This window comes from Cornus florida, unplaced genomic scaffold, assembly GCF_030987335.1.
Source record: "Cornus florida cultivar Cherokee Brave unplaced genomic scaffold, ASM3098733v1 CherokeeBrave_3.0.0_Hap2_Chr03, whole genome shotgun sequence".
NCBI classification, from domain to species: domain Eukaryota; kingdom Viridiplantae; phylum Streptophyta; class Magnoliopsida; order Cornales; family Cornaceae; genus Cornus; species Cornus florida.
This window is the reverse complement of record NW_026775573.1, coordinates 57,617,880-57,689,968: the sequence shown is the minus strand read 5'-3', so window position 1 is coordinate 57,689,968 and position 72,089 is coordinate 57,617,880. Positions and strand designations below refer to the sequence as shown.

The 72,089-nt window shown below is 36.5% G+C and overlaps 2 protein-coding genes and 1 pseudogene across 2 annotated transcripts; 1 reads left to right on the top strand and 2 right to left on the bottom strand.

Moving 5' to 3' along the window:
* Positions 1 to 11,995: 11,995 nt before the first annotated feature.
* Positions 11,996 to 33,765, bottom strand: LOC132301633 (purple acid phosphatase-like; annotated as a pseudogene).
* A 651-nt stretch (positions 33,766 to 34,416) lies between these two features.
* On the top strand, positions 34,417 to 40,638 carry LOC132300596 (cysteine protease RD19A-like). The gene is made up of 4 exons (XM_059797761.1): positions 34,417 to 34,937; positions 35,055 to 35,174; positions 39,108 to 39,354; positions 40,110 to 40,638. The coding sequence occupies exons 1-4, from the start codon at positions 34,479 to 34,481 to the stop codon at positions 40,391 to 40,393; spliced, it is 1,110 nt and encodes a 369-aa protein (XP_059653744.1). The 5' UTR covers positions 34,417 to 34,478; the 3' UTR covers positions 40,394 to 40,638.
* A 5,148-nt stretch (positions 40,639 to 45,786) lies between these two features.
* LOC132300595 (V-type proton ATPase subunit a3-like) lies at positions 45,787 to 71,573 on the bottom strand. The gene is made up of 18 exons (XM_059797760.1): positions 71,331 to 71,573; positions 70,151 to 70,195; positions 69,028 to 69,150; positions 68,835 to 68,942; positions 68,194 to 68,304; positions 67,910 to 68,083; positions 65,357 to 65,494; positions 57,395 to 57,502; positions 57,117 to 57,224; positions 56,849 to 56,997; positions 51,348 to 51,501; positions 48,942 to 49,102; positions 48,651 to 48,857; positions 48,168 to 48,351; positions 47,979 to 48,062; positions 47,698 to 47,897; positions 47,454 to 47,513; positions 45,787 to 46,352 (listed from the first exon to the last, which is right to left on the bottom strand). Exons 1-18 carry the CDS (start codon positions 71,478 to 71,480, stop codon positions 46,148 to 46,150), a joined length of 2,469 nt encoding a protein of 822 aa, XP_059653743.1. The 5' UTR covers positions 71,481 to 71,573; the 3' UTR covers positions 45,787 to 46,147.
* Between the last annotated feature and the right edge of the window lie 516 nt (positions 71,574 to 72,089).

Here is a 72,089-nt window from a genome sequence, read left to right as displayed (position 1 = left end):
CTCTTTTGGCAGGAGGAAAAATACTCCCCCAGTCATTCCTGCTGCTGGGGCGACCTCCTCTCCAGCGTCGGCTTCTTCTTCAGCCACCATATCTGACACTGTCCCGAGCGCAGTGGCTACTAACCCTGCTGCCAGCGCCCCTGCGGCTAACCAGAACGCGCCCTCCCCAGCTACCATAGCTCCTGCTGCTGCGGGGGGCGGTCGGGACAAAGAGCGAGGCAAAAGGCCTCATCCTGACAGTGAAATCGACCCTGAGGAGGAGCCTCTTATTAGAAGGACCCGAGTCTCTGGGCTGGGTACTCTCTTGCACCGAGCGATCAGAGCTCCTTCTCACTCTGGGCCTCCTGCAGCTGGTGGCTCTGCTTCTGCTTCAGGCCCCCCTTCTATCCCCAGCTTGCCGCCATGGGCCCCTCGGTACACTCGAACGGATGGGACGTTCGTGAAACCGAACGAGACCATGCTGAAGGATGGCCAGACCGCTATGGCCTACTACAGGAGCATGTGGACTCCGAAGGACATTGAGGCGGCAAAGGGCCTTTCCCAGAAGGACGTGTTCAGTCGCTTTCCCCAATCTGCTATGGAGGTGACTTTTATTTTCTAACTCATGAATTCTCTTATATTACTTGGTCTTGCCTTCGCCCGTTCTGACTATTGGTTTAACCGTTCTTATTGTGCACCTATGCAGACATTGTTCGGGATGATGGCCATGCAGAAGCAGGTGGAAATGGGGAACGCCAGGGCCCGAAAGTATTCTGACAGCCTGGAGGTGGCTAATAAAGAGAACGACCTCCTTGCCATGAAGAATACCGAGGTGCTGGTTCGGCTTGACAAAGCCGAGCAAGAGAGAGATGTCCTGAAAAAGGAGAATGATTCCCTTCAGGATGAGAAGGACGCCCTCCAGCTCGAGAAGAGCGTCTGGCAGACTGAGCAGGAATCACTCAGAGAAGAGAAGGCAGAACTCCAACGTCTTCTAGCTGATGAACAGTCTGCTCGGATGGCTTTTGAAAAAAGAGCTCTGGACGAGCGTACCGCTCTGATCGACGCTATCAGCAGAGTGGGTGGTGGGATGCTGGCCCTTCATGCTCGGTTCTCCAGGGTCGGTGCTCTTCGGTATGCTCAAGGATTCCGGGAAGGTTTCGCCGACCGGGTTCCGGATGAGGGACAGACCAGCTCCACTCCGGATGAGGTAGACAAGGATCTGGGGATCGAGCCTCTGGGGGTCTATGTCGACCCAGAACCCACCGAAGCGGAGCGTATATTTGATGAGTGCCAGGACATCGCATCCTCAAGGATCATCACCGCTCCTCCTACCGCTCTGCCACTGACCGCTCCCCAATCGTCAACCGTGGCTTCCTCTGTAGCCACTGCTGACGCTGAACCCCAGCCGAACGACTCAGTTATTCACCTGGATTCCCCACCTCATGAAGGTGAGGCGGCTGATGGGGCCGAGGAGGCGAGTCGGCAGGACCAGGATGCTGTTGGTACTGAGGCGTCTAGCTAGGGCTCCTTCGAATTCTTCCAGTTCATATCTTCTTGTAATGATGGACACCTCTCTTTTGTAAACTAAATGTTCAATATTAATGAAATGGCCGAACTCTTTTTCTCTATGTGTTGTGCTCTGTTCAACTTATCTTCAGTACATATATATCTTTTCTCTCTTTTTCTTTTTATATTAGCTTTGCTGTGTGTTTGTACGGCAAGTGCCTGGCGCTCGGCTAGAATGCCACTTGCCACTTGGCTTTAAATTTTTAGCAAGTGTCTGGCGTTCGGCTTATAGTGCCAGCTGCCACTTATCTTGCTTAAGTGCCTGGCGCTCGGCTAGAATGCCACTTGCCACTTGGCTTTAAATTTTTAGCAAGTGTCTGGCGTTCGGCTTATAGTGCCAGCTGCCACTTATCTTGCTTAAGTGCCTGGCGCTCGGCTAGAATGCCACTTGCCACTTGGCTTTCAATTTTTAGCAAGTGTCTGGCGTTCGGCTTATAGTGCCAGCTGCCACTTATCTTGCTTAAGTGCCTGGCGCTCGGCTAGAATGCCACTTGCCACTTGGCTTTAAATTTTTAGCAAGTGTCTGGCGTTCGGCTTATAGTGCCAGCTGCCACTTATCTTGCTTAAGTGCCTGGCGCTCGGCTAGAATGCCACTTGCCACTTGGCTTTCAATTTTTAGCAAGTGTCTGGCGTTCGGCTTATAGTGCCAGCTGCCACTTATCTTGCTTAAGTGCCTGGCGCTCGGCTAGAATGCCACTTGCCACTTGGCTTTAAATTTTTAGCAAGTGTCTGGCGTTCGGCTTATAGTGCCAGCTGCCACTTATCTTGCTTAAGTGCCTGGCGCTCGGCTAGAATACCACTTGCCACTTGGCTTTAAATTTTTAGCAAGTGTCTGGCGTTCGGCTTATAGTGCCAGCTGCCACTTATCTTGCTTAAGTGCCTGGCGCTCGGCTAGAATGCCACTTGCCACTTGGCTTTCAATTTTTAGCAAGTGTCTGGCGTTCGGCTTATAGTGCCAGCTGCCACTTATCTTGCTTAAGTGCCTGGCGCTCGGCTAGAATGCCACTTGCCACTTGGCTTTAAATTTTTAGCAAGTGTCTGGCGTTCGGCTTATAGTGCCAGCTGCCACTTATCTTGCTTAAGTGCCTGGCGCTCGGCTAGAATGCCACTTGCCACTTGGCTTTCAATTTTTAGCAAGTGTCTGGCGTTCGGCTTATAGTGCCAGCTGCCACTTATCTTGCTTAAGTGCCTGGCGCTCGGCTAGAATGCCACTTGCCACTTGGCTTTAAATTTTTAGCAAGTGTCTGGCGTTCGGCTTATAGTGCCAGCTGCCACTTATCTTGCTTAAGTGCCTGGCGCTCGGCTAGAATGCCACTTGCCACTTGGCTTTAAATTTTTAGCAAGTGTCTGGCGTTCGGCTTATAGTGCCAGCTGCCACTTATCTTGCTTAAGTGCCTGGCGCTCGGCTAGAATGCCACTTGCCACTTGGCTTTAAATTTTTAGCAAGTGTCTGGCGTTCGGCTTATAGTGCCAGCTGCCACTTATCTTGCTTAAGTGCCTGGCGCTCGGCTAGAATGCCACTTGCCACTTGGCTTTCAATTTTTATAGTAGACCATTGGAAAAGAAAATTCTTCTCTTCTTTTTTTGTAAATTCCGGTAACTTGCTCATTCATATGTATTTGATTGACAACAAATAACATCCAATTAAAACCAGAACTTAGCTTCTATTGATAGTACCTCTTCAGAGACGTGGCATTCCAGGGCTTGCTGACCAACTTTCCCGCCATGGTTTCCAACGTATATGCCCCTTTGCCAATGACTTCTGCAATTCTGTATGGGCCTTCCCAGGGTGGCATCATTTTTTTGACCATCCCCACCTTTCTTTTCAGAACCAGATCGCCCGGGGCAAAATCCCTGTGTTTTACTCTCTTATTGTGACTATTCGCCAGCACTTGCTGATACAATGCTAGCCTTATAGCCGCTGCGTCCCTCCTTTCGTCTATCATGTCGAGGTTCAATCTTAACATCTTGTCGTTCTGATCTCGACTCCATGCTAAGCTTCTGATAGTGGGGACTAAATGCTCAACCGGTATAACTGCTTCGGTACCATACGCCATCGCGAACGGGCTCTCCCCAGTCGGCCGCCTTGGGGTGGTTCTGTAAGCCCATAGAACGTTCGGGAGTTCATCCAACCACTTCCCCTTATGATCTTCCAGCTTCTTCTTAATGCAGGCGAAAATGGTTCTGTTTGTGATTTCTGCTTGTCCGTTAGCCTGAGGATGACTTACTGCAGCCAACTTCTGGTTGATTCCATACTCCTCCAGCAGCTTTCTTACTTGCCTGCTGTCGAGGTTTGTGCCATTGTCCATGACTATTGTTCTGGGAACACCGAAGCGGCAGATAATGTTGTTCCAGATAAATCGTCTCACCTGAGTCTGAGTCACGCTAGGATACGGTTCTGCCTCCACCCATTTAGTGAAATAATCCGTGGCCAGTAACACATACTTGTTCTGAGCTCTTGCAGTTGGCAGAGGACCGACCACATCCATCCCCCATTGCGCGAAAGGCCACGGCGAGGCCATTACGTGCAATTCTTCAGGTGGTTGGTGGATCATTGGTCCATATCGTTGGCACTTATCGCACCTTCGAGAGAACTCCTCCGCATCTCTTGACATGTTTGGCCAAAAATACCCTTGTGTCATTGCTTTATGCGCTAACGATCTTCCCCCAGAATGATTGCCACACACACCCTCATGAATAGCTCGCAATACCTGCTGCGACTCCGCGGGGGTGACACATTTCAAGTACGGGCCAGAATAGGACCTTCTGTACAGCTGGTTCCGCACGATGGCGTACTTGGCAGCATTCTTTTTGAGTTTCCTAGCTTCATCCCTTTGCATAGGCAAAACGCCATCTCGAATATAGGTAATGATTGGGTCAATCCAACTCGGTTCATACGGTATGACGTTGACTTGCCAAGGGTCCGAGACCATCGGTTCTTCGAAAATGGACGGCTGGGTCACTATTCCCACTGGAATCACCCTCGCCAATGTTTCACCGCAACTTGAAGCACTGCATGCTAAACGGTCTGCATCTGCGTTCTGTTCCCTCGGCAACTGTATGAATTCAATCTTTGCAAAGTCCTTGGCTCTACGCAGAACGGCAGAACGGTATGCCCCCATCATGTCATCCTTGGTTGCGTACTCACCATTTACCTGCCGAACAATCAGCTGCGAGTCACTATACACTGTCAAACTTTTGATCTGTAGCTCTTTGGCCAACTTTAATCCATTTAGCAACGCCTCGTATTCCGCTTCATTATTGGTGGCTCGGAACTCAAGTCTGAGTGCTTGGCTCAAGGAAGTACCCTCTGGGGTTTGCAGTTTGATCCCAATCCCAGCCCCCGTCTGGTTAGAGGAGCCATCCACAAAAAGTTTCCAAGAGCCGCTTCTAAGGTCCTCTTCCGTATCTTCGGCATCACATTCTAGTAGGAAATCGGCCACCGCTTGCCCTTTAATAGCTGTTCTCGGCTCGTACGTTATGTCAAATGAACTCAACTCTATGGCCCACTTTGTCATTCTGCCCGAGAGCTCTGGCTTGTGCATGAGCGTTCTGATTGGGAAAGTTGTTAGAACAGCTATGGGGTGGGATTCAAAATAATGCCTTAACTTTCTTTTTGCATTTACAAGTGCAAGTACCACCCGTTCGGCCTTTGAGTATCTTTTTTCTGCCTCCATCAGTGTTTTGCTTACATAAAATACTGGGTATTGCACCCCTTCCTTGCAACGAATCAGAACGGCACTCGTCGCGACACCAGATACTCCAAGATATAGAAATAACTTTTCTTCCGGTTCTGGGGCTGACAGGACTGGCGGATTCTGCATATATTGCTTCAAATGAGTCAATGCCTGTCATTGCTCATCTCCCCAGACCTGCCTTCCATGGCTCCGAATCGTGTCAAAGAATGGTTTGCAGTGGTCTGACAACTTTGAAATAAATCGACTTAATGCAGCTATTCGTCCTGTTAGGGCTTGCACCTCTCTGATCGTCTTTGGCTCGGCATTCTTAATCAAAGCCTCTGCTTGAGCGGGGCTAACTTCGATGCCCCTGCGGTTGACCACGTGTCCCAGAAACTGCCCGGAACTCACACCGAACGAGCACTTGGTCGGATTGAGCCTCATCCCATATCGCTTTAGTACATCAAATACCTCTTGCAGATGTTTCAGATGATCATCCTTTTTCCTACTTTTCACCACCATATCATCAATATAGGCTTCGACAATCTTACCCATTTGATTCTTAAAAACTTTGCTGACAAGTCGTTGATAAGTTGCTCCCGCATTCTTTAATCCAAAAGGCATAACCTTGTAGCAGTATGTTCCTCGCTCGGTGACAAAAGAAGTTTTTTCTTCATCTGCGGGGTCCATAGGAATCTGATTATAACCTGAATATGCGTCCAGAAAGGTTAAACGCTCATACCCCGTGGTGGCATCCACCATTTGATCAATCTTAGGCAACGGGAAACTGTCCTTCGGGCAGGCTTTGTTTAAATTGGTGAAATCAATGCATACGCGCCATTTCCCATTTTTCTTCTGCACCACAACGACGTTGGACAACCACTCAGGGTAGTGCACCTCTCTGATAAATCCCGCATCAAGCAGCCTATCAACTTCTTCCGTTATGATCTGATTACGTTCTGGAGCAAATCTTCGCTGCTTCTGTTTCACTGGTTTGAAATTAGGATTGACATTCAGGGAATGACAGGAGACGGAAGGACTAATTCCAGGCATGTCGAGGTGACTCCATGCAAATACGTCGACATTGTGGGATAAGAAATCCACTAGCTCTTGCTGCTCTTCTCTGGTCAGTCTTATTCCCACTCTGGTAGTTCGTTCTGGCCTGGACTGATCGATCTGCACATCCAGAAGGGGCTCCTCGGTCAAGTCGGCTGACTCCTCCACCCTATTCTGCTCGAGTGGAGGTTCCTGTAATTGCTATCTGGGGCTTGTCGACCGGACGGGCGCCTTTCCCTTCCCTGCATGCTTTAGTGTGACGGAATAACACTCTTTGGCTGCGACCTGATCCCCCCGAATGTCTATCACTTTATCTCCATCGGGCCCGAGGCACCTCATGACCTGATGCAGAGTTGAGGGTACACCTCGGACTCTGTGAATCCATCCTCTTCCCATCAGGAGATTATACGAGGGGTGAATTTCCACAACCACAAAAGTTTCCATAAGAGCTCGCTCTGCAGCTTGAACTTCTACTTCCACCATCCCGACGGGTTCCACCCTCTTCCCATCGAACCCTAATAAGGGATTTCCGGTGGGCTTGAGCCTCTGGTTTAATGTCGAGCCTGTCAAATGTGTCCCTCGGCATAACATTCGCACTGCTCCCAGGATCGATCAGAACTCTGCGCACCAAGCACTCTGCCACTGTCAAACTGACTACTAACGGGTCGTCATGAGGCAGTTGAACACGCTGCAGGTCTGTCCAGTCGAACTTTATCTGCATTGACGGGCTCTGTTGGTGTAGAGTGGTCACATTGCCGACCCTTTTCTTCATCTGCGCCTGCCGCAGGCGCACCCGTAGCAGCTCATCTGGCTCTTCACTAGGCTCGGGTCGACCATGGATAGCATTGATTATACGAACTGGTTGCGAATTGTGGGAGCTTTGTTTATGACTCCTTTTTATTTGTTCCACTGGTCGATTCTGCTCCATCGCCGAGCCTTGAACATAACTCGCAAACTCCCCTCTAGCTATCAACATCTCCACTTGCCTCCTCAGGTTCCTGCATTCGTTAGTCTGATGTCCGAAATCAGAATGAAAAGCACAATGTTTAGTTTGATCCCTCTGTTCGAGGGGTTGTCTAATTGGCAGTGGTGGATGAAACTTGTCCTTGTTCTCCTGATACAACCTCGCCAGAGTGACCTTCAGCGGAGTAATCAACTCTTCCTCCCTGGACCTTTTTTTGGCCTTCCAAGTGGTCTGACGTTGCGGCTGAGCCTGCTTCTGCCTGATCTTTGCCTTGGACTTTTCCTCGGTCGACACAAGCGACGTTGTCCGAGCATTAGCTGCCTCCTCTTCTTCGAGGCGCACAAAGCCATCGGCTCTCTCATTGAGTTCATCCATGGTAGCTGGCGTATTCACTACCAGACTGGTGTGAAACGGAGTTCCGCGTGTCATGGCTAACTTGAAGGCTTGAACTGCCGTAGAAGGATGGCATTCGATTACCATACTCTTAGTGAGATTAAACTTGGTAAGAAAGGCCTGGAGCCGTTCATCCTTGTGTTGCCGCATCGTGAACAGGCTCGAGATGTCCTTCGGCGGGCGTTTGTTCCCATAGTACTGGCTTATGAACCGATCGCACAGGTCCCTGAAACTGCCAATGGAGCTCCTAGGCAAGTTTTTGAACCAGCTGAGCGCCGGTCCGGCCAGACTTGTAGGGAAGCATTTGCACATTAAAGAGTCGTTTTCCGTATTCAGGGCCATTTTCAACTGGATATGATACACATGATCGATCGGATCGGTTGTTCCGTCAAACAGAATAAAGACTGGCATAGCAAACTTCCTTGGATGCGGCGCATTCAAGATCTCGTCGGTGAATGGTGAATCCACCGTCCGAGCTGCGGATCGAAGAGCTTCATTCTCTCTCTGGAGTCCAGCGGTAGCTCTGTGAGTTACGGTTCTGCCCTCCGAACCGTGATGAGTGACAGTAACCATGGAGGGCCGGTAAGACGGATCGAACGACCGTTCCTCTATGAACTCTCTCTGCCAAGGCGACGCTATTCGACGGCGATCTACCTCCATCACTTCCTCTCGGTCAAACCTTTCCCGCTGCGGATCAACGTGAGTCGAGCCTTCGTGATCTTCAACTCGACGAACATTTGGCGGCGAATTGTCCATCATCCTTTCATCACGGTGGTGAGCTGACTGATTGTTCTCGTTCTGATCGCCTTGATGCGCGATACTAGATGGAACACCTCCTTCTCCGACCGGAAGCGGATGCGAAACTGCGGGTATTTGCCGATGCTGCAATCCAGCTTTTAATTCTGCATTTTCTTTTCTGAGAGCTTCAATCAAATTCATCAACTCTTCAAGCTTTGTTTGCTGGACAGCCTCCATCGGATTGGAGCTTTCACCTATCATTATTCCCGAACGGAGTAAAGGCATTAATCTCAAGTTCGCGAGTAGATCTAAGCTTCGTGAGTAGGAATTTTTAGATCTGGCTTCTAATTCTCCGAATTATGCTCACTGTTTACAAGATCTGAATTGCCTGGACTCTAAATCCGTCAGATCCTGTCACAATCGAGCAACTCGCGGTTGCGTAGATCTGAAGTCACTCCTGCCAAAGCTTCAAGAATCGTAATTCCTCCAGAGTAGGTCACAATCGCTCAGATCTGGATTCAAATCCGCAAGATCGAGTCTCGATCAACCGAATTGGTTTGAATCCATTCGATACTCCTCATTGATCAACCAAACTTTTATGCGTTTCCCACAGACGGCGCCAATTGAAGATGCAAGAAACTCCTTCTATTCTTTCTCTCTCTAGAATTCTTACACCTCAACCCGAATCAAGATCCCCCTCCTCTTCATTCCAACTCCTATTTATAGATACTTACCAGATATTTACAAGATATTTACAAGATATTTACTAATTGCTGGACCTGGGCCTATTCCTCAGTAAGCCCTGGCCACTCTTGATGGGCTTACTCCCGCTCGGCCCATATGGCAGTGTCTTTCTATGGGCTGACCCAGCTGTTCGGACTGAAGGTTGTGTTTTGCGAGTCGGACCTGGCCCATGTCATCCAGGGCCTCCTCAGCAACGACAATAAAACCCACACACCATACCGAAGCCTCCCCACTCACGGACAGAGAAAGCGAAAGGGAAGCAGGAAACCCGAAAAACAGCAAATAGTAGTAAGCAGAATATAGCAGCCATGAAAACAATAGAAATAGGCTTAATACCCGGATCGAAAGGGAAAAACATCAAGGAGTGGGTGACAATCCGTCCAATTCGCAAAATCCCCAACTGTAATCCCTATAACTCCCTGTGGCCCTTCCAAGCAGACAACCCAGAGGTTTGAGGTAGAAGAAAAAAGAAAGAAAGCATCACCAATAGACCACCCTAACTGGAATCCAACCTAGACTCTGAGGAGACAGTGACCTTGAACACCGAAAGAAAAGAGACAACAGCAAAACACTCCAACCAACACCCAAGCAAAACGGAGAACGGAGAATAAACCCAGCCCCAAACAACGCACTGAAACAGTGAAACAACACACACAACTCGCTATACAAAAAAAGACTCACAAACTCTCGCTGACCGAGATAACTCTGCGACCAGAGAACCCTTGACGGGCGCAAGGAAACTCCGAAGTGATGTAGGAGAGAAATCTCCACACCAATTATTGATACAAAATTTTGCACGATCTAAAATTGAACCCTTTTTTTTGCAATATAAGAGAAGTGACACTGGCAACATCTTTCTTGCAAGAGGGAATTGGAACTCCCCCTAAAATATTTATAGTGTACACTTCATTAGAGCATTTATATAAGAAATTAAAGGAGATACGTGAACCACATAGTAGATGGTCCATATAAGAAAGGGAAAATTATATTTTTGTTCTAAAATGACCACAAAATCAATAAATGATTGAATAGTTACCATTGTTTTCTTTAATGTTTTTTTTTTCTTTCAAAAAGTGACCTGTCTCATTCACCCTTCTCTCAGTCCTCTCTTGCTCCTCTATCTCCTCAAATCCCAGAATGACTTGGATTTATACCATCGACTTGTTATTGTTGTCCTGGATAACTATTACCGCGAACTCATTCCCAGTCCTTATCAATGGTAAGTAAAGTCAAAACAATTATCTCAATGTTTTGGGAAAACCTTTTTTTTTCCATGGAAATATTCTCTGTTTGAAATATATATATTTTTCAAGAAAATTTGATAGATGTTGGTTTCATTGGTGTCCTGAAAAATTTACTAAAAATAAAAAAGAAAATTTGATAGATATTGATTTGTTCTTAAATGACTTATCCAAACACATCACCACTAGGTCCACTACTACTACTGTGCACGTGTACGAGAGTCACAGGTTTTATCCCCAATATTCATATGAACCTCTAGAAACTTGGTGTGGGTCTGTGGGAGGGATTTGAGAGGACACTAGAAGATAAAACAATTTTTTTCTTTTTTAGAAATGTCTTATTTTCAAACAAACATGGTTGTTTACATGATTTATTATAAAAAAAGATATTTATGTAACAAATTATGAAATGACTACTTAATATTATTTAAATGTAAAATTTAATGAATTAATTTTTTTATTTTTTATTTTTTTATTTTATGGTCACTTAATTTTTAATAATTTTTTATTTATTTAAGATTTGGTCATTAAAATATATTTTTAATGCAATAACAAAGTCACAAATGCTATAGCTGGCCCTCAACTACCTCAACCCTAAACGTGTGAACCTGGTGTACAGGGTATTATAATCAAGTCAAATTGCGTTGGAACAATGCAAATTTCTCATGCTCACCCTATGCATGAGGCTAGTATGCAAAAAAAAAAAAAAATGCCAGATTCACGTAAAAAATGCAATTCAGATTAAATACTTGAATATGTATTATAAAAGAAAGTTCTCCGATTTATTCATATTAGATTAAAATCAAAAAATTAAATGACCCAAATAAATGTAAATTTATATTTGAAAATTGAGATATTGGAGCAAATTGAACAAAGTGAATAAACTATTATTATTATTATTATTATTATTATTTACTAATATACAAATTACATTTTCCTTTTGCCATGTTTTAAACATCAAAAATTTTAATAAAATTTTATTTTTTAAACATTAATATTTTGGGCGTGTCGGTCGGGTCTGGTCAATTTTATTATTTATTTATTTTTCAAATATGCAAATTACATTTTCTTTTTCCATTTTTGTAAATATCAAAATTTTTAAAAAAATTTTATTTTTTAAACATCAAATTTTTGAGCAGGTCGGTTGGGTTTCATGATATCAAAATTTTTAAGAAAATTTTATTTTTTAAACATTAATATAGGTCTTGACTGGATGACCCTATACATTTTTTAAATATAATTTTTAAAAAAATAAATTAAAAAATAATAATTAATGGATTCATGGGTCATAACGGGGTGACCCTATACATTTTTGACGCGCCTATTTTTCAACCTGTTTTAAACGGGTTGAATATGAATCTTGACCCGTATTTAACCCAGCCCAACCCACCCATTTCATCTAACTAACTAGGTGAATACCACTTCTACTCGTGTAAAGAGCCTTTACAGCAATATTTGGAATCTTCAAAAAAAAGCACTTACCTCCAACTGATCAATTGAAAGAAGAAAAATTTTAAGCTTAAAATTGACATAAATATTTAAGTTTTGTTTTTCAAGAATGCAAATCAGACGAAAGATTCACTTCATAGTTTTCTTTTCCGGGATGAGGATGAGGATGACGAAGAAGTATTAAATGATCATAAATGTGCAGTTGCAGAATCATCAACTGGGTTCCAGTATCTGTTGTAAAACCACAAGGAATCCGATTTCACGGCATATTGATCTTGATTCCGATGCCAACAATAGTAAGCACGAGTCCGGTTCTTAATATCAAAAATGGCGTGGCCGAAACTGGCCTCGCGAAAAGCTGAGTATTTTGGCTGTAGCTCTGTCATGCTGCACCGAAAAAACAGAAATGAACTTTTAATAATGCTTTGGAAAAATTGCAGTCCATTTTGATGGAAGGCAACTATGTAAGAGAAGACCAATTCAAAGTTGTAGTCAATACTTGTTTGCCAAGCCTTCAATGTTTCCTCCATCACCAATGGTTATGTATACCGGAGCAGATTGGTCTGCACTCCTGAGGCCATTAACAATGCTATAAGCAACGTTGGATATACGTTCCTGTTATACATATGCATTAGTTAAACACAGAGAACAGAAATTTTGAACTCTTTCAATTTTCAAATCAATCAAAAAGAAAATGACATTTCAAAATTTATGCAGACTTCATTTACTCAACAAATTTGAACTTACACTGATGTAGAGCAGGTTGTTGAGGATTTTGGAGCCCGTTTGGACCGTCAACGGGTCAAACGGGCGGGCTAACTCAGTTTTTTTCAGGATGATTTCGACGAATCCGTTTCAACCCGGAAAGACCCTAGTTTGATCGGAAACGGTCTAACTCGCAAAAATGGCCCTTCCGCTCGAATTCAATCGTTCAGGGCTCGAAAATTGCGTTTTCTCAATTTTGAATATTTCAGAATTTTCTTTAGAAGACTAAACGGATTCGAATTGCTTTTCTTTTTGGTATTTAGCAGTTTTTAGTAATTAGTTTTCTTATTTTTACAGAATTTTTCGGAGCAAGTTTATTTTTGAGCAGTTTCTTGTGTTGCAAGTTCCCTTCTGTTTTTAGGATTTTTTTTTTATGCTGTTAGAGTTTCTTATTTATACGTACATGTACTGCACAACAGATCATTGATAATACAATATCAGATTTTCTCTAAATATTTGTCTTACTTTGTGGATTCAAAGTTGTTACTTTGTGAATTCAAAGTAATTTATCGTTTCTTGTGAACAACCTTAACTTTTGCTAAGTCATTCACTCAACAACTAGGATCAAGATTAATGTTGAGGCTAAATTTTAAATGCATAGGTACTTAATTCGGTAAATTAAAGATCACAAGGATGCCCATAAGTTCATTTTTTTTAACTTTTCTTTCTCGGGGAAAAGCTTGAGGCACTACTAATGGTGCTAGCTATGGAAATCAAATTACAGGTTAAAGATTGCACTTACGGATCGTTCATAGGCGTGAACATGACCAGCGAACACAACATCAACTTTGTATTGAACAAACCATGACTCGAACATCACTCTCATGGTTTCGCCTTCCATATAATGATAGGTGTTGCTGTTATACTAGGGAGAATACGATCAGCCACGGTGTCTCACTCCTGTTGACCTTTGGTAGCTCCTCTTCAAGTCACTGGTATTGAGGAGTGTATTTGCCTGAAGCATGTTGGTATTCAAATATTTTTACAAAATGTCTTACACATTTAAGTAGACAGAAGTGTTTGTCATTGATGCAACCAGTAAATGAAGAAGCACTTGGAAAAAGAGTCAAAAGACCATTTATATCCTTACCATAAGCTGAATATAAGGATAAAATGATGATGTATGCTGAAGCTCTCTTGATTGAGTACCAAAAGGGAGTGGTACTTTTGGAAGCCCTATATGGAACATGATACCGGTGAGTATCACGCTTAAAGGGCAAGTTTTCACCCTGCAGCAAAAAACACCATACTTCAAAGTTACAAGAAGATGCCTCATCAGTGATTTACCCCAAAATATATATATATATATATATATATATATATATATATATATATATATATATATTTACCCCAAAAAAAAGAAGGTGCCTCATCAGTGGAATATGCCTTGTTTAATTATATTAGAGTATTTGTTGTTTATATGTATTTTGGGCATCATTTCTGTTCTACTACTTTTGTTTACCGCATATATCTTAGATTTCTGTATAAGGCCTTCTTGCTTGTGTCCTTGTACTGCTGCTTGTTTTGTTCGTTTTAGTATTGAAGTTCTCATCCTTCTCAAAAAGAGAAAAGGGAGTAGAATTTCTCCAAATTACATTTTAAGGCTTAATTAACATGCATATTGTTAAATTTCATTAAAAAAAATTAAAACTGAAATTCCAAGTTGAGATCAAGGATGAAGAAGAGAAGTAGTGGCAGCAATTTTAGTGATGCAGAACAGATGGTTAAAGATTTTGGAACCTGTTTGGACAGTCAAAAGGTCAAACGGGCAGGCTGACTCAGTTTTTTTCGAATGATTTCAACGAATTCGTTTTTGACGCAGAAAGAACCGGTTTTAATCTGTTTTTTATATAGTTAGGGTTTCTTATTTATAAGTTATTTATAAGTGCATATACTGCAGAGCAGATCATTTATTCAATTATCAATATATTATCACATTCCTTTGCGAATTCTCTTTTTTCCTTGCGAATTCAAGGTAACCCTTGTAACGTTTAATCGCTTCCGCTTACGTCATTTAGGTTTATGATGAATTGGTGTGATCCGAGAATAGAGCTTAAAATACATATAAGCTGTTCCAGGAAGAGCTAGATTCAAAATCCCACTAGAGCAAAAGTTAAGAATTAAACGCACTCAAAACATCAATAAATGAGAAATGACGAAACATTCAATGGAATGCTTACAATTTCAGGAGCAAAATCGATCTCATGATTCCCGGCAGTCCATATCCAAGGTTGATAAGCAGCATTTCGCTCAGTGAACCTTCCCCATGTATCCCACCTCACATTATCATGGAATGGATGGTCATCTGCATAAGAAAGGTCCCCTACAAATAACAATGTTTTTCCCTTCTCCGGGTTCATTTCATAATGGGTAAGCTTCCTATTTGAATCGTAAGTCTGACCTAGATCCCCTGCATAGTACATTAAAATGGAAGTTAAAAATGAATCCGGCCAGCACGAATGATAAACTAACTTATAAGCTAAAACAACAAGAAGCTTGATGATTAAACACTCCATTCAAAAGAACTAGGGTATGGCCTTGGGTACGTGTGTATCCAGGTGTCGGACGTGTTAGATGTCAAATAGAAGGACACGTGTACACCGCCAAATATTCATATTAGTTAATATAATTATTATATTTTCTAGAGCAAAATAATGTCATTATGTGGCATAGTATTTAATAAAGACTTTTTAAGTTATTTTGAAGCAATAATATACAAAATTGAACTATTCAATATGCTTTTTAGGTGTGTTTCCAACCAAAAGCGCTTTACACATTATGTCTGTGTATTGTGTGTCATAGGACGTACTGGACAAAGGGGCATCAAATTTTAGTAATTTCATTAGTTGAACTAAAAAAGAATAATTTACCTATGAGACCAAAAGTACAAGGAACATAAGGGCCAACTTCAGGAGGGGTTATAAACCAGAAAACCCTTGTTGTGTATCCAATGCCAACCTCATAGTAATATTTGGTGTTGAACTGCCACGTAAATGATGCAAGTGTAAGACTTCAACTATATTAGTTAAACTCACTGCGTCCCACAAAAAGTGTTCACTTTTCTTTTCTTTTTTTTTTGTTCCAAAATAATTGTCCTAATTCAAAATTTAATATACTATTTTTTTTTTTAATATTCTTAATTTACCCTCCCTACCTTGAAGTTAAAAAAGTGTGTGGTCCTACAATAGAAGGGTATATTTGAAAATTTATTCTCTATCACTACAATAAAAATATATATTAAAACTTCACTCTTAAAAAGTTGAGTTTCAAAAAATGAAATACTTTTTACGGGATGGAGATAGCATCTAGGTTACAAGACTTCCCTGACCCAAAACTTGAAGATATGCTATTATAGTACAACACAAACGGAGGAATTATGAACATTGGTTGAAATTAATCTAACCTTCTAATTCTTGATGGTGCAATGATGAATGTAACCAGAAGTGTAATTGTAGTATTTATAGGAAACAACACCCTTGGCCTTGTTCTTGAGCTTAATGTTTTCACTCCAATAAAGCACTGTATTGGAACCAGGTTCATCCACAGTAACCCATGATACAATCACTGCCCTCCCCTCATGATCTCCTTGTGTTATATGAACCTTAAATAAACCACCCACAAATCAATTTCCATCTTTATTTTCAATATCGCACACCCATAACAAAATATAAGAAGGGAGGGATAATATTTTAACTTAAGGCTTCGTTTGTTTGATGTAAAATATTTTTTAAAAAATATTTTTTTATTTTTTTGGTATTTGGTTGCCGTAAAATATTTACGAAGAAAAAATATATTAAAATTTAACAAAAATAATTCATCCATTAATTTTCAGCATGTTATTTTACATGTTCCGTCCGATGGATTCAATCTCAATCTCAACGTAAACCTTTGTTAAATACTGAAAAAGTAAAAACAAAAGAATATTTTACCTGAAAAAGAAATATTTTACGTCGAAACAAACGGAACCTTAAAATCATTTCTAATGATTTCATTGTGTGCTCTCTTTGCCTCCTATCCTTCATCTTATCGCTAGTGAATCTATAGGTCTTTTTGTGTATATGTCCATACCACTTAAGTTAACTCTCTTTAAACATATCACTAATAGCCATTACATCTAATTTTTGCGTAACATTTTGGTTTATGACACTGACTTTTCTAGTCATTCGTAGTATAATCCTCATTTATGTAATTCTATTACATAAATTTGTTGCTGTTAATTCCTTCTTTTTTAAAGACCCAACACTCGGTACCATATAAAATGGTTGGCCCAATAATTTCATTACTAAAATTTTCTGCTATTTTATGTAACATTCGTATATCATACAGAACGCAAAACGCCACTAATTTGCCTCCATTTTATCACAATCCTTTTTATCTCACAATCCTTTTTTATTAATACTATGGTATTCAATTTAGTAGGATCTGAAATTAAAATTTGTCAATATATGAAATTCAAATTTCATTAGTATAATAGCTACTCTAGTCTGAAACAATACCAAAAAAAAAAAAAATGGTAATTCAGAAACTTTACCAGAAGAACAAATAAATAATGAGGAGGAAGCAATAAGCACACACCTGTTGGGGCGCATTATAGCCAGGAGGCACACGAAACACATCAATATCAAGAGGCATATCAACACTCTTCTCAACTTCCCTAACAAACGTGCTTGTGATTCCTCCATTACACACAACTGCTGCATCCAACACCAAACCCAAAACAACCAAGAACAACAGAAGACCAAGAAAACCCAAGATCACCCATCTTATCCTACGCACCTCAAACCACCTTAACCTACGCTGACCCCATGTCCTTCAACAATCAGTTTAATTATCTTAATAACCCATAACACACACACAATTGGGTTTCTCTAATTTGGGACCAGTTGTGATCTTTGGAAAAACCCAGAAAATAAAGAAAATAAAAAGTAAAATCTAACTTTGTAGTCTTTGGATTACGTGACAGATTAACTAATAATGAATGGTATTTTGTCTTTCTGCATTTAAAAGTAAGTTAATTCTCAGTTCATTTTGTCATTATAGAAATCAAAGTCCGTAGAATTAAGAGTTCTCTCTTCAGCATTATATATTAAATTTTGATTTTGTTCTTATACGTTTGTTTAAAAAGTACGAATTCATTGATCTTTATGTCACTATTTGATTAAAGAAAGTGATTTTTTTTTTTTGAAAAAAAATAAAATAAAAAAAATTGATCCCATAATTTTATATCAATTTTAATTAAAAAGGTTGAGTAAATCAATCCTATTTTTAAACAAAAGTGCAACATTTTTTTTTATTGACAAAAGACAAAATATCCTCCTTAAATTGAATAGATATATATATATATATTTGTGTATATATATGCATATCTTTCAATCTTCAAATTTTGGAAGTCCTCCCTTTAGGGCCGCTCTCGAGAAAATTTCTTATCCAATGCATACGAAACACAATGTATTTGCTAGTGAATTATAAGATACTCACAGAGATTTGACATCACCATCATCATCTACATAATACTCCGTAATTAACAAGAAAATTATTAATGGTATCGTCCACTTGTTGAAGCACTATTAACAAGTCTCGTGATCATTCAATATTTTCTTTGTCCATAAAGATAGGTAGATGTAGGTGTAAAAATTCGTTCCACTTTAACAAGTTAAAGAAATCTCTACAATTACTACATCCAAAATAATAATAGAGAAACAATAACGAACTAACGAAATTGTATAGAGATGAGGGGGTATTTTGATAATATGACCGAACCTAGGATTACCTAGATTGCCTATGTATCCCACCTCATAGAGCGTACGACTTGCTATTTATGTAGGTTGTGATTCTCCATCCATTATTAGATATCTTGAATCTATGACAGGTGATGTTTTTAAGGCGCAGTTTGTTGAATCAGGTCGGAACGTAATTATGGCGATGAGAATTGGATCTCTTTTTTTGGGAACTTTGCCCTTTTTTCTGTTTCCTTTATTGAAGGTCCTAAGCCCTTTTTATATAGGAAAAAACCCTAATCGGTTCTTTTTAGGACTCGCATTACTTGTTCCTTAAGAATCTGAATCACATGATATTATCCTTATAATAAGGATTTATATTATTTGGTTTCCATAGCTTATAATCCTTCTTTTAATAGAACTGTTACTAAAATGGTTTTAGTAATATATTCGTAATTGGGTTTGGGGTCTCATCATCTTGGGCCTTCTTAATGAGTTCAGCCCATTATGCTTAGTTAACCCGGTCCAAGCTTCTTGTAGAGGCCCAATTTGAAGGTTGAATTGTCTCAGTGTTTGTGGTGGTCCCCTTATGTGCTGATGTGTCTTGTCTTAATTGGAAGGGGAGATTTTTTGCCCCCACACTTTGCCCCTAATTCCCTTTAGTTTGATTTGGCAATCATAACTAGAGGGGATTAATCGGATCTAGTGAAATGAATTGTATTGATGAACTATAGTGAACCAAAAGTTCATGTCACTTGAAAAAGCTGGAATAATATGCCTTGATGGCGGCGATATAGGTAATTTTCATGTAAGTTTATTCCTCGACACTATTTGTGCCTTAGTGAATTTATATGAAAATTTAACCTTCGACTATTCGAGGTAATTTTCATGTAATTTTGTTCTTCGGCACTATTTTGTGCCTTAGAGGATTTTATATGAAAATTTAACATTCGACTTCTATGAGTTCGAACTAATTTTCATGTAATTTTATTTATTGGCACTATTTGTGCCTTAGAGGATTTTACATGAAAATTTAACCTTCGACTTCTTTGAGTTCGAAGTAATTTTCATGCAATTTTATTTCTCGGCACTCTTTTGCGCCTTAGAGGAATTTTACATGAAAATTTAATCTTCGACTTCTTTGAGTTCGAGATAATTTTCATGTAATTTTATTCATCGGCACTATTTGTGCCTTAGAAGATTTTACATGAAAATTTAACCTTCAATTTCTTTGAGTTCGAGGTAATTTTCATGTAATTGCTTGAACTCAAAGAAATTTAACCTTCAACTTCTTTTCTCTCTTTGTTTTTATTATTATTATTATTATTATTATTATTATTATTATATACATATATAATTGCTTGAAAAAGCAATGATACATTCAACCACCTATAGTTTTCAATCTGTAGCTTTCAGATTTTGGAGCAGCAATGGTACATCAATAAACTCAGCTAGCTATAGCATATGCAATACCATCTCATGTTATTGGAACCTTTAGATACTTAGCCCCGAAGTACATGATGTATGGCAAAATTGATGAAAAAATAGATGTATATGCTTATGGGGTTGTGATCCTAGAGCTAATAACTGGGAAAGAAGCTGTTGAAACAACCCAGACATCTAATCAAGAAAGCTTAGTACTCTGGGTACTTCTCCAAGAGAAAATAATTTTTAATTTTGAAAGAAAACTTTTCATCCTAAAGTTCTGAGCATTTATGCCAATTTGATGAGTACTCCACTTCTCTAAAGATCATGATTAAAATCAAATAAAATAATCCAGGTAAACCAAGATTTTGATATATACCCTTGTGGATCAACGAGATAGTGGTTTTGCATAAACTCAACATCCCAATATGTGTATATAAATAATAAACTCAACGTCCCAATATGGTAAGATGGTAAATCTTTTATAGATTTACCATCTTCTTAATTTCTACAAGAAAAACCTTGGCCATAATCATGCCTCTTGGGTTTTGATTCAATAATAGAAATCAAGAAGAAAACATTAATTAAAGTCGATAAAGTCGGCAATCATACCTTGATCAAAGATTAAACCATTGGAATACCTTTAAGTCCTTTGAATATTTGTTGCTGCAAAATTGTATGGGACTATTCCTCTGGCGATCCTTAATTTGCTGACTTTGGGATTTTGGTGTTAGATTTTGTTTGCACTTCTTCAACACCATCTGAATTTATATGGACCTGGCACTGTGTGTTAAACATATATTTAATATTTTCTTTTTCTTTCGGAAAATAGTACGTGTAGAATAAATAAGTAATAGATAATAAAGTAAATTGAATTTTCAGTTGCAATGATTTTACTTATCTTTTGGAAGAGAATATATTCCCTCTGTCAATGTTGTGATTGTTGGGCAAATATTACGTTGGCCGCAACACAAGTTGTCCACATGAAGATTGTCATGTGTCGTGGTTGCGGGTTGGAGTTGGAAAGTGGTTTGGTTCTGAATCCAAACCACCAACACCACGTTTCTTTGCTAAGTAATTGTAATATGCAAACATGATGGCTTGTTTTTGCTTTGCCCACTAGTTGTTGTAGAAACTAGCGGTCTGCGCTCTCAGTTTTACCATTGCAAGCGCCTGTGCAGCATCATAGTGGAAAGCTGTTGTGTGAAATCGGCGATTGAGATGCGATCGGACACTCCACTTGAAAAAATCTTCAAAGTGCTTGGCGTTCGGCTTTTGGTGCCGCTGCCACTTATTTTATTTTTTATTTTAAAGAAATTTTTAATTTTAAACAATATAAAATCCATCATGGTAATGAAATTTTTGCGTCAAAACATACCAAAAATAGTACCAATCGCTACTGTGAATCTACTATAATAATAATAATAATAATAGTAATAATATTTTTGCCTTTGCATGACAATGCATTTAACAGATCATATTGAATCTTCAATAATTGAATAACTGTTAAAAATCGATTTGGATGTACCATAGTATTGTACAGATATTATTTATATAACCAATGTTATCATCATTCATTGGCTTGAAGTCTTTAAACAAATCAATTTAAGGCAAGACTTTGCTTCAGGTCGTACTTGATGGCATCTAAATATAGGAATTAAATGAGTAAACTAATAACTCAAGGTATAATATATGTTCAGAACTTTTAGCCAGACACTCAAAGCCACAATGTAATGTACATATAATCAAACAACATTAAGCCTTCATAGGAGTAAACTAATTAACGAGACTAATCAGTGTAATAATATATGATATTCTATTATCGTATTGATCGAAGTGCACGCAAGGTGTCCACTGTGTTCAATTACGATTTCACTTTTGATCAACTCTAGTTTGTTTAAAAATAAAAAATCTGACCTATTATTTGAAAAGTGTAGATGTGGTGGGAGTTTTGGGTCTAGTAAAAGCAATATAATATCTTTGATAGAGAGATTTGATGACCGAGTTGGTGGTCAGACTTTGCTGGATGGACGAGATTTAAAACTTTTCAACTTGAGATGGTTGAGGAACCACCTTGGTCTTGTTCAGCAGGGACCAATCGTCTTTTCAACAATCATTAGGGGAAAACATCATATATGCAAGACATAATGCAAGTGAAGCTAAGATGAAGGAAGCAGCAAGAATCTCAAAGGATTGCAATTGCTCGGGTTGTGTTTAAGAATGCACCTATTGAAATTTGTAAAATTTTCAAATTGCTGGAAATATTAGACTACCAGTTCTTAGAAATTAGTTACTAGATGAGAATGGCTGAGGCTTCCAAGAACTGTTTATATAGGGCTTAATACTAGAAGTGGTATTCGCATAGCTGAATTGATATATAAGCAGCGGTTGTTGCAGTTACATTGTGCAAATTTGAGGGTGAAACGATGGTTGTTCTATGACTGTAAAATAAATCACAAACAATAACTAATTGAGATAAGAAGTGAAAAACAATTTCATGGTCCAGTCCAATAAAACCAATACCAAGAACCACACTTAAATTGGCAATCCATAAAAAATCAATACCAAGAGCAGTTAAGAACAAGGTGGTAACATAACTATAATGGATGATCCGAAATGAATATCTTCACATACTGGAAGAAGATATTCAAAACTATAGCAGGAAAATAATGTGGTTTATTGATTAAAAATTTCAATTAAACATTTAAGTTACAATATGGACCCAGATCCTAGGTTTTTAGCAATCAAATACAGAAGTTAAGACCTTAAGTATTATTTTGCAGAAAGTGGCAGTTCTAAAGCTGAGATATGCCTCTATCATGCTTGTCAATCCAAATATATAGATCTAATTTGTAGTAGATTTTTTATCAAGATTTCTATAAAATAACTTTAGGCCTCCAACCACGGCTATAATCGATATTAAAAGAAAATCAAAATTAAGAACTAGAAAAGTCATTAGATGCCTTGTCTTGGTCTGCCAATGATGGCATGACGGATGGTTTCAATTCCTCTCTCAATCGTGGTTAGTTCTGTTTTCCAGGGGTATGCGTTAAATCGAACCGATCTGACTGCACGCTTCCCCGCCTTTCCAATGGTTGAGATGGTGGCTGTGGTGCTTCCAGAGTTGTCATCTTTGTTTCTTCAGACATGACACACTTTGTGTTCTAAAAAAGCTGGGTTGAAACCCTATCTGTTTGTCTGACAGGTGTAACACAAACGCATCGGAGTTGGGTTTCTGAAAATCCCATCGGCCAGATCTCTGTGTGAGGAACATGTAGATCCTTTGGCCGTGTGAGCAACACGGAATCGTCGAGGTTTAAATCCCAGAGAGTTATAGAGAGTCACGTTGCTGGACTTCATAACGTTGGAGCAACGACTTGTCAGACTTCGTGGCTGGAAAAGGATTACAAGTCACGTTGTTGGAATTGGGGCTTAGAGATTTAAAGTGTTGTGACTTTTGTGTTTCTCCTATTTCCATAGACAGCGCCAAAGTGTAGGTGCAAAAATTCGTTCGACTTTGACAAGTCAACGAAATCTCTACAATTACTACATCCAAAATGAAATTGTATAGAGATGAGGGGGTATTTTGATGATATGACCGAAACTAAGATTACCTAGATTGCCTACGTATCCCACCTTATAGAGCATGGGAATCAGGTCGAAACGTAGTTCTGGTAATGAGAATTGGATCTCTTTTTTGGGAACTTTGTCCTTTTTTTAATCTCTTTTATTGAGGATCCTAAGCTTTTTTTACACAGGAAAAAACCCTAATCGATTCCTTTTAGGACTCGCATTACTTGTTCCTTAAGAATCTGAATCATATCATACTATCCTTACAATAAGGATTTACATTATTTGGTTTCCATAGATTATAATACTTCTTCTAATAGAACTGTTACTAAAATGGGTTTAGTAATATATTCGTACTTGGAGGTTTCATCATCTCAGGCCTTCTTAATGAGTTCAGCCCATTATGCTTAGTTAACCCAGTCCAAGCTTCTTGTAGAGGTCCTATTTGAAGGTTGAATAGTCTCGGTGCTTGTGATGGTCCCCTTATGTGCTGATGTGTCTTGTCTTAATTGGAAGGGGAGATTTTTGCCCCTGTTGTAGATATAAGATTACACATTTCTATACGAATACAGTAACATCTACAAGAGTATTTGTAATACCCTGATATTTTAAAGGATTTATTAATTAGAATTAATTACTTTTATTTTATTTTTAAATGATTTATTTGATTTAATTTGAATTAATTGCGTTTATTTTAATTTTTAATTGATTTGTTTTATTGAGTGCTTAGATTAATTGTTTTATTTTATTTATATTTCGTAAATTATTGATATGATGATTGTTGTGTGTATGCTTAACTATATTGATTGAATTATCAGCGTGTTGATTTTATTGGTATGGTGTGACTTGGTTGTAATTTATTGTTTTGTTTATATGCTTAGTGTAATTAGTTTTTTTTTTTAATTTTTTTTATTTAAGTGTTTATTTAATTATTTGATTTATTTAAATTAATTGGATTTGGGCTTAAGGGAAGTTGGACAAAAAAATGTGGTCTTGGGCTTGTATGAAGCCTTATTGGGTTAATTAATTGTAATACCCCTAATTTCAAAAGGATAGTACTGGTATTTAATTTATTCTTTTAATTGAATTTTCAATTATTTAATTGTTTGTTTGACATATTTGTTACTTGTTTAAATTGTGTGACGTGTTTAAATGTTATTACTTGAATTATGACTTGTTTTATTTAATTGTTGTAGTTAATTCTTTATTTTTGTTTAAGTGGCTTAATTTAGTTGTGTTATTTGAATTAATTTAATTGAATATAATAGTTTAATTATTTTAATTTAATTTTTAATTGTCTTGATTTAATTTTATTTAATTAGGATTTTATTTTTAGAAGTCACGTTTGTAGCCGACGTAGGTTTTTAATTAAGTGTCTTTGGGCCAATTAGGATTCAGCTTGGGGCTTGGAATTAATTTAGGGTTTGGTATAACTCCATAAATATATAGGTTACCTCTGTTTAGGGTTTTAGGAAAAGAAAAATAAACCTGTATACGTCTGTGGAGGCAGAGGAGGAGCAGAAGCATTTTTCAGTAGGAATTGCCGAGAACCTTCAAAGACGGCGTAGAGATTTTGAACAAAAGTCTCAAAGGCAAGTTCTATCCTTACTCTCTCCCTCAGGCTTCATGTTTTTTGTATTCTTAAACAGTTTTAGGACTAATTGAATCAATTAAAAACATTCTCTGTTCGTGCTTAAACTGAAACTTGTCAGTATGTTTTATGCTTTGTAAAACTGTTAAAAACATAATGTTTGCTTGCATAAATCCCTGTTTAAAGCTATGTATGTAATGTTACCTGGACTTAAGCATGGATTGGGAGTGTACTGGGATTGGGTTGCAGCCTTTGGAAGTCATGGCGTGAGGTGGTAGAGGTGTAAAACGGAGACAGAAGACGAAGAGATACAAGGCAAAGAAGGGGAGAGTAGGCTCTCACTTGGAGAGAGCAGGCTCCCTTTGATGGGAGGCGGCTCCCAAGGGTGTGGGAGTAGGCTCCAAGGGCAAAACAACCGGCTCCACACTTGTTTGGAGCAGGCTTTTGCTCCAGTTTTCTTTTTTTTTTTCGTTTTCTGCTAGTTTCTGCATGCAGTGATGTTTTCTGGAGTTTTCAGATATGTTTAGGACTGGATGTGGAAGGTCTAATTGAAGCATATGGCTGAATTAAAACTCCAGATGTAGTGTTAATTAATCTAATTATCTGGAATTGCTTGGACAGTAGAGGAATTAATCAGATAATTACACTGTGTTTAGATTTGGAAAACTAGTAAAGTTTAACTGTCTGCATTAGTAATCTTTTGAGACGGATAATATAATTGTAATATGTTTAACCGTGTACCATGATCATGTATTTGAATTATACATGGGTGGGATGTGTTAGTGTTGAATGGAATTAATTTTTAAATTTATCACTAATGGGATTTTGTAAAACAACCTAAACTAAGCATGTATATATACATACTGTGATTCTGTCTTGATGCTTGCATTAATACAGTTAGTATCAATTGTTGGGGGAATGGACTTTGTTGATGTTTACTCTAAATGTATGTAATATCAACGGTTAAGTGTTGAATGATAATTTGAAATAATTCTATCATTATATCATATTTAATGAAACAACCTAAACTGAGTAGGTTTGTATATATCTGGTGACTATATTTCTTGATGCTTACATTATGACTGTTAATGTCAGTGTTGGACATACAACTAAACATGTTTATGTATATAGCTGATTCTGTTATTGATGCTTACATTATGCTTGTTAGTATCAGAGATGGAGATATGGATTTGGTTGATGTTTACTGTAATTGTTGATATTATCAACTGCTGGATAATTGGATAGTATACACCGGTATGGGACGGTGGTATACTAGGGACGGTTTGGTTTTAAAATACCAAAACCTACCTACTCTGGATTAAGAATTAGATTAACTAAAAGTTAAGTCCTATTGGTTGTAGTGTCATGGCAACGACTAGTTGAGCGGCACTACTAGGATTCAGGATGGATTTTAAATATATTGTTATGGTACCTCGATATGAGTTTGAGTCTCAGGATCGACGGTTAGGGAGTGTATATACATTAGGATGCATAGCTGGATACGATGGTTAGAGGTGTACCCTGTTTAGGTTTAGGTACACGTGTCCACTTCGTGTGCGTTTTAGCATGTTACCTCTATTCAGGTTAAGACCAGCCTGTAGTCCAGTGAAAGTCCTTTAATATGACTATATATATATATTTACGGACTATTAGCTATTGTTGAATTGTTTAGAGTGTACATGCGTATCGGGCCTCTGTTTGGATTGTAGTAGTATAGAACTTGCGCGCAAGCCTGACCCAATTCTATTTTTCAGGTACACAACAGTTCCAGACTTAGACGTGTTCGTGCTAAGTAGAGGTTTCTACTCACTTTACCGACGATGTAGGATTTCTCTCCATAGCTTATCAGGATGTTCTTTCAGTGGTTCTATTTCAGTATGGATTTTTATTAGGGGTCCACTAGAATTGGATTCCCGAGTTGTTAAACTTATGGAGTTTTGGTTTGTCAGATTTTCAGTATTCAATTTTTAAAGGATTTATATTTAGTTTCTTTCAGCTTAAATTTTATTTCTTAATTCAATTTGTAATCTGTGTTCGTTTTAAAGTATTAATTGTTTGATACCCCTCGGGTTTGGGCCTGGACCTGATCAACCCGTGTCTTGGATCCGAGGGGTATCACATTAATACATGCCCATGATTATTTAATTATTTAAGTGATCATTTTTTTTTATTAATTATAAATATATATAAAATTAATTAATTACTAATTGTTATGGAAAGTTATATATATAGATATATTTTTATTGATATATATAGGAATAGGATTTAATTAACCGATGGTTAATTATGGAAGATATATATATACATGTAATATAATATATGTTTATATTTATTTGTTTATATATATTATATTATTTAATGATTACTATTTTATTATTTTATTTTGGTAGTCTTAGTAGGAATATGATTTGGATTCTAATGTGTATAAATATACACAAAAAGGCTTTAGGGTTAAAAGTTTATATATTAGAAAAATAAGAGAGAGAGAGAGAAAAGGAGAAGGCCGACAAAGAGGAGGCCGGATTTGAGAAAGAGGACGTCGGATTTAGAAGAGGCAATCAAGGCTTGAAGCTTCGGTTTCGTTTTGAAACCTTCAGGCGAGTTCTTCTCTATCTTTCCTCTTAGAACTTATAAGGATTTCACCTTGAGTATCAGAATTTAAAATTAAATTTATCAATTAAATTAGGGTTAGATCGGATTAATTAAAAGAATGAATTATTATATTATATTTATTTTTACTTTAGAAATTAAACTGTTAGATGTATGGGTTGTATCTATTTAAAATCAACTGATATGTTTGATCTGTGACCCAAGATGGGTTAATTATGGTTTATAGTATTTTTTGGGATTTTTCTGGGATTTTTTCTGAAATTTTGTGGGATTATTATATATTTTTCTGAATATTTATTTAGAATTATTTTGTTATATATATTTATGCAAAATAAATTATGTCATATGCATTTACGAGGCTATGTATATCCGCGTCCAAAGGGCTTGGATTCGGTGTAGGCATGTGCATGGGATCATGGTGCACACACTGATCTGGCCCATTGATGTATTTAAATTTATGTGGATTGATTCGGTGTGCTGCGGGTCCATGAAGATTTGGTGTGCCACAAGTCTGAGCCCTAGATGTGGCTTGATTGAAGAGAGAAGGGATATGGTGTAGCGCAGTTGCATGAAGCCGCAGTGAAGGGATCCTGTGTGACACACGCATAAGGACAAGCATACATCATGTGAATGGCAGCATGCCACATCGGCCAGAAGGAGGATAGGGCGCGTGTACCGCGCGTGGGAGCACGTGAGGACACCTGCCAGCTAGTGGTGGCGCGTCGAAGAGCGTGAGAAATGTTTGGGAGCTTTTGGCAGCGCGTGGAGATGTATTTAGGTCCCGGTAAAGTTCTATGGGGTCTGGTGAATTCTCATATTTGATTTCAAGCTTGTTAAGGTTTAAACCAACCACCAAGGGAGATATTCTTAGGGTTTTGAGAGCAATAGAGTGTCACTACGGTATTTAATGTGCGTATAATTATTTAATTAATATTACGTGACGAAAGGATATATATATATATATATATATATATATATATATATTAATATTACGTGACGAAAGGATATATATATATGATTATTTATATATGTGTATATATGGTTTATTTGGTTATGATAGTTATGGAGGGATGTGTATATATTTATATTTATTTATATATATGCATATATGATTTAAATAATCAAGAATGTTTATGGATGGTATTATACATATTTGTATATACATAATATATGTGTATGTATATATATCCTTTAAGATTATTATTCTTATTTGATATATCTGGATAGGTGGATTATTAAATTAATGATATGCTTATTATCTGTATGAGATATCTATGTATGAATTAGTTTTCGTTGAGTCTAAAGTTGGTACATGGTTGAATTGTAAGCATGAATGAGTTGCCATAGGCGTAAATATATTGCCTAAGTATTTGTATGAATAAATTACATGCATGGAAAACATGGATGAGTTGCTAATTAAAAGTATAAATATATATACTTAAGGAGGCATGGTTGAGTTGCCATAGATAAATAAATATATTGATAATGGCATGGTTGAGTTGCCAAAGCGTAATTTAATTGCTGTGTATTAGATGATTAAAATTTCATCTACGATTATTGTATGTGTAAGTTGGATTAGGATTAGATATTCTTATATTAAAATAATCTAGCACTTACAGGTTAATCATTTATTTTATTATATTATATTAATAAAATAACATTGGTAGAGACATGTATGATTTGTCAAATCCTAGGAATTGGCTGTATGATTTAAATAACTAAATTCATTATTGGTTTTTGGATTATAATTTTCCTTGAATTATATTTTATTATTTAAATGATTAAATAATTATTTAAAATGGAGTTAAGGTTAAAGGGGTTTCTCTTTAAAAGATAAGGAGTTTTGAATTGGTTTAGATATGGTTATGTTTTAATCATGGTTTAATGGTTTTGAAAATTAATGAAACTCTTACTGGATGTGAAAGTTTTACTGTATATAATTATTTATATATAGGAGTATCATTGTTTATTAAACTTAAAACTTTATTAGGTTTGTTTCTGATCAGAGATGATCTATTTATTGGTTTTCAGAGGTCTGGTAGAAAGAATTTGCTCGTAGGGTTTAACCCATGATTTATTTTTCAGGTTATTAGATGTTCCAGTCTCAAGGTTGAGGATCCGCAATTAGGAGACTGTCATTCATCAGCTTGTATACTTTTAAGTAATATTGAATTATTGGATAATGTTTTAAGGGATCCTTGAGTTACGGGATTCCCGAGTTGTAACTTTTGGAGAATTATTAATTAATAAAATATTTATGTATTAGTTTTCTTCAGCGATTTATTTATTCTTTATTATTCATCTTTGTATTCTGTACTTACTTGAAATACTTTAATTATTTTGATATTTTTCTGATTTTGTGCGCGCACTTGATCAACCCGTGTTCCAAAATTAGGGGGTATCACAGTATTGGATAAGTATATAAATGTCGAAAATAGGAGCAATTTAATTAAATTTTAAAGACGAACTAGTGGATTTGTTTCATTTGTCAAAGATATGTGGATTCGAGGGTACCTTTGTTCCTTTCTTGCTCTTATGTTGTGGATGTGTGAGGGTTGTTTAATGATATTTTGCATTGGAATGTGCCAGTATTTGCAACAATAGATGGTACTAAATAGTTCATTGTGTTTACCAACGAGTTTTCAGACCAGTTTAGTTCTACTAAGTTCCATAATACTTGTTTTTCTACAATTACTCGGGTATATTTGTGTCACTTAAAATTTTACTATTTATCTTTTTCAGTGATATTCAAATTGCATTGTCAAACACACTTAATTGGATAAACGCTTTATCTATTCAGAATTAGGCGATGAATTGAGTAATCAAACAGCACCGTATAGTAGAAACATAATAGTCTTTGGCAAACTTTTTGCAACCCTTTGAACTGCTACTAAAGATGTATAATGCAAAAATAAATTACTCTTAGCAACGCTTTGTATTTTTTTGCAGCTCCTAACATTTTGTTTTGTTTTGTTTTTATTAAGAAAATTCTTACTTTTAGCGACGATTTCTTGTTGTCCATAGCAGCAATTATGATCGGGCTCTATATTTAGTACTCTACTTCTCTTGAGCTGAGGTCCAGGTAGCCGAAGAAGCTTTTAGCATCATTTTTAGCTGCTGCCTGTTGTAGTGGTGGTGCAATGGGTGCGATTGAGATCAATCCAACAAGAAGTGAGATTCGTTACTGAGTTGATCCTAGCGTTTCCAAATGCGAATAAAGTGCATTGTATGGGATTTTCACCCAGAAAATAATATATTAGATAAATAAAATAAAAAAAAGGTGAAGAAAGAGAAGTTTATTGTCACAGCTTCATTTAATTACTAGTAACAAAATTGGTGGCCTAGGTGTTGTGTGTTTTTGCCATTTGTGCAAGTTAAATTTCAATCAAACTGAAAGTGGTCAAACATCATTATTGTGAAAGCTAAAATGTTGCAATTCAATCATTAGTAACAAGCTAAAACTAAGGCAAGTGATGATTACAAAAATAAGAGTATCTCCGAAGGAGTTGTTATATTGGTTGTCAATTCAAAATATAATAGGTGGGTTAAAATTGAGCTCTTCAATGGGATGCTATATTGGCTGCCAAAATTTACCTTTGCCATTTTTTGTGCCAAATCTAGTAAAACAAATAACAATAGTTATTTCTATATTTTGTACCAAATCTAACAGAAATATATGGGTTTTGAACTTTTGATTACAAAACAAGAAGTACAGACCTTGATATATATATATATGCATACACAAAATCAAGAATTACAGGCCTCGATTAGTTGATTTAGAAAAAAAATTAAACCCATACATACAAGTTAGCAGTTGTAGAGAGAGGGGGCCAAGCTTGAGAGTTGAGAGACAGTGGCTGAAGCTTGCGAACGGCGAACCCGAACTGGAACAGCAGGCGATGGAAACTGAAAGATATGGGTTTTGATTTTTTGAATAATCTGAAATGATACGCCGATACGGGTTTTGATATAGGTAATAGGTTTTGAACTTTGGATTCTTGCAGACAGATAGATAAACTGAAATATATGGGTTTTGAACTTTTGATTCTTGTAGATTTTGTAGTTTGCAATTGCAGAAAGGGAGGGGGGGGGGGGGGGGGGGAGTTCTCAGAGTTGGGAACGAGAATAGAGATGGAGGCGGCTGAAATGATTTGCCCTAAAAATATATATATTTTTAATAATAATATAATCAAATATAATATATATATATATATATAATATATAATATATAATATATAAATTTCTGAAAAAGAAAAAAAATATATTATATAAAAAAATTAATTCACAAATAGTGCTAAAAAAATAATAATAAATTTATTTTTTCTTTTTTTCCTTTTTTGATCAAATATTTTAGATTTTTGCTTCTTTTTAATTAGATTTAATTTTAGTTTCCTTCTAATGTCTACAACTTGACTTGAGTTGGTAAAATGTAGCATTTTGACACTGTAGCACCTGTCAAAATATAGATTTGATATGTGAAAATGACTTTTAGCATTGGAGATTCTCTAAGAGGAAAACAACATTATATTATCTGTTTGGTTAGAGACTTTTCAAGAGTCACTCGGTAGTACTTCAAGTTAAGTACGGTCATAGAAAGGTGTAGAACTTACATATAGTACTTCACCTTTCTCAGACGATATTGGATTATGACACCCTGTAATATGTCAGTACTCGCCCACATCTCACCCACCTACAGAGATTGTTACAAAGAGCTAATTGATCCCATAATTTTTAATGTGCATAAATAAAAAAGAGAGGGCATTAATATTTTTGTAGAGAAAAAGAATAAAGTCATGTTTGTATACTGATTAATGTGGGCACATTTTGGCCAACAACAATGATTGCAGTTATTAGTTTCCTGCATTTTTCTATCATAATTTGATCATTTGGTAAGCTATTTTCTAAGAAAAAATAATGTGGCATGAATTTATGCTTCATAAATGCTATTCACAAATAATATGTTTTCAGTAAAAATAGTTAAATTTTTTTTTTTTATAAATGGCAAAATATATATTACACACGACTTCATAGAGCTACAGTGTGGCAATCAGAATGCTTGCTTTCACCTCTATAATAACAATAATATATATATATATATATATATATATATATATATAACAAAAGACTATATATTAAGAATGTAGCTAGATTACTCTGTAATTATAAGGGAAAATAAAAGACTATATATTAAGAATGTAGCTAGATTACTCTGTATTTATAAGGGAAAATATATATTGTATTTATAAGGGAAAATAAAAGACTATATATTAAGAATGTAGCTAGATTACTCTGTATTTATAAGGGAAAATAATATATATATATATATATATATATATAAATTGCACAACAAAAGACTATATAATTAAGAATGTAGCTAGATTACTCTGTATTTATAAGGGAAAATAATAGCTAGACTCAAACTCCATCCGGTACTTTTGCTTCACAACTTCTTTTGTGGTAAATTAACAAATACATACATACACACACACACGCACACTACAATTTTGAACTTTTGCATCACAAAGATATTCTTAACCTTAATTTTCTAGGAATAATTACATCAGTTAATTTATTAAAAAAGCAAGTAAAGACTAATAGTACAAAAGAGAAGTGGGAACAGCACATCCTATAAAAAATATGGTTGGATTTATTTTTTTACCATATTTGCACGTAATTATGTGCATACATAACTAGTTATATTGATTTTTAATTCTTTTAAAAAATAAAAATAAAAGAAAGGAGAATATTAGGGTATATTTTTCTTGATATTGTTATTTTAAGGGATAAGATCATATAAACCCATGTAGTATTAAATAACTCCAAGTACTAAGCAAAAGTGATCATTTAATCCCATTTCATAATGGATTTATTAACTAGGTTATGAAATGACAAAACTAACCTTACTATTTTAGGCCTAGTTTTGATACACTGGAATGAAATAAAATGAGAATGGAATGAAAAAGCATTCTCATTTTATTGTTTGGTATGAAATGATAATCACTATTCTAAGTGGAGATGGTGGTGGAAGGGTAACAACGGTGGAAGTGATGGAAGGCGATGGTGGTGGTGGTGGTAGAAGGTGACAACGGTGGGAGACGGTGGCAGTAGGGAAAGGCGGTGGAGGCAATGGAAGGCGGTGGCGGAAGGTGGTGACGATGGTGGTGGTGATGGAAGGAGACGACGATGACAATGGAAAGTGGTGGTGGCGGTTATGGAAGGCGAAAGATAGTGGTAGTGGCGGAAGGCAGTGGAGGGCAGCGACGACGGTGATGGATGGCATTAGTGGTGGCAGAAAGAAGTGGTTGTGGTGAAAAATGATGGAGATTGGCGATAGAAGTGGTTGTGGTGGAAAACAATGGCAACTGGTGGCGGTTAAAAATTTCATTGCATAGGTTTAAATGTGGAATGTCCAGCATAGCTAGTGTTTGACAGCAAATCAGTAAACTAACAGGAAGAGAGTAACTTGATGACTTTTCGAAAAGTTAAGGGAGTTCCATGAAATTTACTTGGTACAAGGGGGTTATATGCATAAATTTCATAGTTGGGAGTTTTATGATTTTACCCCAATTCAAGTACCAAACTCTGCCGAATACGACTATATAATTATATATATATATATTAGGGGTTAAATTTTAATTCAACAAAATAGAGTTGGTAAGAGATTGGGGATTATACATGTCATAAAAGGATAATACAGGGGAGTGAAGTTTAATTAAGCCAAATATGTTTGGTAAGAGACAATATAGTATATAGAACAAAGAAACATATGGCCCTTGAGAAACTTCCGCTGCCACAAACCTACCATTCCTAAACGAATAAAACTGCGCCACTTGTCTACAGACTATTGGTCCCCACCATCACGTTCTCTTCCAAGCAACCTTTTCCTAGACGACTGGTAAATAGATAGTACCATACACTCTCAAGCTATTATATATATATATATATATGTATATAACACTCGGTGCTCAATAGCCTCAATCTCTGTCTGAAAACATGAATCGCCGATTCTCTCTCCTCCTCGCTTTCTCTCTCCTCATTGCGACGTCGTTTGTCTCCGCCGACGACTCCAACGTCGACGACAACGACCTTGTAATCCGTCAGGTGGTCAACGACGACGCCGACCACTTGTTGAACGCAGAGGGACACTTCTCGATCTTCAAGCGCAAGTTCGGGAAATCGTACGCCACGCATGAGGAACACGATTACAGGTTCGCGGTCTTCAAGGCTAACCTGCGCCGCGCGCGCCATCACCAGAAGCTCGACCCGTCGGCGTCCCACGGCGTGACTCAGTTCTCCGATCTGACTCCGGCGGAGTTCCGGCGGAAGCACCTGGGGTTGAACCGTCTCAGGCTGCCTGTGGACGCGAAGGAGGCTCCGATCCTTCCGACCAATGATCTCCCGACCGATTTCGATTGGAGAGACCACGGTGCCGTCTCAGCTGTAAAGAATCAAGTATGAAATATATATATATATATATATATATATCCTTTAGCTAGTTATTGAAATTTAGGGCTTTGTGGTGTATTAATTTTTGATTTCATAAATTTATGTTGATTAATTGGCAATTAGGGCTCTTGTGGTTCGTGCTGGTCGTTTAGTGCTACTGGGGCATTGGAAGGTGCTCATTTTCTTGCAACTGGAAAGCTTGTTAGCCTTAGCGAGCAACAGCTTGTGGATTGTGACCATGAGGTTTGATTTTTCTTTGCCATCCTTATGAATATACACAGACTTTTACTTGCATACATGTATCTGTATACTGTATGCACACATATTGCAACTTTAATTGATAATAATATTGAACTAGGAAAACTAGATATATTTTGTTGACCAATTATAGTTTTTCAGGTGGCACTATTGTGCACTTAAATGTTTCTTTAAGTATCTCGACAATACTTCTAAATCAAGATGTAGCTTAGCTCTTCTCATCAAAGCTTTTTCAACTATTTAGGTTTGGCTACATGAATCCCATTTGGCAATTCGTCTCTAAGGCAATTACCTCAATCAAACAATATATTACAGTATTTAAAAAAAAAAAAAAATCACTATCCTTCCTGTAGTTATTGATCTTTGATGCATTTTGGTCATTCATCTCTAACAGATACTGCATATATGCATATTTCTAATTTTGCCTTGGTCAAATGATGATAATCAATTTTCCTTCATTGTATCTTGAACAAGTGCTACTTCAACTATTTCGCAAATATGTTTGTTTCTTATTTTGTTCTTTCTTGTCCGTCATATGTGTAAATTAACTTTTTCATTTTGTACATATTCATTTTATATGTATGTTGTTTCTTAATTGTACGATATTCCATCCCATGAAATATAATCGGTCTTGTATCTGTTTTATAGAATTATTATTAAATTATAATGGTATACATCTGTTGCACAATATGCTAAAAGCACTCCATTTGACTCATCCTGGTTTAATTCTGTCTGCTTTATTCTATGATTATCATCAACTCCAATTCCTCCTTCATGAATAATCAAATTGAAGTAATCAAAATGTTTGTTGTTGTTGTTGTTGTTGTTTCTTGCTATTTTTATCATAACTTTTCTTGTATTTCTAGTTTCTCTAATCTGGCACTTATCTCTGACTTAGTAGTTTCATTAATTAAAGGAATATCATATGGAAATAGTATACACTGTGGAATCTCATCCTTAATAAGTTTTTACAGAGTAAAAAGAGAGAGACTTAATATTGATTCTTGATCAAGTCTGCAATAATTGGGAATTAACTGCTTTCTCCCACAATTATTATAGCCATATTTATGGTTCCATTATACATTTTTTTTTATCATGCCAATGTATATGTTGTATGAGTAACGATGACTACTATTAAATCACAGTTTTCTTCACAAAAGGTACTGTATCAACCATAGAGCGGCAATGTGGGTTCAATTCAAGGAAATACTTTTGGGAGCTATGATTTTATTTTCACATTGGGGGCCTTTGAATTGGTTAAAACTTCTTATGTCATTTATTAATTGTGTTTTTACTGTTGAAGTTGGACTAAGCTGTTACTTGTAAATGTTTTCTTCACAAAAGGTACTGTATCAACCATAGAGCGGCAATGTGGGTTCAATTCAAGGAAAAACTTTTGGGAGCTATGATTTTATTTTCACATTGGGGGCCTTTGAATTGGTTAAAACTTCTTATGTCATTTATTAATTGTGTTTTTACTGTTGAAGTTGGACTAAGCTGTTACTTGTAAATGTTTTTTATTACTGGATGCCAGGGTTAGTTACACCTACTTCCTTCATGAGTCACATTTGAGAAGTTTAAGGGTGATTCTTTTTTTATTTTTTTTATTTCTCCTTTTTATTTAGTTGAATTGAGATTTTCTTTCATATGTTTTGGGTGGATTATTTTATTTTTAATTGGTTGTATTGTCAAGGATGTTGATCATATATATTTAACTCATGGAAATTCATTGTTTACACTCCGCCATGTGGCTCTCGTATTAGCAGCCAAGTGACACCTTTGTCCGGAAAGCTCTGCTGCAACAGTATGATTAGTCCTTATCCTGAAAGGGCAATGACTCCATATCCCATGAAGGACCTTTGTGTTGGATTGACCACGAGACAGAACTGGCCTGAGCCCTTTAAGGATTAGAGGCAAGGCTAAGAAGGGACACATTGATAGGTCCAGGGCCAGTTGGAGTGATGTCTAGAGGGGTTGAATTGATAAATAGAGTTTTGGGGGCTAGCCAAGGTGGTCCCTGTCTCAGATGTGTAGAGGTGGTTGAACACGTATTGGTTAGATCAGAAGGGAGATCTTAATTTATTCTTATGATACGTGGAGTTAGTATTTTCATTTGGGCCTAATGACTGATTGTTATTACTAACCATTTCGCCCCAATTTCAAAGACGCCTTGTAGTCTGCTATTGCTAACCATTTCACCCCAATTCCAAAGCCGCCTTGTAGGCTGCTAGTTAGATTTACTTGTGTTTGGCTTTGGGCTTCCTAGCCCAGTTGTACTCCAATTCATTGGAGTGCTATATATAGTCAAGCAGTCCATCATTTTGGGCAATCAACTTTGAACCATCCGGATTCTTTGAAAAGGATTTGATATCCTTGGCCCTACTACTATAAATCTGGTGAGATATATATATATATTCTCTCTCTCCAATACAAGGACTAGAGGCAAGGCTGAGGGACACATTCACATCGATAGGTCCAGGGTCAGTTGGGGTTATGTCTGTGGAGGTGTTGGATTGACAGATAGAGTTTTTTAGGCTAGCCAAGTTGGTCCGTCTCGGATGTGTTGTAGACTGTAGTGGTGGCTGAACACGTATTTACTGGACCAGAAGGGAGAGCTTAATGTATGTTTATGATACTAGGTGTTTGTATTGTCTTACTCGGGCCTAATGACGGATTGACATTGCTAACCATTTCATCCCAATGTCAAAGCCACTTTGTAGGCTGCTAGTTATATTTACTAGTGTTTGGTTTTGCGCTTCCTAGGCCGGTTGTACTCCAATTCATTGGAGTGCTATATATGGTCAAGCAGTCCATTGTTTTGGGCAACCAACTGGGAGCCGTCTAGGGCAATTGAAAAGGATACTGCGTACTTAGCTTTATAAATCTAGTGATATCTTCTTTTTTTCTTCAGATCACCTGATTACTTATCCGAATCTGACCAGTTGTATCTCCCATCCCATCTAGACTAAAGAACCCCGACCAATAACATATAAATCATTATGGTACCATATTAGAAGCTAGGTTGCATGCTAACCTACATAGTAATCAGTATGCGAAATGATAAATACTGAGGTAAAATTGTAGAAGTTTCTTATGCTAGGAGGAAGAAATTCAATTTTGATGTTGATTAAGTATAATAAGAACAAATGTGTTTGAATTCGCTATAATATTGCCCATCGATGAGAATCTCATTTGAAGATTATCTTTGTCAAGGTTGCAAAATGTTACTGTATGAGAACCTTGCTTCCAGACTCTGATATTTAATGCTCTAGTGAATTGTGAATGGACAAACTTTGTGGTACTTTTGATGTATAGCAGGTATTTATTTAAATCGGGTTTAAGTGACTTTGTGGAGTATAGTGTCTGCTGTCATTTGGCTTATTGTGTTTTTTTGTATATTTCAAGATGTGGCATAGAACAAGTGCATTTTTGTTTGAGTTATACCAGTTAAGTACATTTTTCATGACCACAATAAATAACACAACGATGCCACATGAGAAATATGAAACTTGAATCTTTTCATTTTTCCTTCTAACCGTGGTACATTTACTTATTTTAAGTTGGACATGAGAACAAAGCATATCTTACGCGGTTATCTCTTCATTGTATATGAACTGGCATCAGTGTGCATTTTACAGTAACAGCAATTAACATTAGGCACTTAATTGTGTTCAAGTGAGAAAATAGTTAAATCATATAGCATGCATCTCATTTCACTGCTTACGACGCCACATCTATGTCCATCTAATGTACACTTTCTCCCGTAACGAACATATAAATGCCTATACATGTTAACATTTTGATGACAGTCGTGAATAGCATTGATTTGTATATACAACTGCTGGAGAAGAGAAAGGTGGTTCAATGGATCAGTATTCTCATTTCATTCTTTTAATTTAAGCTTTGTATTGGCTGTAGTGTGATCCAGAAGATGCACGTTCTTGCGACTCTGGCTGCCGTGGTGGGCTGATGAATAGTGCCTTCGAGTACACTCTCAAATCTGGTGGGCTTATGCGAGAAGAAGATTATCCTTACACCGGTACTGATCGTGGAACCTGCAAATTTGATGAGACCAAGATTGCAGCGTCGGTGTCTAACTTCAGTGTTGTCTCCCTTGATGAAGATCAGATTGCTGCAAATCTTGTGAAAAATGGTCCTCTTGCAGGTATGCAACTTCTTATGTTCTGTCCTCAACCGCAAGTAGTTGGGAAAAGACTGTTTGCTATTGATGTCTCGTCTGTCCTTCGTTTTTTTCTAACCTAAAGAAATCTTTTGCTTTTTATTAATTTGTGTTTCTTTCAACATAGTAAGAAATATGTTCCTATAAAAAATGAGAACCCCAACTCAAGTCAACTGCCCCCAATCTTATCTGCTTGATTCGTTACATGCATATATCAGCTCTAGATTTTTTTGGTGTTCTTGTATATGCTTAGTTGGGTAAAATGTTTTCTCCGCTGAATCTTATTATTTGAAAATGAGAATGTTTTAAGCAAGGAAATTTGTCAAATTCTTTACAAGGACATTCATTCATTTCTCATAATTTTAGCCATACACGGCTATTGTACAGTGCATTAGTAAAAGCTTGGACTGCCAAACGTGATAGTGTTGATTTGAATATGAGGGCAATCATTTGTAACTAATGCCACCAATCCCTTCCAACATCCTCAATTAAATTGGGACTGAACTAGATATTGGTCTTTTCATTGAAATATTTGTAGGCTACGTTCGGCTGCATAGAATTGGAGCTTGGAATTTGAGAGAATTTTAGTTCAGTTTTGTGAGTTGCTTTTCTCCAATTCCATGTCAGCCGAACATAGCTGTAGAGATGTCTTTTGACCCAATCCTTGCATCACCAGAAGGTGTCTACTATTGTTTATTGCATGATATTGTTGACATTCCTTTTATTTGCTCCGGATGCAGTGGCTATCAATGCCGTTTTCATGCAAACATACGTCGGAGGAGTTTCATGCCCATACATATGCTCGAAGCGGTTGGACCATGGAGTGTTGTTGGTAGGGTATGGTGAAGCTGGCTATGCTCCCATTCGAATGAAGGAGAAGCCATACTGGATCATAAAGAATTCATGGGGTGAACACTGGGGGGAGAACGGATTCTACAAAATCTGTCGGGGTCGCAACATTTGCGGAGTGGACTCCATGGTGTCAACCGTTGCTGCTGCCCATGTCCATACCCCCTCTCAGTAGGATATGAATTATTGAATTCCAGTAATATTCAGTGTCTGTATATAAGGAGTATTACTATGTAATGCAACTCCCCATTGTCTTTAACTTATTTAGCTCTCAAAAATTCCCAGTCAGGAAACAAATTTATTGTTCATATGTGGTGGTTCAAAACTAAAATGTCCATCTATGTGATGTAGGTTTCATGCTACAATCAGGTGTGATGGTTCTATATCAAAAATCTCAATCTATCTTATGATTTGCTCTCCTCCCCTTACTCTTCTCTTCTTTCCTATTCAAACATATATTAACTATGGGTCCTCTTTATCCTTTAAGCTTAGGTGGTCCAGTGAAAAATGAACACCTGGCTAAAAATATTAAAAAATTAAAATTGGACCATACCCATCTTTTACGGGAAACCCGAAAGATCTATGTGAGTGAATTCATCATCTCCAATCCTCAGGCAATTGATGGCTCCATCGCCGTCACTGCCACCACTTTTTGTGTAAGCATGATCCCTTGCCTCACCGCCGCAGTCACAGGTCCGTAAGTTTCAAATATTTCTTGATATATATTCATCAATGGAAGTTAATTTTTTTCACTAATTACATTCAAATCTCTCTCTCAGGGCGTGGGCAAAACAACTCTGATTATTAGAGTATTGGGAATTCTTTGAATTTCAAACCCTAGCTTAAAGTTTATGGTTTTTTTACTCTAATGTGCTCAAATTAAATATGTAACTAAGGAAACAAAATCATGGATTGTCATCTTCTCCCCTCTAAATACACCTTCCGAACTCTTAACACATTCAAGATAAATGAGTTCTAGACCACAATGGAGATTTGCGGAAGAAGAGTAAGAAGAGATGAAGAGAGAGAAGCGATGCCTATTTCTTTAGGGGTTAACATAAAAGATCGGTCAAAGAAAGATGGGTATGACCCATCTTTAATTATTTTCTAAAATTTAAACCGATGCTTATATTTTAGTGGACCACCTCATTAGAAGGATGAAGTTTATCCTCCTAGTGGAGTACCCAAATATTTTCCGTCAAGGACTAACTATTAAGGTCTCTGAGTGTGCATTGACAACAATAAAAATAAAAATGTAATGTTATTTTTATTCGGCTGAAAATATGGTCTTGCTCCCTATACTTTTGGTAACATCTTGCATTTCAATAAATTCAAAAATAAAGCACGTTTGGCAAGTCCTTTTATTGTAAAAAATTTTAAATAAAAAACATGAAACATATTTGATAAACACTGGTTTGTTTTTGTTTTTACTTTTAAAAATTAAATATATATTGATACAATTATTTTTTTAAAAGAAATTATTCATTAACACTTGAAATAAAATAAGATATGCTTATGATTCAAATGTTTAAAATTCTCTAAGAATTGGTTTTATATGTTGTAGCGTATAGATCCTCAACAAATACTATATAACTTGGAGAATTTGGAGAACTCCTGAGGAAACAATCATGAAGCACGAATAGGATTAGAGTTACTTTTATTTCAGGTCTCTAAAATATCTCCATTATATATGATTCTTGTAAAGATTTGATTTTCTTACCTTTTTGTATTATTAGTGTTATTATGGTGTAAAAATTCCAATATTTCTTTTGTTTTCTTTGTAGTAAATAATCTTGTCATGAACATGGAGACTACTAGTTTGACTTCATTACTTTGAATATTTTGAAACGAAAAGAAAAGAAACATAATTCATTTCAACTCAATCCAAACATTCATTCAAAAACCAATTCATTTAATACTACCAAGTGTATAATGAACAATCCAACCTATTAAAAGTTATACAACCTGTATATAATGAAATTTTCAAAATTGTTTTAAAATTACAAATAGATCCATCCCATCCAACCTATTTTGTTTTTGTTTCTATTATGCTTTGCTCTATGACCTTTCATGCACATAGTGGAGAATGAAAGAGAGAAAGAAAAAAAGGTTATACCCAATGGCAGCTCCGGGCAGGGACGGAGTCAGAAATTCAATCCAGGAGCAGTGTTAAAATAAAATAAAAAATAAATAAATAAATAAAAATCAATAAACATGACAACAAATTTAAATTATTCAAATCAAGAGCCAAAAAGAAAACAGTTATTGCAAAATAATAAATAAATAAAAAAATTTCTAGTTAGGCCACTGGCCCGTTGGTAATAATATGTCAATCAATGAGTAGTATAAAAAAGATAAATAGTTGAAAATTTTTTTTTAAAAAAAAGAAATAGAAAAATAAGAGAACTTTGAAAAGGGAAAATATAAATATATATATATATATATATATATATATATATATATATATATATATGGTGTGATTCAAGAAGAAAAATTTAACCGTTTTTTTTAAGGAAATTAAACGAATAAAAATAGGAAAGAAATAAAAAATTAAAGATATAATTCTAGAAAATAAAAATTTTAGGAGGGCATTATATAAATTTTTTCATAGATGCACATATATATATATATATATATATATATATATATATATAATAAAATAAAATAAAATTGGTGTATATATATAGTTGGCGGGGCCAGGGAGGGGGGCACATGTCCCCAGGCATACATTGGCTCGGCCCCTGGCTCCAAGCAACAGCTAATTGTAACGGCTAATTGCAATGGCTACCTTTGTGCCCTTGGTTTCATTATAGAAGATGCTTTGATTAGATTATTCCATACCACTGGGGATAGCAATGAGACATAGTTGAGGCGGAGTTGGCTAAACTCTACTTCATCCTATTAGAAAATTCGTCATACCAACTCTGCCGTTACTCCAGAACAGGTTTGTAATTGGTATACCATAATCGCCCTACTCCGACAAACAAAATACTGACTCGACAATACGTACTTCATTTATTTGCAGGGCGGGGCGATGTGGGTTATGCCACTTTTATTATTTAGTTTTTTTAAATAAAAAAAATTTGCCTAATGTGCTCAAATTGGGCAATAAATAAGTTGGCCCACTTTTAAATTACTAAATAGTGAATATTAATATTTAACTAACATTTCGAGCAAAGTTTTTTTTTTTTCATTGCCAAAAAACTCACACACATCACTCACACCCCCACTTTGTTCATTTGGAGACTCAAACTCTCACTATCCCAATGAGATACCATTGGACCACAAAACCCTTGGTTTCTAACAAAGTAATGAGGGTCTTAAAAATATTATATATATATATATATATATACACACATATATTTTTTAAAGGTACATATATAATCGGGACAGGGCAGGTTAATCACTAAATCCGCCCATGCCCCAAACCCGCTTCGGGTTTTCAATTGTTTCACCATATCCGTCTCAAACTCATTTTAGGATGCTACCAAATCCGCTCCATTAGAAGCGGAGTGGGGCGGGGCGGGGCGGGGCGGGGCAGAAACTTAATGCTTGTAAGCCATTTTTGGAGGGTTTGAGGTGAGATTCGTGAGAAGGTCAAGAAGTGAGTCAAAAAAAAAATTTAAAAACATATTGTAATAATTTAAAAAAATGATCAAGAAAATTTTGAAAAATAAGGTAACTTCTGATAATAGGTCACTCAATAAGGGTTTTGGGGAAAATAAAATGTAACGTGAAATATATAGGAATATTAACAACTAACTGTATTTTCTGAAATTGAAATTCAAGTAAAGTACGCATAAAACGAATTTGAACAATCTTAAACTCAGATGGAAATGACTCAAAAAAGAGAGAAAATATATTCAAAATCGTTAACATACCACCAACTCAATAAAGTTAATATTCAAAATATATATATACACACACTTTAAAGAGAAAAGTTATGACATCTCCAACACGGTTTGTCAAGTCTAACACATTAAAGCAAGATGTCAATCTGAAAAAGATTTGGCATTTACATTCATATTCACGTTCATATTGGCACATAAAAAAGGACAGTGCACCTACTATATTCATTTCATCTTTTACGTTGGAATAATTTTATGGACCACACAAAACCAATAATGCATTAACGCCATTGAGGCATTGACCCTTCACATATGTTTTTTGTTTACTTTATTAGGAAGAGACACTAATTTATGGACACGCTAACTTTCTCAATTCCTGGCGATGTCTTACTTCTTCAGCTGCCACTGACGACGAGAGGTCATCTTCACCATGCGAAGGCGAAGTCTGTCTCTTGGAATGTGCTCACACACTCGTTTGCTATAAGAAAGGATTTAGTCTTAGGCTATAAGAAAAAAGAATGTTAAGATCCTTCATACACTCCAACCACACACTCCAACCACACACTCGTATTTGAAGAAGTAAAACATAAAATTTATGTCTGGTTTCATTTGAAATAGAAATGGCGTTTTTGTTGTGAAGTTTATCCATTTGTGAATGAAAACAAGTTCGGTAAGGTAAACTCGTGAAAAAATAAAAATAAATAGTTAAATAACAAAATGGGTAATTAAAAAATTTCATTGCTAGAGTAACAATAAGAAACACAAATCTTTTGTTTCCTATTTGAACTTCTTTCATCAACAAACAAACGTGGTGCCATTCAAATGGCAACAACTGGTAACACGCAACAAAATAACAAAAACCGATGCCAACCAAGCCACCCTTAATAAATATGTAATTGTCTAAGGAAAAATAATTACCTAAATATATAAGCTCTACTTCCAACAACACTGTTTAATTTTAGTTTCATTCAAAACTTCTAAATTTTTCAAATTAAAAACTTTTTTAAACTATTGAAAAACAATCCCAAATAACTATTGCAGCTATGGTCGAAATGACTCTTATGGAGTACTAAAATAATACTTAGACAAAGCAACCTTTACCAAGGAACCTTGCAAAATGCAATAAGATCCTCATATACGCCATAACCTTTTTAAAATAAAATTGGATTTTTGGTGAACTTATAAACAAGTGGAGTCAAAGTTCGCAAAACTGTTCTTTAATTATTTTATTTGACATCATCTTGTGCGTGTCTTCGGTTAGCATTAAATTTAGAAAGCATAAGGAAAGTTGGATAAATATTCAATTTTAATTACAAAAAAAAATTGACGTTTTTCTTGTGAAATGCGTTCATTTGTTATTGAAAGCAAGTTTGATAATGTAAAATTTTTGACAACATAAAAAGAAAAAAAATCAAAAAGGCTAGTTAAAAGAGGCCAACTAGATCACCGCTAAATCTTTTGTTTTCTATTTTGACCCTTTTTTTTTTGCAACAAAGGTGATCCTATTCAAATGGCAACCAGCAATCGCTGTAGCACACCACCTGCAACACAAAACAACGCAACAAAAACGGAACCCTAAATAATACACCAGCAACAAACTTACAGAAAAGTAAAAAACATAAAACAAATTCGAACTACAATGGCTAAACAACGGTAGGTTTTTGTCTCTGGTTCTGTTTACCTTTTGATATCTTCGTGTTTGTTTGTATACTATATAAAGTTATTCCTTTAATTTAAATGGCAATAAAGTTATTATTGATAACTAGAAGAAAGAGAATACAGCTCATAGCAGAGAGTTTCCCCTTCCCTGAACAACCCATAAAGAACCCCAAAGAAAGGAAAAAAAAAAATGTAAGTTCCACATGATGGTTGTAACTACCACCATAAACACAGGCAGCCTCAATCGGAAATAAGCTTATTAAACCTCGCAATACAAATATAAACAACAATTCGGATAAGGGGCAGCCCCTTCCTCCCGCGCGCTTAGAAGGTGAATTCCCATCAGTACTCCGAGCTTCTTCGTCCAAATAAATATGCACACAACTATTTTGTCGACGACAGCTAAAGCTTCAATGAATGTATCATTCCTCCTCATCCCCGAGTAACGAAAATGAAAACGGAAAGAACTTGTATCCATCTCCCTCGTAGAACTTATTCATAAATTCCACCCAATGAAGACGTAATGCATGCAGGAAAGCGCTGAGAGTTTCCATCACTAATAACACACCAACAGTTGCGAAGACGAACACAATGATACCGATGGCAAGGATAAATACATTATTGTACCTGTGGGACATACAAAGTAGAACAATGTTATTGGTTTCTTAATATTGCAGTCATTAGAAAGAGAGGTGATTCAGTACCCTCTGCAGTCCAAAACTGAGTGCAGAGAATATGCCAGCCAGAAATAGGATGCATTCATAAATGAGAATTGCTCAAATGCATTAAAATTATACCAATTCCAAAAAATAACAACGGAGACCTAATTTTAATGCTCCGTTCGGTAGGAAAGAAAAAAATTGGATGGAAGGGAGATAAGAAGGGATGGATGAGACATCCCTAGGGAATATTGTGTCTTTCTTTCTTTTTGTTCGGTTGGATGAAAGAGAAGAAACTCACAATTTATTATGTTAGTTATGAAAGAAGGACATATAACATTTTAAATTATTTTTACCATTATGTTCAGTAATATTTTTATATTGTAATGCATAGAGGATAATATTGTAATGAGAATTGCTCAAATGCATTAAAAATTATACTAATTCCAAAAAATAACAACGGAGACCTAATTTTAATGCTCCGTTCGGTAGGAAAGAAAAAAATTGGATGGAAGGGAGATAAGAAAGGATGGATGAAACATCCCTAGGGAATATTGTGTCTTTCTTTCTTTTTGTTCGGTTGGATGGAAGAGAAGAAACTCACAATTTATTATGTTCGTTATGAAAGAAGGACAGATAACATTTTAAATTATTTTTACCATTATGTTCAGTAATATCTATAATATTGTAATGCATGGAGGATAATACTGTAATTTAAAACTTGAGTAATTTGGAATAGTATTTAATTTAAAATTTCTATAATAGTTCATTTTTCTTCCCCCTCTCTTCCACCCATTTTTGGACGGATGAAAATTTGTAAAGAAAAAAGGATGACACATCCCTCCTATTATCCTTTCTTTTCTAGTATCATCTCTCCCGAACAAATGAAGTTTGTTTCTTCCTTCCTATTTTCTTTCCACACCTCTTACTTCCTCCCTACCGAACAAAGCACAAGTGTTTTTGAGATTAACTGGTCTAGTCTCCACATGTGACGGTTTAATAGAAAATGAGAATTTGTGATATAATTGGCCACACAAAAGCCAAGAAGCAGATAGAAGTATCTACTTACCCCCAAGCTAGAAGAAGAACCTTCTCATAGAATACACTGGACAATTCTGAGTGGGCAAGGCTGAACAGAGTAAAGAAAAGAAGATTATATGCATAATTATCCTCAATTGATAATTCAAAAGATCATAAAATAGCGGGATAAAATCTGAGTGAATTAAGAATCGACTGTAGACTCATGTATAATCTCCTGTTTTCAAGTCAAGCAGGAGAACTGGATTGAGGCAATATGGAATTTTGTGGCATACCTGAGTGCCCACAAACGAAGGTATGAAGCTGTGTTTGAGACTGCTCCAAGCACAAACTCTATGGTATGAATGAGTTGATGCACAAAAACTTCACTAAACTCAAATTCTTCGTGACCGTGACCATGCGAATCATGATTTACTTCCACCTGTAAGGATTCTTCTGTACCATGAAGCGGCTCATAGGACTGACCCTGGTGTCTCTGAAGAAGCATGACACATATGAAAAAAACACTATATGGTCTTTATAAATAAAGAAAAAAGGGAGAGAAAAAGAAGCATACATCTTGGTGCTGTTTCTTCAAAATAAAAGGCTTTGGCAGCAGCATCCACGGGACAGCAACAAGGGACATCAGTAGAAGCACAAGCTGGCAAAAGAATACATGAAATGAGCTGAGCTGAATGTACACATCTTATACGTATGGAAAAAACAATCAAAATATATAGAATTTTAGCTTAAAGAAAGAGCTAACCTGAAGTGTTTTCTGGCCAACAAAAAGCTGGTTTTCACCAAGATCATCAGTAGGACTCAGAAACATGTATATCATTACGTGGTATAAATCAGCTTTTGAACCAGTGCACCATTTTAAAATGATCAGGAGTGAAAGATAGCCAAACAGGCCATTTAAAAATATCATCTGAGGAATAAATTGGAACCTGGAAAGATGAATGATTAGTGTCTACATATGAGCGACATACAAATTAATACACAAGCAGATGCATCTCATTTTACACCATAACACTTGCAAAATCAAGTCATGAGCAAAAATACATTGAATTACATATGTATTATACACGTCCATAACTGTGAATGGGTTAGGTTTATATTAATTATAATGATAGCTTTGAAAAAGATTCAAATATGCTCAAGGTCACAGTAGGCATGACTGCAAGGACTGGTATTAGTATACCAAACTCATTAATCAGTCCTTTTTAAAAATAAATAAAGAACTTACCAAATGTTCACGCTACTGCGAAAGAATCTGGCATTAAAATAACTCAATATGATTCCAAGGTTCATTTGGGCTACCCCAAGAAGGATTGACATTTTCATCTTTAATGAGTTGAGAAATGGCAATTCACTACGGGAACCATGCCATACAGGATCCAAACCAAATGGGTAGGTGTCACCGACCTTAATCAAGCCTTGAGTAGTAGCATCCCTGAAACAAAATGATTCTTTCTATAGAGAGCATACAACAGGTAAAGGTGTAAAATATGTTTTACCAAAGGCTTTTGTAGAATACCTGCAAGAAAAGTCACGGCACGCATATGCCGAGTTACTAAATAATCCGAATGGGACTGAAAAGAACTCATTATAGATCAAGCCCGTGTAGATTGAAAAGAGTGACATCATCAAAATAACATAACGACCACCGAATGTCATTTCTGTAATGTCTCCAAGCTTCTGCACTCACCAAAATCATAATACAATCAGTTTTCAACCATAAGCAGAAAATTTAGAAAGCTGTGGACTAAAAAAAAAAAAGGATTATTTGACGTACTATATGGAAGTCAAAACTCTGCTTGAAAGGAATGACTTACACAGATTGGTATTGTTATTAGCTGACTAAAAAGTAAAACTTAAGAAGAGATCTCTCAATGGATTATCAAGATGTATGTTAAACAAATTATATTCCCTTGACTAACAGGGGTATGGCATGACATCAACAAATACAGCCTCTACAGAATTTTCTGGATGCAACAATTAAACGTAGTAACTGACACATAAAATGCTCAACATAGCTTCAGGTGCAAGTACATGTATATGCATATATGTATATCTTGATAGAAGGGTTAATTGGTTAACAAAAATTTCAATATTTGCAGGCAAAAAGATTAGTAATGTAAAAATAAAAACTTAAAAACACACTTCTACAGAAACCATTACTGTTGAAACACAAATGTTGCAATGAAGGAAACCTTAGTAGTATAACTAGTAGTATAAATTATAATGGCGTCTACAGAAACCGATTGAAATGAAATAATGTAACTACAACACATTATCTAATCTCCAACCAAGTTTAAAATGGTCATCCATCACATATGCAAGTGGCATTGAAAAAACATTTAATGGTAAGAGATTCCTGTCATTCACTAACATGATTCCTATGTTTAACTTCAATGAATAAATGTGAAAAACTTCAAAATATATTAGATGTTGTTATCATTCAAACTTTTAACACTCAAGTCTAAATGAAACATGCCCATCCAACATGGAAACAGGAATAATCAGAACAAACTTCCCTCGGCATCTGTAGTCTACTTAGAAGATATATATGTAAAATCAATGTTGCATAATATCCACAGATGCTGTAAAGGGTTCCTCAATTTAGGGGGGGGGGGGGGAAGAAGAATGGGGTTACTATTTTTTAAATGTTTAAAACATTGACTGAATGCTTAGATGTTGATATCTCTAATGAAATGTTTAAACTTTCTATATGTACGGTTTCTTGCTCTCTTGTTGCACAGATGATGGTTCTATTGAAATAGGAAAGGGAATGTTTTGTTAATATTGATGGATGAACACAAGAATTCATTGCAAGATTTGAACCGACCAACTTCAAATTAATAGTTGCATCTTTCCAGGGCTGGGTAGTCAGACTAGTTCTTTTCTCTCTCTCTCTTTTTTTTTTTTTTCTTTTTATTTGGGGGTGGGGGGTGGTTTCCTTGTTCCTGTCCTCTTTCTATGTGATTTTGCAGCAAGAGGAAGGATCACCACAATTGCCTCCTTTTTGGAGTAGAAAAAAGAACAATAGAAAACAAAAAATCTTTAATCAACTGGTTGATGCCAATAATTGACTTGGTTGAATGAGAAAAAAAAAATGTAAAAAACAGAAAACACTAAACTCAGAATTTTGTTCTCTTTTTTGTCCCTTGGTTTTCTCAGCAATCAAACGAGAACAAAAGATGCGTCTGAGAGAGGAAGGGTAGTATTTACCAATGCAGTTGAGTGTGAAACTGGCCTGAGTGTGGTCAGAAAAATATATATACATATATAAGATATTTGTATATAGAAATATAAACGTACCAGTGATCTTAACATAGATATATGTTGAGTTTGATGTTGGCACGCTACATATATATATATATTATACATCTAAAGATATAGATATTTATTGTTTGGGTTGGCTTATGGATCAAACAAAAAAACCCATTTTCTGTACCCATTTGCAAACGGGTTGTATATGGATCAAAATTGATCCAAGGGAAATTTTGTCAATAAAAAGGGCATTATTGTACTTTCAGAACTTAAAATTTTACACCTACAGCACATGATCTCTTTTTAACAGTCAATATGATGGGGTGCAAAGTGCAATCTTTGAGATAGATGAGGGGGGTTAACCGCCAAAAAAATTAGTTGAGGGGGGTTGTTGACCAAAAATCAATAACTTCAGGGGGGCTTACTGCAATTTACCCCAACTTTTACCATTGAGGAAAAGGGAAATGTGCATATTATATCAGATACAATTTGCCGGTGACACAATAATCTTTTCCAGATAAATAGATTATTGAAGTCAACTGTATGATCTTGAGTTGATGCCTTTCCTAAACATTTAAAGTTTTTAGTTAGATTTTAACAAGGTACAGAGTAGATTACTTACCAGGGAAATACAGAAAAAAAAAAAAAAAAAAGGTACAGAGTAGATTACCTGACTGGATAGCTTCTTTTCCCTGATTATAAAGTATAATGTCGCAAGTAACAAGCATATACCATGTCCCCAGTCACCAAACATGACAGCAAAAAGAAAGGGAAATGTAACAATAGTGAATACACCAGGATTTGCTTCTTGATACTTGGCCACCCTGAAATCAGGTTAAATCACAACCTTTTAGCTTTAAGTGAACATTACCTCTGTAATTTTATTTGGCAAATGAAGATCACAAAATTTTAAAGTACCATATGAACATAGAAAGCTCAAAGAAACTCATGCAACATAACTATAGAATCTGATCGTACAAGAAAAAAAATAATGTAATTATTTCAGTCCAAATAATTTAATTATGCATACATAGAACGAGCGGTCAAGGGAAACTATGGAATGCATAGAAGTTGGTGTCTAATGAAATAAGCAATTGAAACTCTGGAAATTCATCATTTGGCTTAAATAACTGGTAAGGAGTACTACAGGCCAACATGGTAAATTTGTGTCACTTTTAACAATAATGAATACTTCATTTTTACTATTATACAAATGCATGATTCATTGTCCCTATAACACTAAATAAAGAGATTCTGATCAGTAACCATTCAGCACCTACATAACTTGGAATTATACTGCAACTAACGTGTCTAAGCACAGTTCAACCACTTCTTCCCCGCAATGAGCGTGTGTTTTAGGTTCCCTCGAGTCTTCTGTTATGAAGGCTCTTAATTATGTTATCACCATTATGTCCTTTTCTGTGTTTCCAGAGTTTAAAAACCAAAATGAAATTCAACAAAGTGCATCACAATTATTGGTTGGGTAAAATGTACACAAACTTGAGCCCCTATAATTATTAATGTTTTCAAATCCAAATCCTGACTGTACTTGTCAGTGGGAAAGGGAACCAGCCATTCAATCGAAACATCACTAGGTAATTTAGTAGAATAAACTATCTAGATAAAGATGGCTGTTTTTTTATTATAGCATCAAGCATTATCAGCCCAATTTTAAACAGAAGTAACTGTACGCTGAAGAAGGTAGTTGTTCTTGCCCCTTTTGTCACCAGATGTGCCAGCTTCAATTCTCAATATAGTGAATCAAGTCATGATCAGTCTCTTCGCCTCATCAAAATCATCATTGATTTCTCCTTTCCACTTTTAACACATTCTAGTGTCAGAACTTGGCCAAGTAGAGTTTTACTTGATTGATTCCAAGTTCTTTGTTACTTCTGCCAATGAGTCCTCAAAGGTGACTAGCATTTATACCATAAAATATCAGCTTGAAGTTCCTTCAGTTCTTTCATTTTGAAGTCACAATTTCCAAGAACTTCCATCTTTATGGATAAAAGGTAATTGAAAATATTTAGGAAAAAAAAAAAAGGTAATTGAAACATGTTTGAGATAAAAGCTCTTAGCATTATAGCTACCCAGTATACACCATTTCTCACACCAGAATCTCACCTACTACCCTCCCCACAACAAAGTGAACATTATTTGAAGAACTCCTACCAAACTCTCCTATGCCTTCTATAGGCTAGCTCCATAAAGAAAGTTCACCCCCAACTTAATCCAATTCCGTACTCACCATATTCAGTTGCCAAGATGTCCTTCAACAGTTGTTTCATTCCCAAGCATAACTCCATAATTTCCTAATAACCTCTTAAATAAGCTTTTCGATCCCCATACCCCAGATTGAATTAGGAAGCAAACGAAATCGCAGTCCACGAAATGATATCCAAATTCTTCCACAATCCTCCCCCACAGGAAGTCCCTTTGCAGTTCTTCCAGTCATTTGTCCGTAGGCGTCCTTCAGTTCATTATTTAGATAAGAACTGCCTATTCCATCCTGCCAACCTCTTCTCATATATTTTTATTGCCAGGTCCCTATTGTTTTAATTTTGAAAGAGGATTGCAAAGGTAAACCCATATTAAAGAATCGAAATGTTACCCAAGGCTATGATGCGTTACGCTATGTCCCAATTAGACCTAGAGGACGGGTCAAAAATACTTACTCAACCCTAATTGTCAATAATCTATTTTTGAATTTTACTATATTATTCTAATTATTAATTCAAATCCCTCAATATTTATGTTTGAAAGGGGATTGCAAAGGTAATTAAAGAATGGAACTGTTACCCAAGGCTATGATGTGTTACGCAGTGTCCCAATTAGACATAGAGGGCGGGTCAAAAAAACTTACTCAACCCTAGTTATCAATAACCTATTTTTGAATTTTACTATATTATTCTAATTATTAATTCAAATCCCTCAATATTTATGTTTGTGTTTTTAAATCTGATTGATCATTCACACATATATAATAAAAGTAATAATAAGCCAAACAAAGCAATCACATGATTCACACTAACACAACCAATTTACGTGAAAAACTCCAATGGGGAAAAAAACAAGGGACCTTACGCACAAGGGATAACGATCTCTAGCTACTGGGGTTATATTCCCTTGCTCCCAGCATCAAGGGGGATCAATCCTTACGCACAAGGGATCGAATCCACCATATGAAGAAATGTGTTGTAAACTAGGTAGGTAGAGGTTCCACAACTCTAGATTCATCTAGTTACCTCAGATCTAGATTCACGCCTTCGGACTCTACACTGTCAATCTACAAACCCACTCCTCAAGTGATTCAGCTTTCACCTTATGATTGATCTCCTCTACTAGTTGACCAAATACCAGGTGTTGCTTGATGAACAAGTAATGTGATTAGGTGCTTATTACTCTCTAAGGATACAATTATTTCAGTTATTTGGAATAACATTAAGATCATATTGTTACACCTCTATGCATCTGGTGGTATTTATGGCTTGAAAGAAATAGGAGATCCTTCGAAGGAAATGAGACTTCTATGGGGGAGTTCAAGTTCTCTATTATTAACACTCTTTTTGTTGGGTTATAGGGAGATATTGTATATCCATGGAGGAGATAGTTGATTTTTTGGACTCTTTGAGAGTTTAGAGGCCCTATTAGGCCTCGTGTATTTCTTGAGGGATGTGTTCCCCTTTTGAACACTTCTTTTATAAAATCATTACTTATAAAATAAATAAAAAAATCTCTCAAATGTGTGTGATACAGAAATTTTAAAAATGCACTCTTAATCTCTACATGAAACCATATATAATTTTTTGCATCAATGTTCTCTTCTATATGTTTTCAAAACCCTAATATAGGAATATGTATATATATAGGTTTTGGTAGAGTGTCCACAAGAAATAAACTTTTAGTAACTTTTTCTGGCTGAATAAAATGAGAAAATTGGTGTACCAGGTATTGAGATCAATCTCTAGCTAATGGGGCATTCCCTTGCTCACGGCATCTGAGCGATCGATCCTTTTGTACGAGGGATCGATCCCTCTACCAACTAGTTTTAACCTGTTCTGCAACTAAACACATTTTTATGCAATCAAAACATTGTGAACTACTAAAATTAGACCATAGATGAACAACAATTAGAATAATTGTGTCCTCAATCAAATTCAATTCTTAACCCTAAACGTGAGTGACCGGCAAATGTTACTCAATTTTACCTGTGAACTACGAAGCACAGACACAGACACGGGACACTGGTATGACACGACACAGAGACGGCAATACTGCAAATTTAAATAAATAAATAATGACACGAACACAGCAAGGATACGGCAATAAAATACTACCTCCGTCCCAATTTAAGTATCCTATTTTGAGAACCGTGATGGCAATACTGCAAATTTAAATAAATAAATAATGACACAAACACGGCAAGGATACGGCAATAAAATACTACCTCCGTCCCAATTTAAGTGTACTGTTTTGGGAACCGTGACGTCACGGTTCCCAAAACAGGACACTTAAATTGGGACGGAGGGAGTAATAATTACTTTTTTATTATATATAAAATTTTAATTTTTGCTCAATTTATAATCTATATTCATAAAAATAACCCATTTAAATTAGGCCCACTAGACAAGCCATACTTCTCTTCAAAAACATAAAAGTCCACCAAGGCCTAAATTTCATTAAATTCACGATTCTCGGCCTCTCTCTTCATGTCTACCAGCCAGACATCTCTCTCATCTCCTCCCATCTCTTCAACTCTCTTTTCCTCACTCTGTATCTCGTTTCTCTCTCTTCTAGCCATTCATCTCTCTGATCCCCTTCATCTCGTCTATTCACATATTTAGTTTTATCTCCCTTGTATGACTATGCAAATCTCTCTTTGAATGAATACAGACATGCACAAACACAAACACACACTCACATGCATATCATCTTTATCATCACTTTTTTTCTATTAGAAAAAAAAAAAAAAAAAAAAACACGTATCTGAGCCTCGGACATGCGTCCGACATGGATACGGCACCCCTAATGGGCGTGTCCATGATTTAGAGCCTGTGAGCTTCAATATTGTTGATAATATTTATGTCATCTGTGTTGGAACAAGAGGTAATCAATTTTTCCCAAGCGACCCAAAAAATAAAAATAAAATTACAGACTCTGGCTTTCGTTACAAAATCTGCCAACCTATGACACCAAGTCCTCGCACAAATAAGTCAGAGGAAGAGAGCCTAATTTGCATTTTTAAATATAAGTCAGCAAAATAATATCAGTAACCTATCCCAATGGTATGAGCTCCATCTTCCAAATAACAGAATTCAATCCCGATATTGCCTAAAAGCATTGAAGCACGCACTGCAACTATTTAAGCTACTCTTCCTCTGCCCCACCACTACATTTGTTATTCTTTTGAAAGAGGTTACATATGTAACCTACAGGAAAGGACTAATCATGTGTATTAAAATACAATATCATACTATGTTAAGACAGTGTTGTCAAAGGCACACGCCTAGGCTCCAGGCACAACACTTGTGCCTGTTGTGTACCCAGGTGTGCCTTTGACAACATTTGCACCTTAATATGGAATATGAGTATGCTTTAATAGTAATTTAATTTTTTAACTGTGCACCTCGCTTCACTCAAGCGCGCATCTCGCCTCGTGCCTAGGCTCCAAAGGACCTCTGGCGCCTTAGTGCGCCTTGGGCCTTTGATAACACTGTGTTAAGCTGACAAAATGCTTCCTTTTTTGTAAAATGCCAATGCCATCCATCTACTTCATTCAAGATCATCATTTTGCTTTTCATGTTCAATCACATATAATAAAGAAGTGGAGAGAAATGGCTTCTCTTAGGTGAATATTTCATCCAGGGAAGCAAACAACCCATTCGAAGATGATTTGTTTCTTCTAAATGAGTATATATTGTTAGGTTTCAACAACCTGGTATCATTTATTTGCTTTTGGGGAAAGATGACCTAGTACCAAATTTTTAAGAAACAATAATTACAACTCCGGTAGTTCTGGAGTTTAGGTATGCGTACTTAACTCAGCATGCATATGGATATATATATATATATATTGATAAGTGCATGCATATGGATATTACCTTCAATAACGATAATACTTTAATATTTAAAAGGCCACAATACTGAAAACGATCATAGAATAAAACTCACCCATATGCATCAACAATCTCTTGGAAAGCAGAAGTAAATTTGTTTGTCTGGAAATATGTAGGTGGCAACTCTTTTGTATACAAAACCTGGAAAATGGTTCCAACTTGTGAGTTTGAGTCATATGTTGCCCGCTGCAATGCATCCTGAATCTGCACAAATTAAATCCCATCTTGTTCTGTAAGCAGTCTTATACGTAAATTGTACATGATAGGTGATCCATGATGGGAAACAAGCATCAAAATAACATAGTTTGGATGAAAAAAAGTACCTGTTTTGTTGCAAAAACAGGACTCCAGCCTTCCGCCACCAGACACTTCTTTGTTACATCGATGCTAAGCATGTTTAAAGTGTGGTAAATAGATTTCTCTCTCCTCACCTTTATGAATTAAAAAAGAAAATAATATAGTTAATGGCTGAATATGCATTTTCAAAATTGCAGAATATATAATTTATGATTGAATTTTGATTAAGTGCATCAAAAAGATTTTAGTCCATGTTAGATATATAGAAATGAAACTTCATCGCATCAAATAACTTCTGACAGACCAAAAGGTTCCACTGCTCGAATTGTTCACTGATTGTTCGCAACAAATTGTCACGGTGAAGCAGTCCAGCATCAATCGTAGTCTTTAGTTCTGAGAGTCTGTCAGATACCTGAAAATTTATGCGGTTAGAGATGTCAGATTAAATTGTCAAGCACACAAACGGGAAAGGTGTTGCTCAACCAAAATAACAAACATACATACCAATCAACAGAAATTGTGAAGAAAAATGCTAATAACATACAAAATAAAGGGAGAAAAAAGAGAAGAAGAAATTTCCTTTTTTACGGCATGAATGAAATTTATTTCTATTCTAAGATGCTTTGAGCATGAATAATAAACTTATGCACGTGATCCAACTATTTCTAGCGAAAAGACAGTATGGATCAAAAGGGGCGATTATGTTGTGTAATGGAATGGTAAAAGCTTGGGTTGCCAAGCATGAGAATACGAGTTTGAACATGAGCGCAGCCACTTTGCGCAAACAATGCCGAAGATTAATATTGTGAAAAGTGAGATTGTGCAAGTTGGGGAGGTTGAGAATATCCACGACTTAGCAAATATTACGGGGTGTAGTGTTGGGTCCTCTCCGATTTCCTATTTGGGGTTTCCCTTCGGAAATTCGATGAAGAGGGTTTCTGTTTGGGATCCAGTTGTCGAAAGATTTCAGAGGAGGCTTTCAGGATGGAAGAAACAATACTTGTCGAAAGGGGGAAGGCTTACCCTTATGAAGGGCACTCTTTCGAATTTTCCTACCTACTGTAAGTCCCTTTTCCCGATGCTTATGACGGTGGTTCGTTGTCTTGATCAGATTCAGCGGAACTTTTTTGTGGGGAGGCATGGGAGACGAGTTCAAGTTCCATTTGGTTAATTGGGAGAGAGTCTGCACCCCTATTAGGAAGGGGGGTTTGGGAGTCCGAAAGCAGGAATTGTTTAACAAAGCCTTGTTGGGAAAATGGCTATGGAGATTTGGGGGTGAGAGGACTATTCTTTGGAGGCGTGTTATTGCATGCCAGTATGGGGAAGATTATGGAGGGTGGTCTTCTAGGGAGGTGAGGTCGGCAGCAGGTGTGGGTTCCTGGAAATTTATCCGGAAAGGATGGAATGAATTCTCCAAAACAGATCCGGTTCAAAAATCAAAGTGGGAGAAATGTCAGCTTTTGGGAGGACCATTGGTGGGGGACTTTGCTTTGGCTCATAGGTTTTCCTCGCCTTTTCAAGATCTCTGTGAATATGTTGTGGTTGCTGACCATTATCGGCTCAATAATGGGAGGGTGGCTTGGGATGTGCAGTTTCTTAGAGATTTTAATGATTGGGAGCTTTTGGAGGTCTCAGATTTCCTGGGTTCGATCTATAGGCAGGTGGTGGAGGGCATGGGTATGGACATTATGGTGTGAAAGGGAACCCCGAGAAGGATGTTTGAGGTTAGGTCATTTTACCAAAGCCTCATGGAGCCTTCAAGCCCCACCTTCCCTTGGAAAGCTATTTGGAAGACTAAAGCCCCGTTGAAGGTGGCTTTCTTCGCTTGGACTGTTGCCCTTGGGCGATTCTCACTCTCGACAACCTCAGAAGGAGGTGTCAAATCGTGGTGCCAGGAGAATCTGTGAATCATCTTTTGTTGCAGTGCCTGGTGGCAAGGGATATTTGGTCTATGTTCTTGGTCTTTTTTGGTATGGATTGGGTTGTTTCGGGGTCCACTGTGGATATGTTAAAGGCTTGGAAAGGGTGTACAATGGAGAGACAAGTCAGAAATGCTTGGAGGGCCACTCCCCTTTGTTTATGGTGGGGTTTGCGGCATGAGAGGAATAGGAGATCCTTTGAGGGCGAGGAGTCCCTTATTTGGTCTCTCAAATTCAAAATACTATCTTCTCCAATGGGCGAAACTGTATATCTTTGGATAACCTTTTGGATTTTGTAGATAGCATGAAATTGTAATGTCGCCTTGGGTGCCTTTTGTTCTTTGGTAGTGTTCCCCTTTTGAGTGCCTTTAATGGATTTTATTTATAATAAAAAAATAAAGGTACTAACACTAGGAAATGGCCTTCATATGATAAATTAGAACATTCGGCAAATTGGTGTTAGCTAACAGCTTAGCGATAGACATACAGAAACAAAAATGATTTCCTTTTGGGCTACACAATCCAGCTTTCATCTCCACAAAGTTAATACATCAAGCAAATGCATGTCATACAGAAGTTGATCTAGTACCTTTATGTACCCAAAACATGTAAGCACACGATTGAGGTCAAAAAAACAAAAAAAAATGTCTCTTTCTAATTAAAGTTTTCACCAGCTACCTCCTCATACATGACACTGTTTATATGCTCTCATAGCTACCAAACTTACTGTAACGGGTCCGGCACTTGACATCCAACCCAAAAGCTTAAGATTTTAGGTGGAGCTGCCTATCCGTTCATTCAAATCCAATGTGAGACAAGGACCTCTAACATTCTCCCCCACCCGAACTTACAACGCCCTCGTTGCAGTCGGACAACCCTGCTTACACGTCCCCTAATGGTGGAAGGGCCCATTAAAGACCAGACCAACACTACCTAGGTGGGCGCTTGGCGTGACACTAGATCAAGGACTGCACCACTTGTAACGGGCCAGGCGCTTGCCATCCGACCCAAAAGCTTAATTTGTTTGGTGGAGCTATCCACCCACCTTATAAGCCCAAGACCCTCCCCATCCAGATCCAATCTGAGACAAAAATCTCTAACACCTACCATCTTAGATGACTAGCTTCTTTAGTTGCAATTGTCAAGAACAGCATGAGAAACCTTGCACATTTCTTTAAGCACCAGCATGGAGCTCGAAGAACGTTCAAGCTAACCCTTGTTTATTTTAAAACATATCTGGGTTATGAAACATGTTGCATAATGGGAACACCCTAATATTTACTGGAATATCTTTAGGATTAACATTCACAAGGGTTTGACAAAAAGTTCGCATTGACAAAGTCAATCAAATGATCCTTTATATCCAAATGCTGATTTTGTTGTTCAACTTACTCTTTGTAAGGAGGAGGACATCTGCAAAGGAATTTCAGAGTTCTTTGAGAAGTTGTTCTTTGAGACTGTTATATGGAGACCTTTGCTTAAAGGGTTGCAGTTTGCCTCTATTTCTGAGGAGGAGTGATTGGGTTTGGAGGTGCCTTTTTCTGAGGAGGAAGTGCTGATTGCTTTAAAGAGTTGCAATGGAGATAAGGCCCCAGGTCCAGATGGTTTCACCATGAGGTTTCTTCTTGATTGCTGGGAGGTGGTTAAAGGAGAGGTGATGGGCACTTTCCATGCTTTCCATTCTCGGGGATTTTTTGAGAAAAGCTTGAATGCCACGTTCATTGCTCTCATTCCGAAAAAGGGGGGGGCATTGGATGTGAGGGATTTTCGCCCTATTAGTTTTGTGGGTTGTATCTACAAGTTGATTGCCAAAGTGCTCGCTTCTCGATTGAGGAAAGTTTTGGATGGTATCATTTCGGACTCTCAAAATGCTTTTGTAGGAGGCCGTCAGATTTTGGATTCAGTCCTTATTGCTAGTGAGTGTGTGGACTACAGATTGCGTAGTGGGGTCCCGGGTGTTCTTTGTAAGTTGGACATTGAGAAAGCGTATGACCATGTGAGTTGGAGCTTTCTTCTGTACTTGATGGAAAGGATGGGGTTCGGTGATAGGTGGAGGAGATGGATTCAGTTTTGTATTTCCAGTGCTCGCTTTTCGGTCCTTGTTAATGGTGCTCCTACCGGTTTTTTCTCTAGCTCAAGGGGCTTGAGACAGGGGGATCCTCTCTCCCCCTTCTTGTTCTTGCTTGTGATGGAAGCCCTTAGTAGATTGATGCGAAGGGCTGCTGATTTGGGTCTTGTGAGAGGCTTTCGGGTAGGCAGGGATGTTGCTTCTCAGTTGGAGATCTCTCATTTGATGTTTGCTGATGACACTCTGGTTCTTTGTTATGCGAATGTGTCCCAGATTAGATATTTGAGATGTGTCTTGATTTGGTTCCAAGTCGTCTCCGGCCTTAAGGTGAATGTGGGCAAGAGCGTTTTAGTGCCGGTTGGGGAGGTTCCTGAGATTGAGACTTTTACTGACATCCTTAGATGTCGCACTGGTGCTTTTCCCATTTCTTACTTAGGTTTGCCTCTGGGAGCTCCTTCGAGGTGTGTGGGGATTTGGGATCCAGTTGTGGATAGATTTGAGAGAAGGTTGGCAGGTTGGAAGAAGCAGTATCTTTCCAAGGGCGGCAGGGTCACTCTGATTAAGAGTACCCTCTCTAGCCTTCCCACTTATTTTATCTCTCTCTTTCAGATTCCATCTTCAATTGCGGAGAGGATTGAGAGGTTGCAGCGTAATTTTCTATGGGGCAGGGGGGGGGGGGGGGGGGGGGGGGGCAGAGGTGAAGAGTTTAAGTTCCATTTGGTGAGATGGGATCAGGTTTGCAGGCCTATTCGGAATGGTGGGCTGGGTCTTCGTAGATTGGTGCTCTTTAATAAGGCCCTTCTTGGAAAATGGTTGTGGAGGTTTGGTGTGGAGAGACAATGGCTTTGGAGGAGGGTTGTGGCTTGTCGTTTTGGAGAGATGAGAGGAGGGTGGAGCTCTCTGGAAGTTAGAAATCCTCAGGGGGTGGGAGTTTGGAAATTTATTTGGAAGGGTTGGGATGATTTTTCCAAGCACATTCGGTTTCGTCTTAGAGATGGGAGGAGGATTTGTTTTTGGGAGGATGTGTGGTGTGGTGATGCTCCTCTTGCTCTTGCCTTTCCTCAGCTTTACAGGATTGCTTCGGATAGGCAGGCCTTGGTGGTTAACTGTTATCATCTTGATAATGGGAGACTGGTTTGGGATGTTCGATTCAGGCGTGCCTTTCAGGATTGGGAGATTGATGAGGCAATTCGTCTCTTGGAGTTGTTATATCGCCAGAGGATTGTGGTGGAGGATTCGGATTGTTGGTATTGGGTCGCAAACTCCAAGGGGCGTTTTGAGGTGAGGTCTTTCTTCAAGTGCCTCTCTTTTGATCCTAGAGTTCGTTTTCCTTGGAAGTCTGTTTGGCGTTCTAAGGCTCCTCTCAAAGTGGCTTTCTTTGTGTGGACTTCGGTTCTGGGTAGGATCTTAACCCAGGATAATTTGAGAAGGAGAAGCCAGGTGGTGGTCAATCGTTGTTATATGTGTCTTCGTGATGAGGAATCTGTGGATCACCTTCTTATTCATTGCTCTTTGGCTAGAGAGTGTTGATATTTGATGCTTGGCTTATTTGGGTTTTATTGGGTTATGCCAGGATCTACTAGAGAGTTGATTGAGATGTGGAGAGGTTGCCATGTGGGGGCTCTCAGTCAGGATGCGTGGAGAGCTACGCCACTTTGTGTGTGGTGGTGTATTTGACTTGAAAGGAATAGGAGATACTTTGAAGGAAAGGCGATGTCGATTTCAGTGCTTAAATTCTCGATTATTTCAACTCTTTTTTGTTGGGTTTCAGGGAGAGATCATGATCGTTGGGGGAAATTGTTGATTTTTTGGCCTCTACGAAGGCTTGAGTCCTTTGTGCTCTTTTGTATTTCCTTGGGTTTCGCTCCCCTCTTGACCGTCTTTTAATAATATTCTTTTATTTATCAAAAAAAAAAAAAATTTCTAATTGATTTTAGGGAGATAATTTTGTTTTACAGTTTAGATTTACTGATATACATATATTTAAAATCAAAATATATTTCTACTAATTGACTTGGTAAAATGTCATTATATTGATTTTTAATTAGTAATTTGTGTGCATATGTACATATTTCCATTATGAGTAATTTAATTAAAATGTTACAAATTCCTTTACTCAAGGTATCACCTTGCTTAGTACTTTGCACCTACGTTCCACAGGAGTATGAAACCATCGCATTTCAATGCTCCTTGAGCTTTTAATGAGCATTCATGATCAGGGGAAGACCACCTCACTCCCAAAGGCAGGGTGAAATTGAGCAGCACATAACTTACCCTCTATCTTGTTTTCCCATCTTGAAAACTTGATTAGCAAAATGGTTTATTTTAATAATTCTAGTGTCATTGAGCTAGATTGCATCAAGAAAGAGAGATGGTCAATCGGCAAAAAAGGAGCAAATCTTTTCTACATATCATGTACTCTATGTATTGAGGAAAATGAAATCGGGAAGGGCTTTAGGACTGGATGACATCCCTATTAAGGTTTGGAAGTGTTTAGGGGAAGATAGTGTGCCTTAGCTAACAAATTATTTAATAAGACAATAATAACTAAGAGAAAGTGTAATGAGTGGCGCAAGAGTATTTTAATATCTATATATATTCAGAAGGTACATACAAAGTTGTACAAATCATCGTCGTATTTTAAAAAATATGGAGTCATACTATGAAACTTTGGGAGAGAGTGATTGAATAACAACTAAGACGAGAATCTGAAGTATCAGAAAATCAATTTGGATTCATGCCGGGTAGGTCAACAATGGAGCCTCTTTAAATGCTAAACTAGTGGAATTTTAAATGCTAAACTGTAGGTTTGGAGGAGAGATCTAGAATTAAACAGGTTTAAGATAACCAAGAATAAAATTAAATATATGGAGTGTAACTTTAGTAAATCTATAAATACAAGGATGCAGGGAAGATTGAGGATCAAAAGGTACAAGGAAGTGAACATTTCTGCTATTTAGCCTCAATTATTTATAATGAAGGAGAAATTGGAGATGATGTTAATCATAGAATCAAGACAAAATGGGTCAAATGGAGGAGTGCATCTAGATACCTGTGTGATTAGCATACCCCGTTAAGATTGAAAGAGAAGTTCAGAGTCCTATAAAAGAATTATTAGACCAATCACTCTTTTTGGTAAAGAATGTAGACAACTAAGAAACAGATACAAAAAGTGAGTGGGCCACAATGCCAATTTTGACATAGATGTGCCAGAAGACAAGAAAAGATAGAACTAGAAATGAATGCATTCGTGAGATAGGTAAAGTAGCACCACTTGGAGATAAAGTGAGAGAAAATCGAGTAAGATGGTTTGAAAATGTGCAAAGAAAACCACCATGCAGTCTAATTAGAAAGAGTATCATGGTCTACATTGAGGGTGTGCTTGGAGAAGGGAAAGACCAAAGTTAACATGGGTAGAGTTGGTAAGGATATGATAATAAAAGGTTTGTATGGCCTTAGAGCAGAATCAATAAATAGTATTCATGTAGTCTATCCAAAGTATTTGGAAAAAAAAGGCTTTGTTGAGATGAGAATCAACTTATAATCTACACTAGAAACTTAACATCTTAACCTGTTATTTAATACTGTAACAGTGATTTTGCTACTTTCACGAGCTAAAATTAGTATCAAATTTCAACTACATTGATCTCTACACTACATAAGTATTGAGACTCGGATCACTGAATCCCTAATTGGACAATAATCAAAGAACCCGAAGTTGGAGCTTTGATCCAAACTACAAAAGTAAATGACAACCTGGAGAGCAGATAATATTTGACAAACAATCACAATTGAATCATCCAAAATTACTAAAGATTTTTTAATAGCCACCAAGATTATATTGAGTTAAGAGAGAAAAAATAAACCTGTAATTAGACTAATACAGCCATGGAACTGCAGGGGTTACCATATCGCAGACAAGAATTTGATCTATCAAATGTTACAAATAGGGACAACTTTTTGTTCAATGAATAACAAAACTAGAACAATTAGCCATATTATAACTATGCATGTACACTCACGCATTACTACGAAATATTCTCATAATAAAGAGAACTGAGAAAACAACAGGACCGATGCAAGGAAATCATAATTATCAAGAATCAGCAACCCATGGCAAACTAAAAAACAACAAACAATAAAGCAGCAAAAAGACCAAGGCTTCCCCAAAAAAAGAAATAGGAGAGAAAAAGAGGGGAGGTGGGTGTTTGTACACTCCTTACAGAGGAGACAACATAGGATCAAATGGAAAAGACTCAAAAGAGTAATGCATACATACCTCAGTGATCATTTGATTTTGTTTGCTCAGGTCCTCGGTAAAAGGGTAACGACTTGCTCCAAAAGCTTCACATATTTTAACAATTTTGTTTTTTGCTCTCTCTCCAGAATAGAAAACCACAAATACATTTTTCTCAACCTGTAAATTGATGCTCACAAGTCAGGATGAAGTACCAAATACCACTTAGAAAATAAGGTCATATGTTGGTAAATTATGCAAAGTTTACAATATATTAGCAGTCATCATATCAAGTGAAACTATAAGACTGAAATAATAATAATAATTGTTTGGATTAGGACCCTTTGTTGGATTGAATTTTTTTTTTCCTTTTTTTTAAAAAAAATATATATATACGGCGGGAGCTAGGAAGCACAGATACGAATACGACACAGGTACGACGATACAACAAATCTCAAAATAAAATAAAAAGGATACGGGTATGGTAGGATCAGCAATAAAAAATAATAATAAATTATCTGTTTATATATATAAAAAAAATTAACTAGAAGTTATTATATATATATATATATATATATTATAAAATAAATGCAATAATTAATATGTATAAAATAAAGAAATAATTAAATATAACATAGGAGTTTGTTTCACAACACATAAAACAGTCATCACTAAATATAACTTCACCTATGAAGCATAAATACAGACAATACAATACATATCCGATGATATGAAAAATTCTTAGGATATAGGATACAATGCGAGGACACGACAATATATATATATATATATATATATATATATATATATATATATATATATTTTTATGAACTTAGATATATGTAACAATGGATAAATTTAAATAATACTTATTTATGTTATGTATATATATATATGTATTGTTATTAACATTTCTTTATAAAACATTATGATTAACAAACAAAATAAGAGTTAAAGAGTTATAGTGCATATTTTGCACAGATAAATTTTGTAATAAATCATGATATATATATCTTAAAACTTCTTGTTTAAATAAAATTTGAACTTTTCTTAACAATTATACTATAATATTGTTGTTGAGAAAGTTACATTTTAATGTTCAAGAGTTGTTCAAAATGTATTTTGAAGTATTGAGAAGCATCAAATACATGGTCAAAGTATCGGATACGTGTTAGAAATAAAATAGATATATTAAAATTATGGATACATTGAGGAGTATCCTACATGTATTCGCGAGTATCTGAGGAGTATCAGTATCATACCGACACGAAACGAGTACCTCACTCTTGTAGAAGTATCTGTACTTCTTAGGGCGGGAGTTTACAAGGGATTGTAAATTAGGATTGAGTATTGCAAGATCCTATAAAATGAGAAAAGGGAGGGGGGCCCTAAACTTTATGTAAAAGTTGAAAAATAAATTTAAAAAAAAATTCCCTGGCAAATAACTCAACCAAAGGCTTTGCCTCTGAGGACTTGAACCCTGAATTTTCACTTTGGGAGGTAGAATCACCACTGGGTAAGAAAATGATTCTTAAAATAGACAAAAATCAGACTTAAAACACATACAAATATAAAAATATTATTGCAGATCCCATGTTCATCCCACTAGGATCCATGGTGATCCTACCATCTTGAACATTCCCACGGCAATTCCACTATAACTCTTCCCCGTACAATTTCTAATACAATCTGAATCGATTCTTGACAATTGTAGATTATACAATCTAAGAAGCACGGATACAAACACGGGACACGGGTACGACACCATATGAACAAGGCGATACAGCAAATCTCAAAAAGATAGGACACGGGTACGGCATAGATACGTCAAAAAATAAATGACTAATTTGAGCTTAGAGCTAGATGTTTGTTATTTTTGTTTTCTTAAAATTTATATTATATATCTAATTAACCCATAATATATTTTAAATTGCTTTGAATCCCAATCTTCTAAAAAAAATAATTATGAAACCACCTTGTTCCGTCATGTATTATAAAAAATAATTATTTTTTATAAATTATAAAAATAAAGTCATTTTTATTTTATATTCTGCATATAATTTAATTTATAAAACAAAAACCCATGCTTTAAAAATCTGAGTGAAGACCACACCCATAAGTACCACCAGGTATTGATATAGCTTGCTATAGGCCTGCCTCAATCAACCAGTAATTGAGTTCTATGAACCAATGCAAGTAATGTTGATACAAAGAACACAAAAGCAACGTCTAAATAAATGAATCTAGATAAGGATGAGAAAAATTACCAACTAAAAAGAACTTTATTCTTGACAAACCACGAGTGGCAGTAGCACAATCCATTGCAATTTCCACACTAAGTGAAACCAATATTCTATAAATTTCTTCTCTACTTATAAAGCAATGATGATGCTAGAAGCCAGAATATATATATATATATATATATATATATATATATATATATGTGAATTTACTAAGTAATGAGATAGTAATAAGTACACACGTCAGTAGTAACAGCTCATTCAACACCATTATGTGTAAAATGAAAATAATAATGTAAAAGAAGTTATCCCTACATCTTCTCAAAATTTAAGTAACATAAATGCTGATACTAACCTTCTCTCCTGAGACAGGATCAATAACAGGGTCTTCAACAACAGCCTGCTTCAGAAACACGTTACCCCTGGTAGCACGAAATAGAATCCTTTCAAAAGCCATACACTTTTCCCTAGGAACAAGGCCAGTGAGAAATCCCAACTTAACTTGCTTGGATGAATCAGTTGACATTTCCTACACAAATAACCAACACAAAAAATACCATCCAGTGAACAAAAAAAAAAAAAAAATAGAAGAAGAAGAAGGTAATACGAAAATATCAAATTAGCAGCTGAAGGTTTTACTTGATCCAATAGCAGAGGAGTGTCAAGAGATTCTTCACCAATCTCACGTGACCCAGATTCTGTATGCTGAGCTGCGGCATTGGCTAGGGCTGAGTAGAAAAACTCACCAGCCTGAAACATAATAGTGTCCGATTTTATATGATGCATGTCATATTACAGCTTGATAGTTGGTGAAAGACTCAGAGAGACAATGCACGTTGAAGAACAAATAGCCAAAAAAAAAAAAAGAAGATATATGAAATTTATTAGCTGATGAAAACTGTTACATGCTTAAATAAGATATTATATTCAGATTTCTAAAATCCTTTTAGTACATCAGAAAATATGGTGATTGTTCACATCCTTTTAAACTTGATAAGTAATAGTAAAGGATTGTATAGTCAGAGCATTCTGAATAAAGGCATTCGAACATCAATAAGCATTTAATTCTTCATGCATGACATGATAAAGGGTAGTGATAATTAAATTATTTCATATATACAATTTCCAACTTTGGCATTAGTCACAAAAAAAGGGACAAGCCAAAGAAATACTTGATCAACAGTCTTGCATCACTATATATTACTTTTCCCAATATATCTAATTGTGGCAATGGCACTTCTGCAAGTTTCTATAAGCTACAGCAGCAAAAGAAGGCCTACCTTCTGTAGCACAAGCTTATATTCTAAAAGTTCACTATAAGTGCGCTGCAGCTTTTCTCCATTTGCATTCATTTCAATAAGCTCAGCTTCAAGTTCTCCAAGTTTTACCTAGTATACAAACAAATATACACACAAATCATGATTAAAACATAAGATACCAAAAAGAAGTACAATAATAAAGCACTCTATATACCTCCAAATCATCCAAGTCAATATCAGCACGGGAAATAGACTTCGTTGAAGGTGACAAGCCTGCCTTTGACATTTGTTCCCTGATAAACCGTAACTTGCGTGCCATCTCCCCACATCTTTTGATCTTCACAAGATTTAATATATTTGACATATCAAGACAAGTAATACGGATTATGCTAATATACGAACTTCTAAAATGATGAACTTCAAAAATCAGAGAAACAAAAAACTACTATGTTACACAAGTTGTGTATCCAGCTCAGAAGCAGGAATGGAAGTCCATCCTGCAAGACTCCACCATCTTATGCTAAGGCAGAATCTGTTATCGAGAAGATCTCAAGCAAAAAATTCATTGTTACTGTTGCAAATTGCCTTTTATATTGGAGCCATCCGGATTATAGAATCAATTTAAGGAGGCATGAACAAGACAATTTTTAAAATCAGATTAAAAAAAAAAAAAAAGCCACATCCCTTCACTTAGAATGTAAAGAGAATAATAAATTTTTTTTTTTTTTTTTTACTTGTCCCTTAAATTTTTGCAAGAAATCCAAGCATTAAGTATATTGAACCTATAACCATTACAATCACTAGTCAAAATATTACTTCAAATCAGCAAACATCAATTTGTTTACAAAAAGCAATTTTGAATTCCTTATGTGCATCCACTGTTCATTCCTATCAAACTCAGCCATATGCAAATAAAAAGTTACCAGTGAACACCCATCCAATAACTGACAAACCCTCCCAAACCTCGGGCACAAAACATATACCTAGCATAGGACAGGTAGTGATACCAATACCAATCATAGGTGTGGTTCTGGTAGCATATTGGATTTACAAGATGTGACAACAGAAACTGTAATTGTAATGGGATGAAATTTGGTGGCAACAACAGTAAACAACTAGGGTGCAAAAGGTTAGGGTTTAATAATTGTGAAAAGGGGGTGTATGTGACTGAAACGTGCATTTGGATTGGGGTGAGGGTGTTTGGTTTTAAGCACATTTCAAACATCAAGTAAGATGTCTGAAATTTATATGCAGACCAAAAAAAAAGATAGTACTGATGCAAATTTTGATGTAAATAAAAACTGGATGGTAAATGAAAATGAAGAAGAGAAATGCACCTGGGTAGCATAAGTTCGCTGGAACGGACTCTTTTCTGCATTTAGCTGAAATAACATAAATGATATCAAAACCATCAGCTTTCAAAATTATAAAAAAAACAATAGAAAGATTCTAAGGAAAGAAAATCACCCCCACTGGAATCAAAATCTTTAGTTGGATCACATGAATGCATAAATATGTAATAGAAGGTTATAAAAATGAACTATTTTCTTTTTTCTTTTTCCTTTTTAAGATTAATCTTGGTGGGGAATAGCATTCACGCATATTTTTTAAAAATAAAAAAGAAAAGAAAGAAATAACAAGAACATTATTGCAAATATCATCAACTCACTGTGCCATTACAGCCATTATAAACTCAAACCCATGTAATAATTTATTGGAACAATTACCAAAACCCCAACTGATCAAGGTCCAATTGCCAAAACCCCAACAAAGGTAAAATAACTACAATTGTTGTCACACACTCAAAACTAATTACCATGTAACCAAAAAACACTATCTACTGACCAAAATGCTCTCCCCCTACCTTCATATTTTCTCTACGCTAAATTCTCCCTACTACCAGTGCAAACTAAAATGTACCAGCACAACCCTCATGTGGAACATCTCTAAAGTAACAGTGGTACATCTTTGAAGTAACAATGGCACATCCCTGTAATAACAGTAGCACATCTCTATAAAACCCCTCTCTCTCATCTTCTCCATAGTACCAATTAAAATGCACCAGCACAACTCTCATGAGTTAAAAATGTTTGCTCAACTTTTTTTGGTAAGTAAACACAGCAAGCTGGAGCACTAACACCTATTAAGTGTGTCCTTGTGTAATTGATTCAGTCCATATGATAGAACTTCAATTGAATCTTTACCCAAAACCTTGGCAATCAAGCCAAATTAGGTCAAAATTACTGTTCCACAATCAGGCCTCACCAATCTGAACTATAATTCGTATACAAAGAAAATTGAAGGCAAACCCAAACTACAATGCATGAACTAAAAATGCGATCTTTGTTGAACAATTCCTAACATAAGGAACCAGAATTAGGTTTCACTGTATGAAGACTATGATACTTAATCACAAATCAGTATCTCAACAATCAATTGATATATCTATATATATATATAATTATACACATATATGTATATAATATATAGAGAGCTAGAGAGAGAGAGTTTGCGTACGTCTTTAAACTGAATGAGGCCGAGGTCGCCGAGGTAAGCAATGGTCTGATGGGCGGACTCGATGGTGATGATGAGTTGAACAAGTTGCATCGGCTCCGACCGGAGCAGATCCATCGGCGGACAGCAACCTCCACCACCGCGCTCTCCCATTCTTGACCGTTCGATCTCTCTCCCTCTCTCTCTCTTCTCTCTTTCTCTCTCTATCTACGGATTCAATCAGTGTCACAACAGAACTCCGATTACATCATTACCGCCACAATCTTCTATATCAATCTCACAATCGGAACCTTCTTAGTTTTAAAATTTGTGTTATTGCCCCCAATTCTGTTCATTAATTTCAGATAACCTCTTATAATATAACTTGTTTTTATATAACACCCTAATATTTACGTTTTATGCACATTACCCCTCTGTACTGCCAAATCAATTGCAAGTAAACCCTTTTTCCACCTACATTTCGTTAAAGTAACAACGCAATGTTTTCGTGTGATCTAAGAAAATATATAAAATGACCAGTTTAGCCTCTAAAAATATATAGGATTCAATAATAACCAAGCACCCCTTCTATTATTAAAAATATGTATATAACCCCAACAGAATCTTATCATATTACCCGTATATGTGTGTGTGTTAATTGGATTGTGAAATTACAAAATTGACCTTATTATATATTGTTAAAATGTTGATAATTGTTATTTGAAATGCATTTTAATTTAGCATTAAATCGTAAGGTCAATTTTGTCATTTCACAACCTAGTT

Bases quoted from the DNA above. Each gene is read 5' to 3' on its own strand.
- LOC132300596 (XM_059797761.1), top strand. From the start codon at position 34,479: ATGAATCGCCGATTCTCTCTCCTCCTCGCTTTCTCTCTCCTCATTGCG. The intron at 34,938-35,054 runs GTATGAAATATA...ATTGGCAATTAG, and splicing joins TCTCAGCTGTAAAGAATCAA to GGCTCTTGTGGTTCGTGCTG. The intron at 35,175-39,107 runs GTTTGATTTTTC...TATTGGCTGTAG, and splicing joins TTGTGGATTGTGACCATGAG to TGTGATCCAGAAGATGCACG.
- LOC132300595 (XM_059797760.1), bottom strand. From the start codon at position 71,480: ATGGGAGAGCGCGGTGGTGGAGGTTGCTGTCCGCCGATGGATCTGCTC. The intron at 69,151-70,150 runs GTGCATTTCTCT...AATCTTGTGAAG, and splicing joins AGCGAACTTATGCTACCCAG to ATCAAAAGATGTGGGGAGAT. The intron at 48,063-48,167 runs GTTAGCTCTTTC...TTCTTTTGCCAG, and splicing joins TTGGCCAGAAAACACTTCAG to CTTGTGCTTCTACTGATGTC.